Source organism: Spinacia oleracea, chromosome 4 (assembly GCF_020520425.1).
Source record: "Spinacia oleracea cultivar Varoflay chromosome 4, BTI_SOV_V1, whole genome shotgun sequence".
Taxonomy (NCBI): Eukaryota; Viridiplantae; Streptophyta; class Magnoliopsida; order Caryophyllales; family Amaranthaceae; genus Spinacia; species Spinacia oleracea.
The window spans coordinates 134940587-135012675 of NC_079490.1; the positions used below are offsets into that span (position 1 = coordinate 134940587).

The 72089-nt window shown below is 36.2% G+C and overlaps 6 protein-coding genes across 7 annotated transcripts; 3 read left to right on the forward strand and 3 right to left on the reverse strand.

Moving 5' to 3' along the window:
- The first annotated feature begins 8061 nt into the window (after window positions 1–8061).
- LOC110799435 (secoisolariciresinol dehydrogenase-like) lies at window positions 8062–9549 on the forward strand. The gene is given in 3 exon segments (XM_022004707.2): window positions 8062–8234; window positions 8743–8764; window positions 8766–9549. Coding segments are annotated over 3 exon segments (813 nt in total). The 5' UTR covers window positions 8062–8196; the 3' UTR covers window positions 9519–9549.
- Window positions 9550–22852: 13303 nt separating this feature from the next.
- Window positions 22853–25276, forward strand: LOC110779490 (borneol dehydrogenase, mitochondrial). Of its 2 annotated transcripts, none has more exons than XM_056827226.1 (3): window positions 22853–22994; window positions 23552–23946; window positions 24867–25276. In XM_056827226.1, the coding sequence occupies exons 1-3, from the start codon at window positions 22957–22959 to the stop codon at window positions 25259–25261; spliced, it is 828 nt and encodes a 275-aa protein (XP_056683204.1). In that variant the 5' UTR covers window positions 22853–22956; the 3' UTR covers window positions 25262–25276. The 2 variants fall into 2 exon arrangements, with proteins under 2 accessions (XP_056683204.1, XP_021839695.2); XM_021984003.2 differs by having other exon boundaries at window positions 24882–25276.
- Window positions 25277–26583: 1307 nt separating this feature from the next.
- Window positions 26584–27771, forward strand: LOC130471917 (uncharacterized). Its single transcript, XM_056842276.1, has one exon. It carries the CDS (start codon window positions 26584–26586, stop codon window positions 27769–27771), a length of 1188 nt encoding a protein of 395 aa, XP_056698254.1.
- Window positions 27772–34564: 6793 nt separating this feature from the next.
- Window positions 34565–35521, reverse strand: LOC110779776 (uncharacterized). The gene has a single exon (XM_021984260.2). It carries the CDS (start codon window positions 35519–35521, stop codon window positions 34565–34567), a length of 957 nt encoding a protein of 318 aa, XP_021839952.1.
- A 9157-nt stretch (window positions 35522–44678) lies between these two features.
- LOC110778891 (F-box protein CPR1) lies at window positions 44679–47900 on the reverse strand. Its single transcript, XM_021983431.2, has 3 exons — window positions 47284–47900; window positions 46737–46833; window positions 44679–45168 (listed from the first exon to the last, which is right to left on the reverse strand). Exons 1-2 carry the CDS (start codon window positions 47898–47900, stop codon window positions 46785–46787), a joined length of 666 nt encoding a protein of 221 aa, XP_021839123.1. The 3' UTR covers window positions 44679–45168; window positions 46737–46784.
- Window positions 47901–47938: 38 nt separating this feature from the next.
- LOC130459749 (F-box protein CPR1-like) lies at window positions 47939–48684 on the reverse strand. The gene has a single exon (XM_056827285.1). The coding sequence runs from the start codon at window positions 48431–48433 to the stop codon at window positions 47939–47941; it is 495 nt and encodes a 164-aa protein (XP_056683263.1). The 5' UTR covers window positions 48434–48684.
- Window positions 48685–72089: the final 23405 nt, after the last annotated feature.

Consider the following 72089-nt stretch of genomic DNA (forward strand, 5'->3'; position numbering starts at 1 on the left):
ACGTGCCACCTGCCTCAGGAGAAATATAACATCATGTAACGGGTAATATTGTTGTGGTTGTTATTAAATCAGCTTGTGGTAGTTTTTAAATTTTTAAACTGATGCTTTTGCACTTTACTTTTATTCATTAGAAAGTTGGCTTTGCTTCTTTACTGCTTCTGTTGTTGCTTTGTGGCTCTGCTCCCTGTTCTGCTCTATTCTTCTCGTTCTGCTCTGCTCGGCTCTGTACTTCTATGCTCTGCTACTGTTTCTGTACTACTTTATACTGCTGCTGTAATTGACTAGTTGCTGCTGCAGTTGGCTCTGAACTGCTGTTGTTGTGGCAGCTACAGTTGGCTTTGTATTGCTGTTGTTGTTGTTGCTGCTGCACAACAAATAAGTAGATCAGTAGAGCAGTAGCAGATCAATCTAGAATAGCAACGTCCGAACATAACAACGACATGATCAGCTGCTGAACAGATCAGAATCTGATCAGTTCAGCTGCAGATCACCAGCAGCAGATCAGCAGCTGAACAGGTCAGTTTCTGATCTGTTCATCTGCTGATCATATGTCTTGCGCTCGGGAATATATGATTGGGACTATACATGTTAACTAACATTTCCATGTTTATTTGTTTGTGTAGAATCAATTCCATATTTTGTCTTTAATCTAGTGCGCCCAACAAGAGGGTGGGGTCGAGTGTGGCTATTACGTGATGAAATTCATGCATGACATATTCAAAAGTTGCAAGGAAGTTCAAGATCTGGAAAAGATACATAAAATAGCTCATTTATGATGTATTATTAGGCTAGAAATTAGTTAAAAAAAACTATTCGCCTATAATTGGCATGAACCGTCGAAAATGCCATTTTGGACCAAATATGACCTATATCGTCCCAAATGAGCCTTATGTGTGCATAAAAAACTTGAAATGAGTCTTATAAACATATAACTAATCATATGAATCATGAAAAAGATTTAGAAAGTGTCCTTAGGTTCATTTGTTAGTAGTTGGGATCGAAAATGCCATTTTTGGCCAAAAATGACCTATATCGACCCAAATGACCCATAGACGTTCATAAATATAATGAAATGAGTCTTATAATCATATAACTAATCATATGAATAATGAAAAACAATTAGAAAATGGAAATAGGTTCGTTTGTTGGTAGTTGGTATCGAAAATGCCATTTTTGGCCATAAATGACCTATATCGACCCAAATGACCCTTAGGCGTGCATAACGAAGTTGAAATGAGTCTTATAATAATATAATTAATCATAAGAATCATGAAAAACATTTAGAATATGGATATAGGTTTGTTTGTTGGTAATTGGGATCGAAAATGCCATTTTTTACCATAAATGACCTATATCGATCCAAATGAACCATAGGCGTGCATAACGAACTTGAAATGAGACTTATAATCATATAACTAATCATATGAATTATGAAAAACGTTTAGAATATGAAAATAGGTTCGTTTGTTGGTAGTTGGGATCGAAAATGCCATTTTTGGCCATAAATGACCTATATTGACCCAAATGCTTAGGCGTGCATAACGAACTTGAAATGAGTTTCATAAACATATAACTAATCATATGAATCATTAAAAAGGTTTATAATCTGAATATAAGTCTGTTTGTTGGTAGTTGGGATTGAAAATGCCATTTTTGACCATAAATGACCTATATCGACCCAACTGGACCATAGGCGTGCATAACGAACTTGAAATGAGTCTTATAATCATATAACTAATCATATGAATCATGAAAAACGTTTAGAAAATGGAAATAGGTTCGTTTGTTGGTAGTTGGTATCGAAAATGCCATTTTTGGCCATAAATGACCTATATCGACCCAAATGAACCTTAGGCGTGCATAACGAAGTTGAAATGAGTCTTATAATAATATAATTAATCATAAGAATCATGAAAAACATTTAGAATATGGATATAGGTTTGTTTGTTGGTAATTGGGATCGAAAATGCCATTTTTTTACCATAAATGACCTATATCGATCCAAATGAACCATAGGCGTGCATAACGAACTTGAAATGAGTCTTATAATCATATAACTAATCATATGAATCATGAAAAACGTTTAGAATATGGAAATAGGTTCGTTTGTTGATAGTTGGGATCGAAAATACTATTTTTGGCCATAAATGACCTATATCGACCCAAATGACCCTTAGGCGTGCATAACGAACTTGAAATGAGTTTCATAAACATATATAACTAATCATATGAATCATTAAGAAGGTTTATAATTTGAATATAAGTTCGTTTGTTGGTAGTTGGGATCAAAAATGCCATTTATGACCATAAATGACCTATTTCGACCCAACTGAACCATAGGCGTGCATAACGAACTTGAAATGAGTCTTATAATAATCTAACTAATCATATGAATCATGAAAAACGTTTAGAATATGGAAATAAGTTTGTTTGTTGGTAGTTCGTATCGAAAATGCCATTTTTTGCCATAAATGACCTATATCGACCCAAATGACCCTTAAGCGTGCATAACGAACTTGAAATGAGTTTCATAAACATATAACTAATCATATGAATCATCAAAAAGGTTTATAATTTGAATACAAGTTCGTTTGTTGGTAGTTGGGATCGAAAATGCCATTTTTGGCCATAAATGACCTATAATCGACCCAAATGAACCATAGGCGTGCATAACGTATTTGAAATGAGTCTTATAATCATATAACTAATCATCTAAATCATGAAAAAGGTTTAGAATGTGGATATAAGTTCGTTAGTTCGTAGTTGGTATCGAAAATGCCATTTTTGGCCATAAATGACCTATATCGACCCAAATGACCCTTAGGCGTGCATAACGAAGTTGAAATGAGTCTTATAATAATATAATTAATCATAAGAATCATGAAAAACATTTAGAATATGGATATAGGTTTGTTTGTTGGTAATTGGGATCGAAAATGCCATTTTTTACCATAAATGACCTATATCGACCCAAATGAACCATAGGTGTGCATAACGAACTTGAAATGAGTCTTATAATCATATAACTAATCATATGAATCATGAAAAACGTTTAGAATATGAAAATAGGTTCGTTTGTTGGTAGTTGGGATCGAAAATGCCATTTTTGGCCATAAATGACCTATATTGACCCAAATGCTTAGGCGTGCATAACGAACTTGAAATGAGTTTCATAAACATATAACTAATCATATGAATCATTAAAAAGGTTTATAATTTGAATATAAGTCCGTTTGTTGGTAGTTGGGATCGAAAATGCCATTTTTGACCATAAATGACCTTCGACCCAACTGGACCATAGGCGTGCATAACGAACTTGAAATGAGTCTTATAATCATATAACTAATCATATGAATCATGAAAAACGTTTAGAAAATGGAAATAGGTTCGTTTGTTGGTAGTTGGTATCGAAAATGCCATTTTTGGCCATAAATGACCTATATCGACCCAAATGACCCTTAGGCGTGCATAACGAAGTTGAAATGAGTCTTATAATAATATAATTAATCATAAGAATCATGAAAAACATTTAGAATATGGATATAGGTTTGTTTGTTGGTAATTGGCATCGAAAATGCCATTTTTTTACCATAAATGACCTATATCGATCCAAATGAACCATAGGCGTGCATAACGAACTTGAAATGAGTCTTATAATCATATAACTAATCATATGAATCATGAAAAACGTTTAGAATATGGAAATAGGTTCGTTTGTTGATAGTTGGGATCGAAAATGCTATTTTTGGCCATAAATGACCTATATCGACCCAAATGACCCTTAGGCGTGCATAAAGAACTTGAAATGAGTTTCATAAACATATATAAGTAATCATATGAATCATTAAGAAGGTTTATAATTTGAATATAAGTTCGTTTGTTGGTAGTTGGGATCGAAAATGCCATTTATGACCATAAATGACCTATTTCGACCCAACTGAACCATAGGCGTGCATAACGAACTTGAAATGAGTCTTATAATAATCTAACTAATCATATGAATCATGAAAAACGTTTAGAATATGGAAATAGGTTTGTTTGTTGGTAGTTGGTATCGAAAATGCCATTTTTTGCCATAAATGACCTATATCGACCCAAATAACCCTTAAGCGTGCATAACGAACTTGAAATGAGTTTCACAAACATATAACTAATCATATGAATCATCAAAAAGGTTTATAATTTGAATATAAGTTCGTTTGTTGGTAGTTGGGATCGAAAATGCCATTTTTGGCCATAAATGACCTATAATCGACCCAAATGAACCATAGGCGTGCATAACGAATTTGAAATGAGTCTTATAATCATATAACTAATCATCTAAATCATGAAAAAGGTTTAGAATGTGGATATAAGTTCGTTTGATCGTAGTTGGTATCAAAATGCCATTTTTGGCCATAAATGACCTATATCGACCCAAATGACCCTTAGGCGTGCATAACGAAGTTGAAATGAGTCTTATAATAATATAATTAATCATAAGAATCATGAAAAACATTTAGAATATGGATATAGGTTTGTTTGTTGGTAATTGGGATCGAAAATGCCATTTTTGACCATAAATGACCTATATCGACCCAAATGAACCATAGGCGTGCATAACGAACTTGAAATGAGTCTTATAATCATATTACTAATCATATGAATCATGAAAAACGTTTAGAATATGAAAATAGGTTTGTTTGTTGGTAGTTGGGATCGAAAATGCCATTTTTGGCCATAAATGACCTATATTGACCCAAATGCTTAGGCGTGCATAACGAACTTGAAATGAGTTTCATAAACATATAACTAATCATATGAATCATTAAAAAGGTTTATAATTTGAATATAAGTTCGTTTGTTGGTAGTTGGGATCGAAAATGCCATTTTTGACCATAAATGACCTACATCGACCCAACTGGACCATAGGCGTGCATAACGAACTTGAAATGAGTCTTATAATCATATAACTAATTATATGAATCATGAAAAACGTTTAGAATATGGAAATAGGTTCGTTTGTTGGTAGTTGGTATCGAAATGCCATTTTTTGCCATAAATGACCTATATCGACCCAAATGATCACCCTTAGGCGTGCATAACGAACTTGAAATGAGTTTCATAAACATATAACTAATCATATGAATCATCAAAAAGGTTTATAATTTGAATATAATTTCGTTTGTTGGTAGTTGGGATCGAAAATGCCATTTTAGGCCATAAATGACCTATAATCGACCCAAATGAATCATAGGCGTGCATAACGAACTTGAAATGAGTCTTATAATCATATAACTAATCATCTAAATCATGAAAAATGTTTAGAATGTGGATATAAGTTCATTTGTTCGTAGTTGGGATGGAAAATGCCATTTTTGGCTATAAATGACCTATATCGACCCAAATGACCAATAGGCGTGCATAACGAACTTGAAATGAGTCTTATAATGATCTGACTAATGATATAAATCATGAAAAAGGGTTAGAATGTGGAAAGAGATTCGTTTGTTGGTAGTTGGGTTCAAAAATGTCATTTTTGGCCAATATAATTGTTTTCGCGACCAATATAATTTTTGTTTTCGCATATGAAACTTAATTTAATTTATTGGTTTGCATGTACGGTGTTCTTTTTAAAGGTTTTCAAAACTCCAAGGGAGGGGCCTTTTACCAAAGAGGAGTTGGATGAAGTTCGAGACAAGTGGGCTATTTGATTCAACGATTGTGAACTACCCTCAGTGTAATAAATAGAGCAGGCTTGTAGTTATTCGTGACTCTTACATTATTTTGTTATTTATCGATTTAATTAATTACATTTGAATTAATTCGGTAATATTATTGGAAATTTGAAATTTATATCTTTTTTAAGAATATCAAGCTGATGTTTGATGAAACGGTATTCAATAAATTATAATGCAGAATTTTATATTGCAAAATCAGAAATTATATTGCAGAATATTAGGAATTATATTGCAGATTTTTTTTTAAAAAAAAAATACTCAAAAGTTGCCTTTGTTTGCAACAAGAGCAGCTTTTGTAAAATTATCAAAAGTTGCCCTTAACAAGGGCAACTTATAAGCTTCACATAAGTTGCCCTTGTTGCAACAAGGGCAACTTATAAGATTATAAGTTGCCCTTGTTAAGGGCAACTTTTGATAATTTTACAAAAGTGACCCCCCCATTGGTGGCATTTATGAAGGGCCACTTATAAGCCACTTTTAAGGGCAATTTATCAAGTTTTTTCCTCTAGTGTTAATCAACGATTATTGCCCTTTGGTGACGGGATTTCCCGCCGTTAATGGTACAATTTTTTGTAGTGGGAGTAACAAACTTTTTATCTTTTATTTTGTTTTTAATATATTTTTTATTCATAGATTTTATCTTTTACAGAGTATTTAAGAATGTATAAAAGATTCTATTTTAACAAAACCATGACTTATATATCTTCACCTTAGGTAAAGCATTAATGTTAAAAAAAATTTAATTAAAAAAAACAAAGATTTTATACTTATCTTTTAAGTTATTACATAGAATTTGCTTAAAATGGTAAAAGAAAAAAAAAATAGGCGGAAAATTGTTTTATAAGAGAGCGACACGTGTTACGTGTACTTTTTCTGGTGATTACTTTAGTATGTTGTATATAAATGATTCAATACGGTTATTTCCCAATAATTAACAACTTCTAGTCCTAGTCTCCTAGATCAATAAGGTCAGGAACTTGGATTTTGTACAAGTGAACGACATAGTGTCCAAATAACAATAACTCACACGTATGTTATACGAAGTAGTTGATTTAGTCGGTAGAAGAAACACGCAGTACTCCTTATTTTGGCTTGTGATATGATATGATGCTGATTGCTGACAAATTTTGATGTCACACTAAACATGATTTACAGTGGTCATCGATCTTACGTTCTCCGTGTATCTGTTGCCACTATCACACTATGGTGGTCCTGGATCCATTTGGCATGGAGGAAGTAAATTCGGCATGCTGTGATGTGTTTCAAAACACATCATAGGGGCAATTCTGTAAATACATTGAATTTCAATGGTACATGTTTTACTCGGAATGGTACTCTGTTTTTATCGTAATGGTACATGTTTTATCGTAATGGTACTCCATTTAACGAAATGGTACTTTCTTTTTAATGAATGGTACACAAAATCCCCCTGTGATGTGTTTTGAAACACATCAAAACACATCACAACATGCCGAAATTCCGCTCCCTTTGGCATGTGTATAATATCATACGTAACTTGGTTACTGAATTACTCAGCGTTAACTTGTTTTTTAATGGTCTTGTGTTATCTATTTATCATATGCTATGTTAAATGTTATTGTTGAACACGTTCTTTGTCTATCCACTTTTTTAATGTTAACATAATATTTACTGTTTACTGTTACTTAAAAGTGTTTATATGTGTACGTACAATTAATAAACATTCTTAAGTGTTATTAAAAGTTTTGAAAATATATATACTCCTTACACTTTTTGTCATGAATTTTTTTGTGAATGAACAGGAGAGAGAGAATATTGCTGCTTATTACTACTATTTCATACAGCACGGGCATAAATAGAATACAATAATTATATAGGGTTTTATTTGAAGAAAAAAAATCTTATAATATTATGAAGATATATATTGACGGGATACAATGGACATCCATATAATAATTCATAACAAAATTAAATTTCATTACCGTACTATTCATAATTATTTTAGGAACTTATTGCCAAACATTATTCTTTTTATAGAATGATCATGCGTTTGAATTAAGAACAGCAATTATTGAGTATAAGATGATCTATTATAAGATATGACCCACATGTGTGACTTTTTCTTAAATAAGCACATGTTTAATTGGGGAGATGATTTGAAATGAGAAAATTATATTATACGAGACTGTCTCATGTTATGTTTTACCAAAATACTCCCATTATCCCTTCAACATTGTTCAAAATTTGACTTTTTACTGTCCTAAGATAGTAAAGATATGTCTTGGCTGGTAAATTGGGGTAAAAAAAGGTCATTTTTCAAAAATATATATATTATGTATATTGCAACCATATGATTAATGACTAGTTAAATGGTAAGACCCTGAAATTGAATAATAGAATGGGCCGTACTAGAGTGGATATATTATATATAAGGGAAATGCATGGCAAGCAATCATCAAATTAGAAAGACACGGCTAAAGTAACTTAAGACCGGAATATGGCAAGCGTCTCTGTGTTATCTGCTGCTGCCCGGAGGTAAACCTATATTCTAACTTCTAAGCTTATCATTTACTTACTGTATTTATAATAGGAGTATATATTAGTACTAAGCATTAAACTACTTTAGGTTATTAGCAATCCTAAATCGCAATAAAGCACTTATTATTAGTAGTGTTCTGTTGAAAGAGATCCAATGCGTCAAATTAACATCCATGCCTATTTTAATATTTCTATGCATATCAGGGGCATTTTGGTACATTTGTGCCAATATTGCTGACATAGCTACAAGGAGAACACATGTTGAACGTGAAGGGTAAATGTTGTACTGTGTTGTTCTATAACTAATATTACCTATTCAAGAATAAATGTTTGTATATGCAAAATTAAACTTTATAAGTTTTTGAATTTAAAAACTTTTGCAATTATTTTCAAATGTTGTGAATAATACTTGTTCCGTTTCACAATAGATGCATCATATCGAATATCGATTAGGAATTTCTGTTATTCATAATCAAATGCTCCGTGTTTGTATCTTGTGTCCTAGATTGGAAGGCAAGGTAGCACTCATCAGTCATCACAGGAGGTGCTAGTGGAATTGGTGAATATGCTGCTAAACTTTTTACCAAACATGGTGCCAAAGTCATGATTGCTGATATTCAAGATGATTTGGGCCAATCAGTTTGCAAATATTTAGGCCCATCAGTAGCCTCATACATCCATTGCAATGTCACAAATGAAGCCCATGTTCAAAATGCAGTGGACTCAACAATGGCCCAATATGGAAAACTCGACATCATGTTCAATAACGCGGGCATAGTGGGCCTTCCCAAACCCAATATCCTTGACAACACACAATCAGAATTTGAAAATGTTGTCAAGGTAAATCTTACTGGGACATTTTTGGGCACCAAGCACGCGGCCCGAGTAATGATCCCGACCCGACAAGGAAGTATAATATCGACGGCTAGTATTTGCTCCACCATAGGAGGTGTAGCCTCCCATGCCTACACTAGCTCGAAGCACGGTGTGTTGGGGCTCACAAGGAACACGGCCGTGGAACTCGGTAAACACGGGATTCGAGTGAATTGCGTGTCGCCGTATTTGGTTTTCACCCCTTTGTCTAGGAGCTTTTTTAATCAAGACGAAGAAGCTATGGCTAATGTATACTCTAATCTCAAAGGGGCTTGTTGTACGGTGGATGATGTTGCAAATGCAGCATTATATCTTGCAAGTGATGATTCTAAGTATATTAGTGGGCATAATATTGTTGTTGATGGTGGATTTACCATTATGAATACTGGCCTTTGTATGTTTGAGTAACTCTAATAATAAGATTGTGATTTTTTATTTATTTATTTATTTTTGTTGTGGATGGGCTATAAGGGAAATATTAATTCAAATGAGGGTGGAGGAATTTGAACCTGCAACCTATACTATACAAATATTTAATTTAACTATTATGTCAAGACTTCATTAATGTAAAATTATGGTATTCTCAAGTGAGGTAACAATCTTAAATTGTCATTGTAGTGTACCAATTACGTTTTCCACGTGATTTGAATTATTGTCCAGCGTGAACATTATTCATTAAAGTATAAAGACACCAATTATACGATGATTAAATGATACTTCCTCCGTCTCTTTTTGTTTTTTACGTTTTCCTTTTTTGGTATTTCAAAATGTTTGTTACATTTCCTTTTATATTATCACATAAATAACTTAGTATTCTTTCAAAATTTGTGTCCAATCATTATTTTAACCAATCAAATTCATTGGGTCATTTAATCTCTCACACTTTTCCATTGGGACATTAAATTTTTCTCATTTCCCAATATCAGAATTTTGATAAAAGTGAAAACATTATAAATAAACGTAATTTATCTCGTTTAAATAAAAAAATTGAGGAATTTCAATGCAAATTAATTATTCGTTAAAACGCGTGAAAAATACCAAACGTAAAAAACAAAAAGAGACGGAGGGAGTACTGAGTACGCATTAATTGATAAGATATAGCCATATGGGCCACATGGGTGATTTTTTTTAATAAGATACCCATGTTTAACTTCCAAATTATGGGTGAGTCGGGTGACTGTGTGAGATTATCTTATCATGTTACTCTTTTTACAATGCACTCCCGTTGACTCAATTTAACTTTGATGGTCCTAACTCCTAAAACACTTCCTAATTATCAATGTAAGTTTCATAAACGTAAAAAACCACTCCCTCCGTTTCTTTTTATTTGTTACGTATTTCTTTTTGTGTGTTTGACAATATTTGTTACTGAGAAAACTTTATTGATCCACTGGATAGTCTACCCACCGGACCGTTTCTTTTTATTTGTTACGTATTTCTTTTTGTGTGTTTGACAATATTTGTTACTGAGAAAACTTTATTGATCCACTGGATAGTCTACCCACCGGACATGGCAATTGACATGGCATGGGTCGGGAGAGAGAGATTAACAAATAAAAAAGAAAAAAACAGTCAGCATCTAGAAAAAAGAAATAGAGTATTAATTGCTTGGTTAGTACGAAGTGAGTAATTAATACTTTCTCTCTTTGGTTTTATCACCCTCTCTGATTGAATTTTTCTTCACACTCTATTTTCAACCATTGTATAATAGTCCTTGGTTTTGCTCTGTTTCGCTGAAAACCTCCCCTCTTGCCTTTTTGGCGACGGATTTTGTGGGTTCTTCTTATGATTCTTAACCGTTAATGTGGTGGTTTCGGCGGTGGTATTAGTTGCGGGTGGTTTCAGTTGTGGTAGGCGGTTTCGGCGGTGGTAGTAGTTGCGGTTCTTCTTATGATGCTTTAACGGTTAATTGGGTGTTTCTACTACTTCTAAACATCTGAGTTTTTTATAATTTTATTCAAGTTGATTAATTTGTTTGGACAAAAGTAAAAGGAAAATTGTCAATTTTTTTCTCTTCCAGATCTTATAATTCTTTGATATTTTATAGATCGGTCTATTTTTCCTTAATCTTGAAGGGTATGCTGCTTGATATTTTGATTGGAATATTTTGATTTTTGAGAATTTTCTTTTTTTTCATGTTCTTTTTAAAGATGTTGATCTGCTCCCTAATTTTTTAGGCTCTATACATACACATGGTGAGGAGAGAAAAAGAGGGGAGGAAAATGAAGACTAATAAGTATTCTGGTGAAAAAGGGAAGATCATTGATTAATAAATTATCTTTGCTGGGATATATTTATAAAACTTGTCGTAAAGCGTCAATCAATGGCTCTTAGAGTCTTAGAATATGGACAATGGCTCTTAGAGCCTTTCCGAGTTAATCTCATTGATTGGAAAACATTTCCAATTAAATGGCATTTTCGTAAATAATTGATGATTTTATTACGAAAATGCCATTAAATGTGGGTTAAAGTACAATGACATGTCATCAAATGTGAACCACATGTACGATCATTATTGTATTTTCATAACACATCAACAACTATATAATATACAGTCAACACCTCACAATATACAATAAGCTTCTACTAATAAACAATCTACAACTATAAATATACAGTCAATCATTTACCAATAAAGTAATCATCAGCAATCATAAAATATGCAGTGAACGACAAGTGTTATACAATCAACACCGAGTAATATGCAGTCAATAACTGTAAATATACAGTCAACACTTAACTTTATACCACCTACAGTTTTCGAGCAACATATTTACAAAAATGCCATTTGATTGAAATATTTTTCCAATCACTGAGATTAACTCGGAATTTCTCGGCTGTTAGAGTCTTAGAATATGGACAATGGCTCTGTTAAATAAAGCAATGTTGCAATTAAAAAAAATGTAGTTCTGCTCCATTCATTTTACTTTTTTTGACGGGAGCTCCATTAATTTACTTGGGGATGTAGATAAAAGTTCATTTGTCCATTATGAATGAGAGTTTAGTATAGTTCTGCCTCCATCATCATTTTTTTTTTTATTTGATTACTTTAAATTTTGATTCATAACTTAATCCTTAAATCAATTCAAAACGCATATAATAATATCAATAGAAATTTTTTAACCAAAACTTCGATAGGAGTCTAACATACGGAGTATAAATTACAAAGTACTTTGTAAATATGTTAGATAATTTTAAGGATATACGGACATTCATTGTCAAATCTGTTAATGTCAAAACAAACAATGTTAAGATCATCATGAAACGATGGCAGTGTAAACTATCATGTTAAGATCATCATGAAACGAAAGCAGTGTAAACTATCATCCTGAAATGAAGGCAGTGTAAACGAAGGCATAATTCTATTCTTTCAATTTTAATATGAATTTTTAATTTTATCCTTTCAAATTTATTAAGATTTTCTTATTTTGTCCTTTCAATTTTACATGTCAATAATTGTACGTAGCTACTCATTTACAATTATATGACATACCGGGATATGAATAAGTCGATACACTCGTGAACAAGTTAAAACTCCGTCAAATAGAAAGTCGGTTGGGTTACGAACTCGCTTAACTCGAACAACCTAATATATGGCTTAGCTCAATGAATTTTGTAATGATATGTAGTAAAGGAAATGTCAATTTCAATTTAATTACACGTACTTATCTTATGCGATTTGAATTTATTATATAGAGTACACCTTATATTTTCGATCAACTAACCTTAATTTTACTTATATGGACAAGGGTTAAAAAGTGTAGATAAATGTTGATTAAGTGTACTCTAGTTTAGGGTTTAAGGGTTAGGGTTTAGGGTTAGGGTTAGGGTTAGGGTTTAGGGTTTAGGGTTTAGTGTTCATATGATCATTAAAAAATGATATTTCTATAATTTTATATTTAGAAACGGGGGTAACAGTACTTTAACTTCATATATGATTTATTATAATTATAAACATTTTAAAATGGTATTTCTAGATTTTTAGTTAGTTTGTACAACGAATCTTACGATTCTACCATCTAATTTTATAAACCACCCAGTCGGTTTAAAGTAGAATAGAAATTCTGACAAATCTATTACTATATACTAAAAGAGACACCAGGAATGACATGTGTCAATTCCTGTGCGATTTTTTCCCGCCAAAAATCACTTTCCCAAAAAGTGTATCTGTTTTATTTTATTTTTATTCTCTATCTTTTTATAAACTATTTATGTATGGAATCAAAGTTTAGTTTAAAAATTATGGAAATAATAGATAAGACGTAATAATATTTATTCTAAATTGGTAATATTTTAGTCAAATCGCTATATTAATAATGGAAAATATATCACTCAATATTTTGGTCAAATTACCATATTAGCATTTTAAATATGCATATTAGATGAATAAATCTAAATGAATATGTAAAAAAGGTTATAACTATAAAGTAGTTTGCGGGATATTCAGTTAAATATTTTGTGAAAAAATGATCAAAATCCGTGCGTGCACGAGATCTAATCTAGTTGCATATAAATTAGACCTGTCAAACGGGTTAGATGGGTTAGGTTCGAGTCGGGAAAATTCGAGTTCGACTTAAAAAATAGGTTGGGTGTATATCTAGTAGGTAAATACGGGTTGAACGTATAAGTGTTTCATGTCGAGGTTTTTGTTTTGAGGGAATTTCATGTCGAGTTAGGATTTAAATACGGTGCGGTGACACTTTTTTTTCCTTAACCCATCGAGCGACCGTAACCCGACCCATTAAGACCCACATTTTTACGGTTTTATTTGTGTTTAGGGATGGAAAATTGTGCCCAAAACCCAAAATAATGGGTCGCATACGAGTCGAGTTTACGGGTTTGATTGATTTTTGACAAGTCTACATAAGGTCATATGATCTAGATCACAATGTTAATAATGCAACCATACGTTTTTTTTGACTAATTTTTAACTTTACACCCTATATGAACGTATTCATTGAATATTTATGGAATCTTTTAATCATTAAGAAAATTTTATAAAAGAAATAATAATAATAATAATAATAATAATAATAATAATAATAATAATAATAATAATAATAGTAATAATAATAATAAAAAAATAAAAAAATAATAATAAAAATAATATATTAATATTATAATTATTATAAATAATAAATATTTTAAAAATGAAATTTGAAAAGATAAATACTCCGTATGATGCTGTAGACGTTTTTTTTTATAAGTCTGGCTGCGATTTTATTGAAGGCTCGTGGCCCATGTGGTGAATTGGCCCAATTACAGACCTTCACCAATTACAAAATAAACAAAATGAAAGCAGTCAGTGATGTTTTGTTTTACAGCCAAGCTACAAAATTGTCCATGCGTTGTAATCCTTGTTTGGCCAAGGCATCAGCCACTGTATTGGTAGCTCTTCCCTTGTATCTTATTGAAATTTCATTCCCCATTTTTGTTGCCTCTTGTATGTAATTGATGATGAAGTTGAGATTCCATGGGCATTTGCTGTCTCCGTTACACCATTTGACCGCATTAGCCGAGTCTGATTCAACAATGAGACCATAATTTGAGAACCGATCACACGAGAGGAAGATTTTTATGGCTCTTTGGATAGCAAGTGTTTCTGCATGGTTTATTTCAACTAGGGGAATAGGGGAGGAGAAGATACATGCAAAATTTCCTTTATGGTTCCTTAAAACACCTCCAATTGCCGATTTTCCCATCGTGGTGCTAAGCGAGGCGTCCACATCCATTTCATCAGATTCACAGGAGGGGGTGACCAAAGTTCTGCCGTGTAGGGGGTGATTGTTTTGGACACTGTGAGTGGTCTATGTGTCCATTGAAGACATTTCGGGTTTATGAGGACCTCATTTGTATTGTATGGGAATTGGTCACCCCACCCCTTTATCCACCATGAGAGGCGAAGCAGGATTAATTCTTGTACCTGCGGGATTGAACTCTTGGATTCTTTGAAGATGCGTCCGTTTCTCTCTTTCCAAATTGACCACACAATTACAAAGAAGGAAGTAGCCCAGACTTTGTTGAAAAATTTGCCTTTCGGAGGATGATGCCATTGGTCAAACGCTTGCCGAATAGAGAACGGAGCACACCATTTTACATCCCATAAGCTTAGCCACCAAGCCCATAGCTTCCATGAGTATTGACAGTGCATGAACAAATGGTTGAGGGACTCTAGATCAGAGTTTCATAGGGCACAAATTGTTTCCGATTGAGGGATTATGTTGAGACGGCCTAGTTTCTCTCTGGTATTTATTTTTCCAAGAAGTACAAACCATGTGAATATTTCTATGCGGTGAGGTACTAGGCTGTGCCATATTCCCTTGATCACATCCTTCGGTCGATGAGAGTCAGCTTTGTCAAGCTCGGATGTGAAGGATTTTACAGTGAATATGCCCAATTTGTGAGGGGCCCATATTATTTCATCTTGGTTTGATGTGGAAAGAACAACCCCTTCAAGTATCTGTTGAAGTTGCGCTCGCTCGACATGGTCTTGCGGCCTTAACGGCCTAGCCCAAACTAAGCTCCATTTCCATGTAAACCCATCCCAAAAGCCATTTGCATCGACTGTGGAATCCTTTGAAGTGCTTATTAGGTAGAGGCGTGGGCACACAGCCTTGAGTGGGGATTTAGAGGCCCATAAGTCGTGCCAAAAGAGTACGTTGAGCCCATTTCCTAATTTCTTCCTGATGCTAGCTTGTGCAATTGATCTAGCTTGGGTGTTGCGCATCAGCGCAGTGCATGGACTCTTCCAAGGGCCACCGTGAGATGGTATGATCATGTCTGAGATAGAGAAGGTAGGGCCGTATCCATACTTAAGTTGTATGACGTTTCGCCATAGTGCTTGAGGTTCATTGTGGAAGCGCCATATCCATTTAAACAGCAATGCTTTATTCCTATGCAAGAGATTTCCCATGCCTAACCCCCCAAGATCTTTTGGGAATTCTAGCATGCGCCATGACACAAGTGCCATGCCTCTTTTCTCCGTTGATCCGCACCACATAAATTTTCTTTGGATTCTAATGATTTTTTCTAGCACACCTTTTGGAATGGGAAAAAGAGACATATAGTACAATGGGAGGCTCGACAGGGATGCCTTGATAAGAATGGTGCGACCGCCGATGGACAGGAGGTTCCCTTTCCAGGAGGCGAGTTTTTTCTCCATTCGAGCAAGAACAGGGTCCCATATAGCAGTGCGGTTTAAGGACCCTCCGATGGGCAGACCAAGGTAGGTGAGGGGCAAAGAGCCCGTTTTGCATAGTAGGGCTTTGGCGGCAGATTGCAGCCACGAGTCCTCAACATTGATGCCAATCATAGAAGTTTTAAGGAAGTTTACTTTGAGCCCGGAGACTAGCTGAAAAAGAATCAAGGATATTTTAATGTTGAGCAAGGAGTTGACTTCTGGAGTGCAAAACATTAGGGTATCATCTGCGTATTGTAGATGGGTTAGCTTAGGCCCATTACGGCACACCTCCACACCCTCCCAAAGTCCCCGGGCTGCCTCCTTTTGAATAAGGAGATTGAGAGGCTCTACTGATATGTCGAAGAGAAACGGAGATAATGGGTCGCCTTGGCGGAGACCCCGTTGGAGCTTGAAAGGAGGGGAAGGCGATCCATTAACAAGGATCGAGGTTGCCGCCGTTGTTATACACGATTGCATCAAGTTTCTCCACTTGATTGGGAAGCACATTTGTTCTAAAACCCAGTCCAGATAGCTCCATGATACGCTATCGAAAGCCTTGTAGAAATCAAGTTTCATGATTACTGCTTGTTTCTTGTTCCTCTTACATGAGTCAATAATCTCCCTAGCAATAAGGGCACCGTCTAAGATTTGTCTGCCTTTTATAAATGAAGATTGGTGTGGCCCAATAAGTGCATCCATGACTCGTTGCAGTCTCCTTGCTAGAACTTTGGCTAGAATCTTGTACATACAGCCTACCATACTGATTGGGCGGAAGTCCTTGAATTCATCGGGGTTTTCAGACTTTGGTATAAGGGCTATAAAGGCCATATTACATCCTCGAGGAAGGCAAGCTGATGACCAAAACTCCTCAATAAAATCATAAACATCATTTTTTATCACTTCCCAGGATTCCTTAATGAACTTGAAATTAAAACCGTCTGGTCCTGGAGCTTTAGAGCAATCACACGAGGCCACTGCACTATTAATTTCTTCATGGGTGAATTTTTCTGTGAGGCATTCCTTCTGTTCACTTGAGAGTGTTCTGAACTCTAGATTTTTGAAGGTGGGCCGAGTTTGGTACTCTTCCTTGAAGATGCTTTCAAAGTAGGCAGTGGCTTCTCATTTTATGTCAACGGGATTATCAATCCTTTCACCATTGTGAACTATGTTTTCTATGCAGTTCCTCCTTCTTCTCAGTGAAGCCAAAGTGTGAAAATACCGCGTATTTTTATCTCCTTCCGCAATCCATTTGGCTCTGGAGTTCTGAGCCCAGTACATCTCCCTTCTTTTGAGCCAAGCCCACAATTCAATTTGTGCGGACTTCCTTTGGGACAGTTCGTTCTCATCAAGTATTCTGTCATTCGCCGTCTGATCAATGCCGTGTATCTTTTCTTCAAGGGATGCAATGGATGTGTCGGTTAGGCCAAAGTCACTGATGTTCCATGCCTTCAAGTTTTTCTTTGCTTGTTTGAGTTTTCCTGGTAGCGACAGAGTCTGGGATTTATCCCACGTTTCTTTGATTACCTTCATACAGCCCGGGTGGCTTAGCCAGCAGTTAAGGAACCTAAAAGGCCTGGGTCCCCAATTTCTTACCGCGGAACTGACAAGGATAGGGCAGTGATCGGAAAGACCCCTCTTGAGGAGAGTGCACTTCAGAGAGGGGTATAAACTGATCCATTATGTGTTCACAAATAATCTGTCAAGCCTGCTTTTTTATTGTCCTCGAAACCACGTGAACTTCCCATCAGGAGGGATCTCTATCATTTGTGTTGCCTGCACAAAGAGTTTGAATTCATTCGAGCCGTTAGTATTAAAAGATTGACTTCCCCTCTCATTTGGGTTTAGTGTCTCATTGAAGTCCCCTAGCAGTAGATAAGGCAGTCGCAAAAGATTCCAAAACACCGAGATTTCGTGCCAAACACGACTTCTTGCATCCACAGAACACGGGTTATAGATGTTTACTAGGGCGCACTTGGTGTTTGAAGGAAGAATAAGCCCAACTAAGGCAATCCAGTGATTTTCAATTTTGAGAGATTCGAGTGTGAACAGGTCTGGTTTCCATAGGGAGAGTAGGCCCCCCGAGTTCCCTACAGATGGGCTGGAAGCCCACTGGATATTGTGTTCATTCCAGATTGATTTAATAGCATTAGGGGAGATGCAATCCATTTTGGTTTCTTGAATAAACATAAAGGTCGGGTTGTGTTTAGCGATGAGCTTTCGCAGTGAGGTTCTTTTGATTTTTGCCCCGAGGCCTCTAATATTCCAAGATAGAACAATCATGATGGACTAGATGGACTGGTAGGGTGAGATGAGTTGGTAAGGTTAGAGGGAGGCATCAGCCCATTCTGATTTTTGGCGAGATAAGAAGCTCTCTATGCGGCCCACTAAGGCCGAGGGGTGGCCCTTGAAGTCCAGCTCGAGGGTTTTTGCTATATCGAGGGTTTCGGGTGCCGAAATGGATCGGTGAGGGGAGGGAGGCTTGGGTTGGGGGTGAGGTTTGGCGGCGGGGGGGGGGGGGGGGTGGCTTGGGTTGAGGGTTTTGTTTTTTCTTGCTTGTACCCGCGCGCATGGACCTTTTCATGGCTTTTTTCATTCGTTTGGTTAAGTGCAGTTTTTTGAGGTTTAAGGGGATCACATCTTCAAAGCCCGGTGGGAAGATAGGCCCGGAAGAGGTCGATGAAGAAGAGGTGGGCTTCTTTTGCCTTTTTTAGGGGCCCAAATTTGTTTGAAATTTGGATGGGTAGTCCAGTTGGGGTTGAGCCCAATTGAAGTGGTGGGGGGGGGGGTCAATTATGCGTCCTGTAGCAGGTGGGCCCAGGGAGTGGAGAGTTGGTTGAGCATGATTGGTAGGTGAAGGATTTGCTGTGGACCACGAATTCGATGATGTAGGTGAGCTTTTGGAATTCCCATTGTTTGGGAAAAGGGTTTTTGTGTTCCCACTCCTCGGGACTGGGGAGTCAGAGGAATTAATGATGTTTTCATTATTATGGCGCGGCTCGAGGTAATTATTGGCGCTGGTACTGAGGGAATTTGGACTGTTTGGTTGTGAGGTTGACCCGTCGTCTTCGCCACCAGATGGAGTTGGCTCCGGCGACAGGGTTGGTTTTGGATATTGAGGTTGAGAGGGCTCTGTGGATGAGAGATGGGAGTATGATTCTGATATGCAGATAGTATATTGCGCGTCCCCTATTTCCATGACCATCTTGCAGTTTATTGAGAATAAGCAGTCCGTGAGGACAACAAGGTTGGAGCATTCGAAGTTGGAGCTATCTACTGAGATGACCCTTCCGAAGATGCTCCAAATCTTGTAAAAATTCTCATATCCCCACCCAATGAGTGGTACACCATATATTCTGATGTAGGTCTTACGCCACTGTGCAGCGCAGCAGTCATTGACGTTTCGCAGGTCCAAAAACCAGTTCTCGAGCCATTTGCTTTCCATCATTGCCTTCTTGTCCTCAAAGCTGTCAAAGGAGATCAGGTGTAATAAGCCGCCTATTGGTTGGATAGTTAGACAAGTGACACCTTCTGCCAGATATGGTCTAGGATTTGGGGTGAAGGCATGTAAGAAATTGTTGTGCCAACGATGCTTCTTGATAGTAATTCATCATGGTCATGGATTCTCTGCCCCTTCATAGTGATTAGAACTTCGCCATCAACCTCGCTGGTTGATAAATCATCTCTTGTCTGTTCCGTGTCCTCCCCTAAAATTCTTGAGCTCATCCTGCGGACGGGGCAAGTGTCGAATTTAAAGCAGTCTGGTAGTGGATCGGGTTCTGTGGGGGGTATGGATTGGGTCTTGGAGAGGGGGGATTTTGCCGGAGCGATAGGGTGGGGGGGGTGGGGGGAGAGGGTTTGAGTGGTTGTGGAGGAAAGCATCCTTGAAAGAGCGGTCGACCCTGCGGGGCGACATATGCTCAGATGATATGGTATGGTTATGAGAGGGGGTTTTTGGTTTGGCCGGAGGTGGTTTGGGGTGGCAGGGGGGTGGTGGGGGGGGGGGAGGAGTGATGATGGTGTCCTGTTTGGCGAACTGGATTTTGATGCGGTGTCTGTTCAGTGTTCTCCCATCTTCGTCCCTAATCACATTCATCGATGGGGGTTGCGCAGCAAATCTGATAAAGGCATACCTAAATTTTGGATTTGGTTTGGGTGGGTTGGGTATTGAGATGTTTACTATGGGACCATATGGCCGGAATATGTCATAGAGGTGGGATTTGGTGATATCAGTTGGTAGGAGGGTGATGAAGATGGTTTTGGATGCCATAGCCGCCGGTGTTTTGGGTTTCCTTCGTTGTACCGTTATCCACTGTTCGGGGTTTCTCTCTCTAGGTCTCCAGTCTCCCTCTCTCTCTCTAGACTCCATTTTTATGATGCTGTAGACGTTACCAGTGATAAATATGAATCATATGATGGAGTAAGGTACGTATCTTCCCACCTTTTCATTTTACAGCTCCCTACATCTCCTCCCTTTTAGAAATTAATGTATTTTGAAAATTGTAAAATGTCTCTTGAATTTTTGTACGGTACCAAGGTTCATTCATACTGGTTCCAAGAAGAAATTTATGAAAAAAAAATCACAATTTCTTATTCTTGACTACGATACGAAATTTGATTAACCGAGTCGACTGAACATCGCCATTGTTGCTGTCTTGCTGAAGGTCTATCAAAGAAGAAGAATTTTTTTTGTTCACCTACCTCAATTGGTTTAACGCAAAAAAAGTATAAATTAAAAAGTTGAAATTATGTATTCAAAAAATTATGAAACGTGGAGGCAATGAATCTATCACAAATTCACAATATGAGTTTGTATTGATACAAATTATGTATCGGTATTAGCATAATCACAATCCCATTATTAGCTGAATTTTTATTGATTACAAAGTTAATAAATGCTTTTACGCTCATAGTCTATTAGATTGTCCACCTAACCTTTCTATGTCCACATGGGTTGTCCACCTCAGCTGGGTAGACAACCCAGTGGGTTGCTCAATCATTCTCCGTTTGTTACGTGGGAGAATCTTTCCTTTTATAAATTTATTATACTATCATTTTTTGTGGCATCTTTTAATTTTAATTGGTCCAATCTTTTCAGCTCATTAAATATCTTTGCAATTTTCCAAGTATGTTAAATTACCAATCTTTATGTTTTTCCATTATTTGTTCATTTTGATAAATAAAACAATCTTATTGGTTGTTGTAATGATTAGTGGATTGAGGTTTTACTTATGTTTATTTTTTTAATAAAAAAGAAAAAGAATCTTTATTATACGTTAATAAACGTGCAAAAGTCCAAACTTAACAAACAAAAAGAAACGGAGGGAGTACAAAAGTTGATATTTTAATAATGCATCGAAATACATTTAACGAGAATTTTTTTTTCTATTTTATAACGAAAATTGTTGTAGATTCATATTCAATTAAACCTTTGTCCTCAAGAAACACGAGCGTAACATCCAAGGCAAAAATCCTCCATCCACACCAACACCTCCTTAAAGATTTCACATGAGTATATATGTTTTATATACATTGATGTAAATCCGGGGTAAAAATTGTTGCGGTCAAAAGTTGGTAAAGTTTGACATAGCTTGCATTTATAGGTAGGGGTGTTCATCAGTCCGAACCCTGATCGTACCGGACCGAAGATTGGATTTTTGATAATTCAAGACCCGAAGATCAAACCGATTATGCTTGGACCGGATCGATAATCGATCAAAAATTTGGACAGGACCTATTCGGATCGTTTGTAGACCTATTTCTATATATTTATTATTTTTTCTAAAAGTTATGGTAAAAAAAAAAAAAAAAACCCCCAATTGTTTAAGGCCTTTTTTTTGAAAGCTGAAATAAAATATTTACAACATATGAAATGAGATAATTAAATTTTTAAATAATTTATATTATACTTTATTAAAAAAAAATTGGTCCCTTCTAAAATCGGGTTTTTGACAGGACCGGACAGAAGTCCGGAAAATAATATTTTTCGATCCGAAGACCGGACCGGCTGCCTCCGGTCCGGTCCAATCTGGTCCATCCGGACCAATTTTTGCACACCCAAATAGAATAAGCTGGCCAGTGCATATACTAAATCAAGAACACCATCTTAGACTTTATATGTGGAGGAGTTTAGGCCACAACACAACCTAACATAGTAACTGAAAAAATATGCCCAAACGTCATATCACAACTTTAAGAATATGTGGATGGGTGATGATAAAGGTCGCAAGTTGCGACAACATTTAGTTGTTGCAATCTTACGTGTCGCAGTTTAATTGGTACATATATGCGCCACGTAGACTATCCGTCATCAGAATATTTTTACTATCAATTCAATATTTTTACTATGAAAATATGTAAATAATGAAGTCGATATAAAGAAGGAAACAAATTAGAATATTAAGATTTTCTTACCCTTTTATGAAACATGTATAATAGGTTATGTAAGTTAAATATTTTAGTTTCCAATTTATATCATGCCACATAAATATGCCATGTCATCATTGTGACACGGCTTAAAGGTCGCATGTTGCGACCTTTATCATTTTCGTATGTGGATACTAGAGGCTTTATAAATAAGTTCATGAGATAGTAAGCAATCACTACTCAGCAGCACCAAACTTTACAACCAAAGATATATAGCAAGTTAGCAACTACTCAGGACATCGAATGGCAAGTGTGCCAGTTTTTTCGGCTGCTGCCCGAAGGTAAATACATCCTTTGGTTTAAAATAGTTACACCGTGTCTAAGCTTATTGTTTTTGCTTTACTATCTTGAATTTCACACTATTGTAGTAGGTGGAGAATTATTCACCGAGATCGTTTTGGGGCAGATCTCTAATACTCTCTCCGTCCCAAATTACTTGCATTATTTTGACTTTCTCCACTTTTTACACAATTTATTTTGACCACAGTTCATTTATACGATTCATTTTGACCATATATAATATATTGTTCTCTTCATCTTGTTATAAGTATTTTTAAAATATTAACATTTTATAACTTTCTAATATGTAGTTAAATATATTAGTGGTAAAAGGTGTACATGCAAGCGTGTCCAGTCACACTGGGGTAACTAATTTGCGACAGATGAAGTATTTCTTTTTGGATATATGTAAGACAAGTATGCTAAGATATTGTACTACGTCAACAAAATGTTGAAGTTTCAAACCTTGACTAATTATTTTTGACCGAGATCCGCCACTGTACTGTAGGATAACTGTCTGTAAATCCAAACAATTTTCACATTTATGTAATGTTTCCAGGTTGGAAGGCAAGGTAGCACTCATCACAGGAGGTGCTAGTGGAATTGGTGAATATGCTGCTAAAATATTCACCCAAAATGGTGCAAAGGTCATGATTGCTGACATCCAAGATGATTTGGGCCAATCTGTTTGCAAAAACTTAGGCCCATCAGTAGCCTCATACATCCACTGCAATGTCACTAATGAAGCCCACGTTCAAAATGCAGTGGACTCAACAATGGCCCAATATGGAAAGCTCGACATCATGTTCAATAACGCGGGCATAGGATGTTACCCCAAGCCCAACATCCTCGACAACACACAATCGGACTTTGAGGAAGTAATTAAGGTGAATCTTGTTGGGCCGTTTTTAGGGACAAAACATGCAGCCCGAGTAATGATCCCGGCCAAACAAGGTAGTATTAGATAATAGTCTTCACTTTGCAATAAGATTCGATCAGCTATTACCTATAGCCCGGGGCCCGACCCAAAAATGTGGGTTTGGGTAGTATAAAATATGCATTTTTAAACCCGGGATTGGCCCGAAAAAAGCTGTTTTGGGCCGTAAAGCCTGCACCAAATTCATTGGACTGGGCATGATTTTTTATGTTAAAGTCCGAAAAAAATCCAATAGTTCCATTTTCCTTCTTGTTCATCAATCGGAAATCCCCTCCTCACTAGTCTCCACCGTCTTCTTCTTAGGTTGTTGCTTGGGATTTTTCTTTGGAGCTAGAATCTATCAATAGAATCAAATAATAAATAGTGTAGTGAGCCTACGACAACGAACATGGCTCAAGAGTCACACGACCCTAATTTTTATCACCTCTACTCTGCATATGTGGGAGTATTTTCTCACATGGAAGAAATATAATATGATGTTTTGCATATATTTAAGCATATTCATGTGCTACATATATTAAATATGTATTGAGCTCAAGTTATTGGGTCCACTGGAGCAATGGGATTAGTGGGCTAGTATTGGCTTGATAATATGGCTATATATTATTATCTTCATTTCAAAATAATAGTGACACATTGATTTTTGACATCATTCACAAATATCAATTTGACTATCATTTGTGATTTACGGGTAATGAAAATATAGTCGTGTGGGGTCTTGTTTGATTCGTTTCGATATGTACTTTCGAAATATCAACTTTTTATAATTTTTACGAATACGAAATTAGAGATATTAATGTCCTAACAATTACATTGGCAAGAGTGAAAATGTAAACTGTCCCCATTATTTCGAAACGGAGAGAGAATTAATCAAGACCTTAGCACTTTGCATATAATTAACGTTAATTTGTATTCCTTTTTTTTTTTTAATTCAAAGTATACTTTCAAACAGGTAGTATAATTACGACGGCTAGTACTTGCGCCACCATAGCGGGTGTTGCACCCCACGCCTACACCACCTCGAAGCATGGCGTGTTGGGGCTCATGAGGAACACCGCCGTGGAACTTGGAAAGCATGGGATTCGAGTGAACTGCGTGTCACCACACGTGGTCGCAACCTATATGACTAAGACCTTCTTTGATCTAGATGATGAAGATTTTGCTAATATATACTCTAATCTCAAAGGAGCTATGTGTAAAAAGGAGGATGTTGCGAGTGCGGCTTTGTTTCTTGCAAGTGATGAATCCAAGTTTATTAGTGGACATAATCTTATTGTAGATGGAGGATTTACTATTGTGAATCCAGCATTTAGTATGTTTGAAAAACTTTAGTAAAGATTTTTGAGGTGTGGTTACATTATTTATCCGTATTTCGGTTTTCGTATTTACTAGACAAAGGTAATAGGTACAACTTTTTTTTTTTTGACCCAAGGTACAACTTACAATAGTACTTCCTCTGTTCCACCATAGATGCATCAAATATCAACCTTTTATAATTTTACTTATACGCATTTAGAGATATTAATGTTCAAAGAAGCGTGTTGGCATGCGTGCAAATAGAAAGGCTAATGCACCAGCCGGGAATCGAACCCGGGTCTGTACCGTGGCACGGTACTATTCTACCACTGGTGCTTAATGTTATAAGTCATAGACAAACATATATATTTATTCTGCAGTGCATAGTAGCGTTTTCTCTTTTCTTTTATTCGACCAATCAGCCTTTGTAGTAAGGGAGAGGAGACATTTTTATGTAATTTCTATTTCTATTATGAAACTAGGAAACTTTTAATACATTAAGTTTGTCGCTTTTCTTGTTAAGGTAAAAATCATGTACTAATTGTATAATTATTTATTTTTTAACTAAAATTTCTAGATTTTTTTTAAAAAAATTAGTAGGAAAGAAAATCAGGTGAAATTCTTGGAGTAAGTCGTTCTTGTGGATGATGAGGGTAAAGGAGAGATCAAGACGGAGACCAAAATGATACAAAAATACAAGAACTTCCTTTAGCCGTCAAATAGTAAGCCGCTTGATAATTAACCTCGATCGGAAACAATGATTGATCGAGACGGAAGCAAAATTTTGATAAGTTCCTCTTCACATCCTCGATTAAACCTTTAATTTCTCACGGAACCTGCCATACGTAATTAATTTTTCAAGTTGATCACCCCTAATTAAGTTATCTCGATCTCTCCATAATAAAGCTTTTGCGCCCCAATGCCATGCACTCCTGATTCCCTTTCTGAGTGTCAAAACTTCGACAAATTAAAGAGAATGTCGTCCTCCACGTGAAGCGCCTTTGCTCCCGCCATCAACAAAGCACCTTTATAATCACGAATGAAAAAACTCAAACATTGTAGAGAAAATGCTAATGTATATTTAGGGTTATTGAGATCTCATAATAACTTTAGTAATTACGTAGTGCTGATTAGTATAAAAAATTCACAAAATTCTTATAAACCCTATTCCTAATACAACTTGGACTATAACTCTAATAAAGAATTCTCCGAGTCCTAGCATATAAATTGTACAAATCTAGTTACATTAGCTTTCCAAATATAATTAGGATTATTGTAACACTATATAATCAATGCAAATCTAACAATAGCAATATTTAGTGGGTCAATTAACTTAGGATATCGATCGAAGAACAACAATGTCTAACAAGAAGGTGAAGAAGTATGAGGAAGATCCAATCCCCATCGAAATCAAAGCTAAAATAATTGAGCCTTTCGACCAATACTTAGACATTCTTCGCCTTCGAGCTGTGTCTACTTCCTTCCGATCTCTTATCCCCCTTCCTTCTAAACCTTATTCCGGGGACGTCTTTTTAGACGTCCCTCCCTTATTCTTTGATGATTCCAATTCCGATTCCGGTTCCGATTCCGATTCCGATTCTTATTCTTATACTTCACAACTCAACCGTAAGATTCTGTATCTTATAACTAACCATAACAATAACAATAAGTATATAATCCACGTTAAACAAACTGCTAATACTAGCCGTTTTAAAACACTTCCTCTCTTCGAGTTTGACGACGGCGGAAAGGTATCGAAGATCAACCTCTTAGACCATAAGGTGATGGAGATTTTTAGATTCTATGATTTCGGTTATAAAACTAGTGGTTTAAATTTCAAAAGAATGGTGTCGAATTTACATCCTACTACGTCTAAACTCATATTTTTAGGTCTATTTAATGGGAAGTTATTTTGGTGGAGATATGTGGGTGACAATTGGAACCCTATATCAATTTCCTTGCCAAGGAAATCTAATTCAACAACCTTATTTGTTGATGTTATTAATTACAAGGGTCAATTTTTAGCTCTTAATTGCGACAAAAGACTTATTAAGATCATAATAAGAATAACCTCATTGGAGAAATCTCAAGGTGTTGTTTTTCATCAAGAGATTGTGTCAGAACAATCTCGTTATAATGAAGCCTATATGAAATCTCACTTAGTCGAGTGCGATGGAGACTTGTATTTGGTTATGGTTTATGCAAAAAAGGAGAGAAAATTGAGTTGTTATAATAATGGGGAAGTTGAAGAGCCAAAAGATGTTGGTAATAAGTTGAAGGTTTTCCAATTGGATCAAAAAGAGGGAAACTATTATTGGAGAAAGGTTAATAAGTTGGGTGGTAAAGTGTTTTTCTTGTGGGAGAGAGCAAGTTTTGCAATCTCGGAAAAAGATGTTGGATCATCTAAAGGGGATTTGATATTCTGGAATCGTAATCGCTATAATTTGGAGGATAACACTTTTCAAAGATTTGAACAAAAGTATCATGGGAGAAAAAGAAATAAATCCAAGGTACGTGGAGGTAATTTGTTTACTTGGCCAATGTAAAATTCAGTTGCTTATCAGGTATGTATATCGATAAAATAATTGTGTTGCAGATTACATATACTACGTAACATCCATTGATCATCCCATTACGAGCTACCAAGATATATATTACGTGTAAATTCATTTTTCTTTTTTTACTGACAATAAATTTTGTTATTTTATTTCTTTACATAAATTAGGACATAATCTTGACATAATGTTTTTTTAAGTCCTAATTTCCTTGGGCTTTTTCTTTTAAAAAAATGAAAAAATAAGTTGCTAGATCGAATTTCATTTTTAATACAAGTACGTAATATATAGTAGTACATTTCTTTTATTGGTGATACTACGTACATTGTTATGCCATTAGTACCTATGTTGTAGTTCATAGAACGTGTTGTTCTGTGTCACTTACTTACTTCAAAATGTTCTTCGATATGCACATACTAATACGAAATAACTCGGAGTAGTCCTAAGTCATTATATAATTTGTGCTGCTAGTTTGGTTGATATCATAAATGAAAAAAATGCATCACTAGCATGTATATTAAGTAGTTAAAATTTAACACTTGAACAACGAACAGTATTCTTTAAAAAAAAGAAAAAAAGAAGAACATTTCGTTAAAATATGCACTAGCCGGGAATCGAACCCTGTATTATGTATGATATGAATAATCGTCTATGATATATTGATATGATTATTGATTAAATGTGGTTTAATGTGTATTTCGACTTTTACAAATGGTGCATTGCCTGGCATAAATATGTTACAACTTACAACCCCTGTTATTTTTTACTTATTTTTTTACTTTTATTTATTAAAGTATTGATTTTTTTTCCACGTTTGACCGAATATAGCGCAATTTGGATTATACACCAGGGTGCACAGTGCTCATTGTGCACCCTTTGAACATTTATTGAAAATCTAATGAACATTAAGAATGATTTCAATGTACATGTACTAGTGAAATATTTAAACTATATGTTCTATGAATTTGAACAATATGTTCATTGGCTATATGTTCTTTGGGTATAAACAATATGTTCTCTGCATTTGAACTATATGTTCATTTAAGAGTTAAGATAAAAAAAATGGGGTCTCACCTTTGCAATTTTTCACCGTTAAGGACCCGTATCTTTTCTTTTCACCGTTAAGGACCCGTTAAGTATATCCCGGCCTAAATTAATAATAAATCTGAAAGTTTAATCCCCATGGTTAAAAGGTTAGTCCCTTACACGTGTAAACATATTATTTGTGGTGCAATAAACAATAAGCCAATTAATTATTGACACGTGTCACAACAAAAGGGTGAATTAAATATTTTCCTTTATGATGTAAATTAAAAATTCAATTAGAAAATATAATATAATAATATATTTTAGTGTAACTTTTTTTTTTTAATTAATGGAGTAATATTATTTGCTAAAATTCTAATAATATATTTTTGCGTACTCTGTATTTTGATTATTGCTATACTCCTTAATTGTTGTTGGATTTATATTCCTATAACAAACCATGTATACATTGGATAACATTCGTGGCTTTACATAGAGTGTACTAGTGTATCAACTTACGTGGCTTTATATCAACAATACGGTAATTATTCACTTGGTCATCCATGGATATATATTATATCAACAAGTTTTTTGTATCTGATTAAGTTAGCCTTGCTTTTTGGTAATGCCGAATTGACATTTGTATGAAAAGCCTCGAGTTATTTATCAATTCGTAGTCTTAACTTCCATACCAACGGGTGGATGATCATTCTTCTTATGTCATCACTTATAAATCAAAGAGAAGCTGCATGCTACTAGTATCAACTATAAGTTGTTCTGCTTCAATATGTGTTTTACATTTTCATTGTTACGGCTAATTTTTTAGGGTGCAAATGGAAAAACATGACAGAAAAGAGAAAATTAAATTACAAATATTCTTTTTAAAATAAAAAAAAAAATCATACGGCGTATAAGAATTATGTGAATATACTTCTTTTAAAAATTCCTATAGAAAATATACATATTTTTCAGAAATAAGTTACATATTGTAATTTACAACTTATGATATTAAAGATTTCCTCCCTGTTTTTTTTTTATTAATTCTAATAATATTGTATATGTTTTTTTTTTGATTCAAATGTGGATAATAATAAATCCCAAAGGAAGAAAACAAAAGGAAAGCTAAGCTACGAACATTGAAATAACCTACTATGGAGGAATGAGGCGAGGAAAAGCCACACCCCTAATATCCTCTACTAAAATCTTATTCAAACAGCAAGGAACAAAAGTTAAAATCTGAAGAGTGGCGTTTTGGAGAACGTCTTGGTTGGCTAACCAATCCGCTGCCCGGTTGCCTTCGCGGTACACATGAGTGACTTGTATGGTCCATTCAGGCCTGTCTAATAGCTTAAAGCATTGGTTTAGTAAGTGAGTGCACTCACCCCTTCCACTGTCTCTGCTTTTTAGAATTTGTACACACGCTAGGTTATCCATTTGAACGACAAGCTTGGGGATTAGCAGGTCTCTCGCTAATTCTAGTCCTCTTAGCAGTGCTTTGACCTCAGCCATAAACGATGAGCATTGTCCAAAGTTGGCCGTGAGTGCAGAGATGAAGGTGCCTTGTTGATCGCGTATTATTGCTCCTCCCCCTGCAGGTCCAGGGGATCCCTTAGCTGCCCCATCAACGTTGAGTGCGTACCAGTCATTGTCGGGGTGCTGCCATTGAATGAGTTTTTCAATTCTGCTAGTTGGACTTTGGTTCTTCTCATCCCCTTCTATGCTGCGTCTCATCTCATCATACCGTATCCTTAGGAAAGCTCCAAAGTCTGGTGGATTTTCATGGTTGCGGCCAAACACAACATTGTTTCTCCACCTCCATATCCACCAAATAGTGATGCAAAAGTAAGTCGCCCAACAAGGCATTCCATCCTCATCTTGGTGCTGAATGTTGTTTGTTATCCACTGTTTCAAGGGGTCAGTGTAGAATCTAGGCTTATCAGCAGGCCCACCAAGTCGGTTCCAAACAACCTTGGCCAGGGGGCAGTCTCTTAGTATATGCAATGTTGATTCCTCTTGTGCACCACAGATGTAGCATTTGGGATCCTCGGTCATGTGCCTTTTAAATCGATTTGAGTTACCCATTACCCTGTCATGGCATACGATCCACAGGAAGGCACGGTTCCGTTGTTGCACAGGGGCATTCCATATCAGGTTCCAACATTCATCATCTATAAAGTCAGCTTCATTGCGCATCAAACTGATAGCTGATTTTATCGAGAATTTACCTTTGTTCCCAAACTGCCAATACAACAGGTCTGCGAGTTCTGGATCTTCTTTCAGCTCATATGGTTCAATCAGTATTAAGTGATCTGCGTGGAGATATTGTGCAAAGGTTTCCCATTTCCAGCCTTGATTCTCATCCCACATCTCACTCACCGTAGCACCAGCCAGCTCTTCTGGAATTGGTTGTGTGACCATCTCACTAAATGGCTTAGGAGATGCCCAGCTGTGATCCCAGAATAGGGTGCGCATACCATTACCTACTGTTGTCCGTGTGCCTTCGCATAATACTTTTGCATTTTTTGTGATACCAGACCATACATTGGACATCCCAGGCTTTGGCTTGAACATGTCGACGTCACAACGCCCCTTACAATACTTGTGCCTTAGAACTCTTGACCATAAGGCGTTCGGTTCTGTGAGGAGTCTCCACCCAAGTTTAGTTAAGAAGGTCGCATTTGATTGTCTAGAAGATGGGATTGCAATGCCTCCTTGAGCTATTGGCTTTTGTAGAGTTTCCCACGAGATGAGATGCGTACCACGTTTCTCCTCATTACCTCCCCAAATAAATCTTCTTGTCTTCTTATCAATGTCATCACAAACGGTTTTCGGAATCTTTGCCGTTTGCATTGAGTAAGTGGACATGGTGGTTAGCGTTGATTTTGCTAACGTAATTCTGCCTGCGAGGGACAAATATTTGGCTTTCCACCCTGAAAGTCTGCGATCGATCTTCTCGCACAAGTGGTTGAAGGTGCTTTTTGTGACCCTGCTTGTAAGAGTTGGCATACCAAGATATGTGCCTAAGTCTGCAGTGGCAGCCATCCCTAGAGAGTTACAGATATCCTCTCGAGTAGTTGCAGAAGTGTTATTCGAAAAATACACTGAAGATTTGGCGAGACTGACTTTTTGTCCAGACGCATTGCAGAATCTGTCGAGACAGCTTTTAATAGTCTCAGCTTGTTCGATATTTGCTTCTGCGAATAATATTATGTCGTCCGCAAAGAACAAATTCGACAATAAGGGGCCATCTCGGCTAGCTCGAATTGGAGCCCACTTTTTGTCAATTATAGCCTCTTCGATTGTTTGGTAGAGTCTTTCCATACACATTACAAAAATATAAGGAGAAAGTGGGTCACCTTGCCTGATTCCTCGACTTGGTTTGAATGCTTGTGTTTGTTCTCCATTCCACAAGACACGGAGTGATGCCGATGTAATGCATTCCATGATCACATTGATAATGAGATAGGGTAGATTCATTTGAAGGAGTGTGTCACGGATGAAAGACCAACGAAGGCGATCGTAGGCTTTTTCGAAGTCAATCTTGATTGCCATATAACCTTTGGCCCCCTGCTTTTTACGCATTGTGTGGATCACCTCTTGCACTATGACAATATTATCTGATATTTGTCTCCCTGGGACAAAGCTTGCCTGTGTATTTGATATCAGAATTGGCAGAACGGGCTTTAGTCGATTAACTATGACTTTCGTGATTATTTTGTAAGCAACATTACACAGCCCGATTGGCCGGAATTGTGAGGCTAATTCCGGGTGATCGATTTTTGGCAGGAGTACAATATGGGTCTCGTTTAGCTTCTCTGGCATGCATGCCTTTTCCTTGTAGTACATCGAGGACCATCTTGTGCACATTGGGTGCTAATAAATCCCAGTTCTTTTGGAAGAAAAGGGCTTGAAAGCCATCCGGGCCGGGTGCCTTTAGGGAGCCCATTTGATGTATTCCCATATCAATCTCAACGTGGTTGAACGGCCTGTTGATGGCATCCCAGTCTCGACGTGACAGTTCGGGGAAAACATCAGATGGGATGTCAAACGAGAGGTGATCAGGATTTTCTTCAGCGAAAAGTTTGGAAAAATAATTCACAATGTGCCCTTGGACCGCTTGTGGATCATAGAGCCATTCACCATTATCATCCTTTATAGCTGTGATTTTATTTTTCCACCTTCGAATAATGGTACTCAATTGGAAGAATGTGGTGTTACGATCTCCGTCTTTTAACCACTCCACCCTTGACTTTTGGTACCATAATGTTTCCTCTTCCTCCAAAACCTCATCAAGTTCTTTTCTTAACCGGGATTCGAACTTAATGAGACCTCGATTGGGCTGATTAATTAGAGCCTTTTGAACTCCAGCGATCCGTGCTAGAAGACTTCGTTTTTTGTGGAAAATATTGCCAAAAATTTCCTTATTCCACTTCTGAAGGTCCTCTGAGAGCTTTGCTAGAGCAGGGATAAGTTTTTCTTCTCGATGCCACTTATCCTGTACAAAGTCATGAAAGGATTCATGTCGAAGCCATGCCGCTTGGAATCGAAAAGGACGGTTGATATGGTGTAGTGGCATAAAGCCATTGGGGGAGATGAGAAGAGGGCAGTGGTCTGAGTGTACTGCCGGCAAGTGTTTGACTTTAGCTGCCTCGAATCTAAGGCCCCACTCGCTATTGCATAGTGCTCGATCGAGCCGCCCACTCCTCCTGGTCTCGGGGGTTAAACCCCTTGCCCAAGTATGTGCCGCACCTGAGAATTCGATTTCCATGAGTTGCATGTCATCCACCCACTCATTGAACAACACGGATCTTCTTGTAGTCTCATGGCATGAGGTGTTGCGTTCTGAGGGAAAGCGGGTATCGTTAAAATCCCCGGCGATCAGCCATGGTTTATTATGGGTTCTAGAAAATTCTTGAAGTTCTGCCCACAACTCTTTTCTCTTTGTAGGGTCGGGGCTTGCATAAACCGCTGTGAAATACCATGGTGTTGCACCCACTCGAGTGATGTCCATGGTTATGTGTTGATTGTGCTTCAAAATAGGTTCAACTGTTACAAGTTCTGGCTTCCAGTATATCCAGATACCGCCACTGAACCCCATGGCATCAACCCTCGTATGGCCCATATAGCCTAAGATTGTAGCAATCTTTTGGGCCTGAGTTCCTGCCATGTGGGTTTCCACCAAAGCAATAACATTAGGCTTGTGTTCACGGACTACTTCCTTGAGAGCTGACACAAAATTGCGATTTCCAGCGCCTTGTACATTCCATACCATGCAGGAGATTGGTAAGTTATCAGGAGCAAGGTTAGGTAATCTATCCACCATTAAATCAGGTAAGGAGGGGAGGGTTGTCAAATAAGCTTGACTGATTAATCGCATTAAGCGTTGGACTTCATTCGGAAGTTCCGGTGGCTCCGACGGTTGTTCCAACCATGAGTCGATGCGAACTTCCAGGACATGGGTCAGGAGGTTTTTTGTTGCTAGGTATGGAACCTCCATCGTTTGCCCCACACATAATGTCTTCTCTGGTGGGATTGACAAGGGGATCACATTGTGTGGGGGTGGGAACATGGTTGGTCTCGATGGGCTGACTTATGAAGGTCTTGTTGTTTGTGGCTTTTGGGATAGCTTCTTCACTCGGGACTTGTGTGTTGGATTGGGCGTTGGCTTGGAACACTATATATGCATTTTCTTTGCCTTGTTCTGGAACTTTTGGGGTTGACAGTGGTTGCCTAGCTTGAGTATTAGGGTCAATCTCAACTAAAGTACGAGGGGATTCTTTGATGAAATTTTCTGCTTTTCTTGATAAACCCTCAAGGTAGTTTTAGTAACAATGGGTCTCCTTAGCTGTTGCGGATTCTTCCCTAAATTAAAGGAGGGAATCTTTTGATTCTGAGATGGTGAAGTTTGAGAGTCCTTGCCTAAGTCAACAGTGGGGATCGTAGAATCATCACCTTCCATAATCATATCGCCAATCTCGGCGTGATTTGTGGTGTTGGTTTGATTTTGATCTCTTGGTGGTATATCCACAATATCTTGATTCTCTAAAGCCGAGAATCTCGATCCACTTTCCAAAATATTTTCGGATTTTGCGTGGTGGTTCGAGAAGTTCGCATGTTCCTTCAATGTAGTCGTTTTCCCGGCTGTCTTTTCACCGCCACTGGGTGGCCGACCGGCAACTTGACCTGCCTTGTCTACTCTTGGATTTCTTTTGCGAATCGGCTTTTTGACTAGCATCCATGACCAGAAGTTTTCTTGTTCTTCTGGTTTCGATTTTGCTTGTTCATTCGTGTTGATCGAGGTCTGGGCAAGGTGGTCATTGATGTTATTGATTTCTTCATTAATACTTGGTGAATTTGAAGGGCATTTCTCATCGTTATGCCCTGCAACACCACATTTGTAGCAAACCAATCTAATGCCTTCATATTGTACTCTCCATACTTTCCCTTTCAACCAAAATTTTGAAAGAAGGGGTTTGGTGAGATCAATTTCAACACTCAGTCTCGTGAATTGACCTCGCACTGCTTGAGCCGTTGTTTTGTCCACTCGGAGTACCTTCCCAATTTTGGAACCAATTTTGCTAAGAAAATTAGTATCGAAATATTCAACAGCTAGATTTGGTATGCGAACCCAAGCGGTGAGAATTTTGATGGGGTTTTCATCAGGGACAAAGTTTGTTATCCACTTACGGATTGTGAGGTAGCAATAATCGATCATCCAAGGTCCTTGAGCGAGGACAAAGTTGTAGTCAGCCTCATTCGTGAAACGGGCGATGAAGTATCTACATCCAATCTTCTTCACGTTTTGCCTCCATCCTTGTTTCTCTCGTTGTTGTTACTCATTGCTACGTGCTTATGTTAAATCTCGCCTTTCGTCTACCATTATCGTATAGATGATCAGACTTATGTAGTATCAATACATTAATTGATTTTATATTCCTAGGTTTATCAACTACTCCCCAATTCGTGAAACATAGACATTCTTCGCCTTCGACCCATCTCTACCTTCTTCCGTTGTTCTCCTTCTATTTCCGTATCCCGACTTCTGCTTGGATGTCCCTCGTTCTAAATTTGATCAATATTTTCATCTACCACTCAACCGTAACATTCTGTATTCTATCAGTAACAATAATAATTATGTAATCTACGCTGTAGAAACCACTCAAGTATTGGAGATTTCCTAGGATACCAATTTAAGAAAATTGTTGTTTCTTCCTCGAATTTACCATCTACCCAACTCATATTTCTAGCTCTACATAAATATGGTCGTGGGCCGGCCCGGATCAAGCTTCAGACCGACCCCATGGGATGTGGGCCTAAACGGATTGGGCCCATATTGTATCGTGCCAGACCAGGCCTGGCAAAAAGTTCAAAACAAGGCCCAAACCCACAGGATTTCGTGTCGGGCCGTCGTGCCTAAGCCTAATTCTATTAAATTGAGTCGTGCCATATCTTGTCGTGCTTTTCCAAAAAAGTATGGCCTAGGTCCACGGCTCACGACTTCATGCTCGTGTCGGGCCGTGCTTTTTTCGTGCTTGTGCCGGGCTGGAACTCGGGCCAACCTACGACCATCTTTAGCTCTACATGATGCTGGGAATCTGTATTGGTGGAGAGATGGATGCATGAAATGGCGCCCAATCATAGTGAAAAATTAAAAAATTGTTGATATAATTCATTACAAGAATGATTTTTTCCATATAGATGATAAAGGAAGTCTTTTTAGGATAATGATCCAATTGAAGAAACTCGAGGAGTATTTTTGGTGTTAACACCCGATTTACCCTTATGGCTAATTCGGATTCGAGGCGAGTTCTGGGTGGATAGGTTTCAATCCCCTCCCAATTATTGTTGCGGAGGATTGAATACGGTTCCTCCCTACCAAGTTCAGCCCCAATCACCACTGAACCAACATGCATGGTAACTCGAGGAGAATATGAATGGTCGTTTGGTGCTTGTTGTACATGGAATACCGCCGGCTAATTCATTTGGCCGGGAACATTACTTGGTTGAGTGCGACGGAGATTTGTGTTTGGTTCGTTTTGAGATCGGGATAACATGGTTTAAGTGGATTAAGGGGGTTTCATGTTGGATCAAGAGGAAATTAGTGGAGCTAATTATTGGAGAAAAGTGAGTAACTTAGGGTACGTTCGGCACTAATTATTAATGGCTAGATAGGTATCCACGCATCTCTAGATGCATACTAGATGAAACGGGGACGTTTTAAATAAAATGGAACACTCGCGCTGCACATGTTTCGTACAAGCAAACAGTCCTCGCCATTTCTCTCTCCTCTAAACTCTCGCCATTTTCTCTCTCCTCTAAACCCTCGCCATTTTCTCTCTCGCTCCAGACTCCATTTTTTACTGGCGAAATCGCATCATTGAATGCCTCATCTCCTATTTCCAAAGGTGTTTCTAATTCTACAAAGGATTCTATGAAGCAGACGACTTCTACAATGCTCGGACTATTGCCGTCTGTTCGGAGCGATGTTCTGTTAGGGTTTCGAAGGTTCCTTTTCATCACCTCCTCGCCTCTTCCTGTATTTTCTCTTGCTCAACGATTTTTTAAAAATATTTTAATGTTTTGATTTTTGATTGTTGAATCGACTATTTCGGATTAGCAAATAGCATGTGTTGATTATTTAATCAGCGAAATTCGAATTGCTAGTTGTTGATTTGGACTTAGGAGTACATATTAAAAGCTGAAATTATCAGTTATATATGTTTTTTATCGTGGAATTGTGCATTTGGATAGATAATGATACTTTTTAAGATTATTTTGAGTAATTTTGTGACTTTTGTTGTGTATTTTGTTGGATTTCTGGATGTGGTGTATATCCAGTTTGATTTTTGTACAGAAATGCGAAGAGTCGAGTGTGTCTAGTCCTGTATTATGAGTGATTTTAAATGTTGAAATCGTTTTATGAGTAATTTAGAAGTTGTGTGTGAATTCAAATGTAGTTTAGTTTAGATGAAATTTAATAATGTTCAGATGTTATAAGCAGATGTTCATTATTCTTTACTTAATGATCTAAAGTGGTGTTGTATAAAATTTGACATGTTTAAATTGTAACTATAGATGTTCAAATCAATATTGCTGATGAAATTAATAATAATACTTTTGAGTGATGTTCAGTTTTTCAACTCTCTTATTCAACCTACGAAGAATCATGTCCAACTAAATTCAACTAATAAAACTATTATATTTTCAATACTTTTGTGTGATGTTCAGTTTCTCCACTTTTATGTTCAACTTATATAAAATGATGTTCAACTAACTTTAACTTAAAAAATTAATATATGTTCAATACTTTTGTATGATGTTCAGTTTTTCAAGTCTCATGTTCAACTTATAAAGAGTTATGTACAGAATCATGTTCAACTAAAAGGCAAGCAATAACAGTAATTAGCTGATGTTCATTATTCTTTACTAAAAGATCAAAAGAGGCATTGTCTAAATATTGTCATGTTCAGTTTATAATTTACCATATTCAATTTATAAAATATGATGTTCACAAATAAGAATACTTTTGTGTCATGTTCAGTTTCTCAAGTTTCATGTTCAACATATATAGAACCATATTCATCTTATAAAACTATATATGATATCTTCATAAATAAGAACACTTTTGTTTCATGTTCAGTTTCTCAATTCTTATGTTCAACTTATACAGAATAATGTTCATATATTTGCCACCTCCTTGTATATAAGACAACAGTTAATATATTTGCTTCTTAATCTTTTGGAATCGTTTCGTTGTTGCGAGCTTTTGGTTAGTTGATTGGAATGCGGAAAACTAATATTTTTTTTAAAAAAAAACTAAATACATGTTCAATACTTTTGTATGATTTTCAGTTTCTTACATATCATATTCAATTTATAAAGAATTATGTACACATTCATGTTCACTTTACTGAAAAATCAAAAGTAGCGATGTCTAAATATTGTCATGTTCAGTTTATAGTTCATAATGTTCAACTTCTAATATGATGTTCATTTAGTTTCTAAAGTCTCATGTTCAACTTATAAAGAATCATGTTCAACTAAATCCAAATTACTAAACTATGATATGTTCATAAATAAGAACATTTTTGTGTGATGTTCAGTTTCTCAAGTCTTATGTTCAACTTATACAGAATCATGTTCAGCTAAATTCAACTTATAAAATTGCTATATGTTCAATAATTTTGTGTGATATTCAGTTTCTTAAGTCTCATGTTCATAAATAAGGATATATATATGTTCGATTTCTGGCTTTGTAAATTTGAATTACTGTTAAAATATTTAATACTCAATTCTGGAATAATATGTTTAAGTGAATAATAGATTTTTTTTTTTTTAGTTTCTAAAAAAAATCACTTAATTATTCTTAGTTATGTTCAATTTTTAAAACTCAATGTTCAGTTTTAGAATGTTCATACTATGTTTGATATCCTGTGAAGTTCATTTTTAATTAAAAAGGTTCTATGTTCAATTTTCAGAATTTAACAAGGAGGAAAAAAGACAGAGTCGAAGAAGAAGTGGAGGAGAAGTTGGTGAACTCAATCTGTTTGCAATTGGTGGTAGAAAATTTATCGACGAGGAAGGCAAATAAGAACTATTAAGATGGAGAAAAGTTGCAGATAAGAGATAAAGAAACATAGAGGAAAGAGGAACATGGAAGAAGAAAAAGATTCATCAATGTTCATATTTTTTATTTGTTTATTTTCCGAATGATAATTTTCTACCGAAATGTAGCGTAGTGATTAAACTTGTGCGGACGTACTAGAGTTTCTGGTATATTAATTAATATTACTTAATTAGTCTAAATTATTAAATGACAAGTATGAAGAAGGATATTTCATGTTCATTTTTTTTATCACCGTGTTCAATTTTAACTGTTTTACGATGTTTAAAAAAACCTCATATGCACACAGCTCTGCATGCATAGGTATGCAGCCAAAAATTTGGGCGTTCGGCACTGCTGCGGTTTTGCGTTTTTTGTTTTTTTTTCTTAAAAAGTAAAACAAAACTGTTCGTCAAAATCGTTTTTAAAATCAACTTTCCTTCGGTTTATACAAAAAATAAACGGAAAATCCAAAACCACTTTAGTGGTTTCTGGATTTTCGTTTTTTGGGAACAGTGTTATGGCAAATTCAGTCATTCTTTCTCCTCTCTTTTTCGCTGTTCTCATACGGTACTGCTCAAATTCTCAACCCTATTCTTCCTTCCTCCATAAGATTTCTCTCTCATCTTGGTATTCAATCGTTAGAAATTCCAATTAAAAAAAAACCTACCTTCATGATTAGGTCTCAGAAATTCCGAATTAGAAATTCTGAATCAAAATTTCACTAGAGGGCTTGATTTGCAAAGGTATGTAAAAAGAAGAGAGAAATAATCAATTATTAGCAGCGATGATGGTGGCGGTGATGATCGATACGTATTGCAACAGTGGTGAATTTGGGGGTTTATGCCTTCTAAGGAACTTAAAGATCTACTAAAGTTAATAAAGAATTTATGAGATTATAGAAAATTAACAATGGAATATATATGGTATTTAGCTCTTTGCCTTATGAACTTGAAAACTCATCAATGGTGGGTTAGTAGCCAGAGGAGAGAGAAATAGATGGAGTGCAGTAAAATACAGAGTACTGTACTCCCTAAATTTAAGAGAAGCATCTCTTTTAGTGTGGGGTTTTAAAGGAGGTTGTTTTAATATTTTTAAATCTGTTTTTCTTATTTTGGTAAAACAAAACTAAAATCGGTTTTTGATTTTCATAAAACCCACAACTCAAAACTTAAAATGGTACCGAACGAGTCCTTAGGTGGTAAAGTTATCTTCTTGGGGTGTAATGCAACATTATCAATTGAAGCGAGAGATCTTGGATTGCAAGGTGATTTTGTTATAAAAAGCGGACTTGAGTATAATTTAGAAGATGACACTGTTGAACAATACAAGGTATATATATATATAGATGGAACTCTATCTTCTATTGAATTAATAGAATGTGAGGCTTTAGATTATGATTATATTGATTCTCAAGCTTGAAAACCCTTAATAGCAATTTGTCAAGTACGAATTTATATAATCTAGGTTTGTTTTTGAGTAAAAATTCTTTGATTATGTTTAGTGAAAAATTAAGTTGCTTGCTCAAATTTCATTTTTCATTAATGCTACATTTCTTTCCTTGATGATACATTGTTATGCGGCCATATAGCGTTAACTATGCTTTGATTCTATACTAGTTAGCTCCCGTGCAACACACGGGTCTATTAAATTTTTGAAAGTTGACAACAATTCCCTCAAAAAAAAAATTTGAAAATTGTTTTTTTGTTTTTGTAGTTTCAATATTTTTGTTTTAGTTTTCTAAAAAACATAAAATAAAAAACAATATTGAAGGGAACCTATAAACTTTTTATTTCCAACGCGAACAGAAATATTTAGATTCAACAAAACAGTAAAAAGAATATATTGTCACTTTGTAATTTACCCACAATAAATACTAGTATAGTACCCGTGCGATGCACGATTTATCATATGATCGAAAATTAAATTTGCATATCTAAACTATAGCTATAAAAAATTATCATCAAATAGAGATTAAATAATCTTCTTATTGAACCTAACGATGGATAGATCTGTTATTGTCTCCATTATGTGTCTTATTTATTTAACAAATTGAAAAAATAAAAATAAGGGTACATAGGTAAATTTACTTCTTCCCTTTCAAAACCCATGTCAAACATAATTTTATTCTCACCCATTCTTTAATTCGATAGTCATACACATTTAATACTTCCATATCATGAGTATCATCTACAGTATATCATTCCTGATCATTTAACACCTACCCCCCACCATATACTTTATTCATCTAGAAATAACTTCGAAGCGGGGTGAGGTTGGTCACTCAACACCTGTAACTGCCTAAAATTCGCATCCCCATGCATGTCACCACGATATGTACGATACTTATCCCCGTCTTAATCCCCGCCTCACGGGTGGAAAATAAAATTAACCTCCTTCATCATTCGTCCGTGTATCCACACGTACCCACCTCAAACCAAGCCCTAGACGGCTGAGACTGACATAGTTTTGAATTTTAAAACTCTAAGAGTATTTGACAATTTGGTTATCTGATTACTTTATACTTTGGACACACATAACTCATATACATTATCCTAATTAAAATTAATGATGGATAAATTTGTTATTGCCCCGTTTGATGTCTTATTTATTAAAAAAAACAAATAAGTGTACATATATACACAAAATTATTTTCATATCCATTCATCACATGTGTCACTCATAATATTATTCTCCTCCACCCTTCACTTTGATAGTCATACCTACTTAAGTATTTTATATTTACATCATTACCCGACCACTTAACACCTCCCCCGCTATTTACTTTATTCAGCTAGTCGTGACTTTCACGCTAGTGGGGTTCTCCAAACTCGTACTCGTCTAAACTTATCTCATCCCTATCCCCGTCACCCACAATAGGAAAGGTATTCACCCCTCCCATTCCTTCTTAATGGGTAAAAAATAAAACTCATCTCCGATCTATCACCCACCCATGTATCCGCACTCGCCTCAAACCCACCCCTATACTCAACATTTTTTTTTATTGGTAAGAGAGTTTTGAATTTTAAAATTCTACTACAAAGTCTTCCACAATTCCAATGTCTTATTAGCATAATTGAGTAAATAAGCAAAACATTATAATATGAACACTTTCCGTCAAAATTTAATCGTTGCAAGATTCTTTTCACGGAAATGTATACGATAAGTTATAATAAGCTTATATATTACTTCATCCGTTCTTATTTACATGACACAGTTGGATTTTTGACACTATTCACACAAGCTCATTTGACTTCCTTTTGTGATTTATACTTACGAAAAAAACATAGTCGTGCGGGATCTTATTAGATTCGTCTCAACAAAATTTTTTTAAATATTAACTTTTTATAATTTTTTCTTATGTATAATTGAAGATATTCATGTTTGAAATCGTGCATTGGCAAACGTGCCTAAATAATTGTGTCTTTTAAAAAAGAACGGATGAGGTATAATTTAATATAAAAATAAGTATGTTGGGAGATAGTGGGATTTTTTTTATATAGAATCAATTGATTTCCACATATCGCTCCACATTGATTTCCATTATCTGAATTTATGCGCAAGGATTTTTTATTAGATTACAATGTAAAATAAATTCAAATATACTACCCATCAAACGATCAAAGGCAAAGAAACTAATAATATAAAATGAAATTAAAAAGCTCTTAATATTATTTTTCATTTAAAAGATTAAGGAACTATTAAATAAAAGGATAAGTCCCCTCAAAAAAATAAAAAATAAATAAAAGGATAAGTAGAAATTATAAATTCGAGAAAGAAAAGATACAAAGTTATTAAACAGTTTTTTTTTTTTTCCAATAAGCATGTTTTACACAACCTTGATACGATTTTTTTTCAATAAACATGTTTTACTACTCCGAATATTAAAGCAAAGGTAAATATTCATTATACATATCCGCAGTCAATATAAGACGCATATTTTATATAACAATTGACAATACATACAATTAGTCATTCGTAAATTTAAGTTAAATATTTTTATTAATACATGCTAATAGATGTACGTTAATTTTTTAAAAAAAATAAAAAGATTTATTAGACAACCTTGTTATTTTTATTTTATTATCACATTGTAAATCTATTACATTATACGGTATAATAAAACAGGCAACAAGAATGACACGTGTCACTTTCTGGTGAAAATATTTCCTCTAAAACTTTCTTTTTAAATAACTTTTTACGGAAAAGGTTCAGTATATTTGACTAAAAATTTAAGAAAATGGTCAAATGATAATTTTATAGATACTTGTGTGCATAGGACCTACTCTAATATTGTGATATTGAAGTGGATTTTCTGTATAGGCTTTTTTAGTCAATGTGTTGATGTATACACAATATATTTCAACGTGTTATTTTAGTAGTTTATTTAAATTAAGAAATTTATTGCCATAATTAAGTAAATAAGTATTTCGTAATGTAATTGGTTTATTACCATAAATAATTAGAAGTTTTAAGTAAAAAAATATATCAATGAGTGACATTTGTCATCACCACATTGATTTCCTCTCTTTTAGTATAGTATATATATTAATTAATTAATTAAAATATCTACGTGGCGCCTAATTAATTATCTACCTGGAAATCGATTAGTTTTTAATTATTAGAGTGTTTGATTTTCGATGGAGTTGTATATATTAGTAATTAATCAATTAAAATATCTACGTGACACCTATTAATTATCTACGTGTCACTTGATTTTTTTAATTCAAAAAGAAATTAAAAATCTTATTTTTCATTGGCCGAAACCATTAGTAATCCTAGGTGGCGCTCTAATCTTTCAGCAAATATGCCTCCTTTATATATGTATATTAGATTTATAAACTTTATTATTTCCTAGAAGAATTTATGGTACAACTCAACTTACAAAAAAAATGAATTAAAAAAAAACATGTGAAGTTTTGAAGGGAAAAAACAACTGTGCGTGCTTTAGTATAATATATAGATGCTCTGATATGCACATACTCCCTCCTTTTTATTTTTTATGGTTACACTTTGTTTTTCACGGTTTTCAATGCACATGTTTGATCATCAATATATTCGATTACATATGAATTAATTTTTTATGACTAGTGGGGTAGAGCAAATGTTTGTAAACTCTTTCCCTTGAGAGAATTTACCCTTGGGGAATCACAACTCTGAGATTTTTCATAACCGAAAACGTACAAGGATTTAGGATTGGTTGTGTGAGTAACATTTTAGTGTATTTTATTCTTTTTCCTCTTGATTTAAAATGAAAGTTTATACGGAGTAATACAATTATGCTAAAGTTTCACCAAATATTTTATCAGATATTCACATTGTACTTCAGAAAGCCTAAAAAAATCAAAACCAACTATCGAAACAGATATCCAGATGAAACCAGAAACTAAGGTTATCCATTGTTTACAGACAGTTACATTAGAAGTTCTACCGAGGCCATACTAGTACCGGAAAGTATAGCTTGACGCATTACAACATTAGTCTATTAACAGTAGGTTAGCGGTTTAGCACCAAAGTTGACTTAACTAGATACTCTGTACTATAAAAGATAGCTTTCTGTAAACTTACTTGAAAAGGCCTATATAGAATAGCATCCAAGTGAGTTCTTTAATGGCCACCTCAACCAAGGGTACGTCACTTCAAAATCATAATATTAACTGAATACTGCTTCAGCTTTTGAAATTGTTGGCTATGCTCAAGGCAAAATGGCATAAAAACCAGTCAAAGGTGCAAAGTTTTAACAATGCAGAGTCCTATCCCTGCTAAAGACGAGAAATTTAATATTAACAAGACATATCATATGCAAGTAATTAGAAAGGTTTTTCTTTTAAAATATGAATAGGTAGAACATCAAAGAGCCTGAAGTGTTGCTATATTCTAAGTTTTTCATATCCTTGATGTCAAGGCAACCTTGAGCTCAAGCGTAGATATCTTGCCTCAAGAGTCAAGACCAGCGTTACCAGATTCGCGGGTACCCCCTGCGAATCTCGAACCGGTTCGCCCGTACCAAATTGGGTTCTCCAGCGACCCAATTCGCTGTGGTTCGCGAACCAAATCGTTGGTATTGTCATGCCGAATCCGAAACCCTAGTTATAGCTATTGAAGGCCAGGGAAGACAAGAGAAGAAAATATATGTAGGGGCTTTTATTTGGGAAGGAAATAACATGTTATCTGAGTATGAATATATGAGTATTAAAATAAAATCTTGAACAATTTTGTATTTGAAAATCCTGGAAAAAAGAGTTTCAAACCCCTTTTGCGAATCTAAAACCAGCCAACCCGTGAATCGCGAACCCGAACTCGTACACTGTATCGAAGCGAACCACGAACCAGGTAACCTTGGTCAAGACTCTCATCTAAAACAGCACAAACTTTCTTGCTGAAGTCATGGCCCTCAAACCAATTGAACTCACTCATCAGTAGTGCTACCAATGAGGTTGGACTACTATGTCAATTTATAATATAAGTCCCAATTGCAGAGAAATTGGACATGGGAGCATCGATCAATATCTATGTTAAGTTGTAAATTAACATGCAAATGAACACAAAGATTAGACCCTAAGATACTTTCACCAATTAACAAGTGGCATATCTTATGGCAGAGATGGGTGTGGAATGCTGGTTGATGTTAGTGGGAGACTGAGAAACATGATTATGATGGATGACTCGTGTCTTTTGTGCAGATCTTACCAACCCTTAATATTTTTCATTCATTCTCTTGGTTGCAAATTAAATGAGGATATCCTGTGGTGATGTTTCTGCAAGTTGGACAGTTCCATATTCTAGAGCAACAAAGAACAAGTTTAAATCGAAACTGATTGTTGCTGCTTTATCTACCTTAACTATCATGTTTTGTAGCAAGGAAAGTCGTATATTGGAACACAAAATCACTGTACCTAATGCTATATTTCAGAACATTGGGGTTTGTGTTGTATACTCTATAAAGATTGTTTTACCTAAGAAATTTCTGCTAATAAACAGTCTAATGATTTGTATAAACTAAAGTCTGAACTATTCTCCATTGTTCATTTTCCTCCAGATATCAGTCCTGCCCTGTTCCTCCCTCTCTGTTTTCTTTATTTTATAAGTAGATTTTAAAACAAGGATTCAGCACTAAGATTCTGTTTAGCCAACATTCAGGCAAACATCAGTCCAAGAGACACTATGAACCTTCTTGAAGTGAAGGTACAACAAAATACTTTGCACTTCGCAGTTTGTATGTAAGACTTGTAAGCAAAAAAACATGTGCAGAAAGGATGAAGCAAAAAGTGTCGCGTAAACTGAAAATTCATACCAAGGCAAGACAAACTTCCATACTTATACTTACATTAAACAATCTGAACATAACCCCCAAGCAGCATCATCTTCAAATGCGTTACAGTATCAGCTTGAACCCCACAGAAAGATAGTTACCCAAATCATTCCTGACATGTCAAACAGAAGAAAAGTGTTTAGACGATAATCATTAATTGATACAAAGATAAGTAGTCTTCCCAAGATGATAGCAATGCTTGCAAATAGATGCAAATTTATCAATTACAAATATGTTTGATTCGCAAATACAAAAAGAAACCACAAGGTCACAGAAAAATGACACTCAAAGTTCTTAGATGTTAAGCAATCAGAAAAATAAGCAAATGTGTCTATTAGTAATAAATAGCTTCTGAACACACTCTAGATTAAGTAAACTTAGCATTAAAGCTTCGGCTAGATTTTTGCTAGCTAAGAGGGAAATGTGGGTAATGCCCATGAGAAGATATGTCTAAATGCGCTTACTATAAGTGACAGAACAACAATCACAAAATAATAAGCATTTAAACACATAATATCGAGAAACAGTTAGATCTGGCAGTAGGGAAAGAAAATCATATTACTTGTTTTTTCTCTTCATGTTCTTCCTTGGCAAGGTTTCTATTTCAGGATGCAGTTTATCTTCAAGGGAAACAAGACTACCCATAAAATACGCCATCTCAAAAACTCCATTCGGCATCCCCTGAACTGTGTATCTATCAACTTTATTTGACTTCAAATCATACCAAAGAAGGCCCCTGCAGTCCATCTCCAACAAAATTCTCTGCCCATCTTTGGAGTAAATGAGAGGCTTAATAAGTAGATAACTCCTAATACTATTTGGGTTGTGAATACTAAATAACTTAATCCATGAATCTTTCTTTCCATGCTCCTTCATCACCCACACAACAGCACATACCAATACAGAATCATGCCGCAGATTAGGATTAAGGAAAAATTCACCAATACCACTGTTATGATAATTCATCACCAGACATAAACACCCACCCAATTCCGACAAACTTAGCATCAAATTAGAACTTAACTTATCCTCGTAACTGGGGCAGTCTATAAGCGAGAAGTTTTCTGTCCAAAGATCAAAACTAGCGATAAACTTACATGGACTCGTATACGATTCCTTGGTATTCGCAAGGAAATATAAAGCCTCGTTAACAAGAACACCATCGCAATAGATTTCCATGAATTGTTTTTCAGACTAAACACTTGTGCTTCATTTTTTTAATTCTCGTCATTACGAATCCCCTGAACCATCCTCAAAACCTTGTAATCGTTGCTCTTGCTGTCAAACCCGAACCTGTACACCAAACCATCTTTGTTAAGGTCTATAATTTGACTGGCGGGGAGCTTAAGGTGCGATTTGGTGAGAGGATTGTATAAGAAGACGATGTTTCTGGAGTCGTCGGAGATGCAAACGGCGCCGTTGCACATACCAACAAAAATGACAACTTCGCAGGGTTTGAGCGGGTGGTTGAGCTCCGAGAAAGAGATGTGGTTAGGTTGGAGGTCGAGCTCGGCAGAATGGAGAGAAGAATAGGATAGTAGGATATGACGATGAGAATTTGAAATTAGGGTTTGATTGAGGTGTAATTTGATGAAACTAGGGGTTTTAATTAAGGAATTCCAGGATTTGCAGACGATTGTGAAGCGGATAAGTAGTTCTGCAGGTAGTCGTTTGAGAATTTCGGCGATCATCTTAATTGGGAGAGTCGCCATTGTTGCTGAAGTAAGCTTCAGCTGTTTTTGAGGGTTTTGAAATGAAACGACAGTGAGCGGTGTTGCAGAAGCACTTTCCAATTTCCAATTTCCACTTTCCAATTTCCCGCTTTTTATGCTAAGACGTACACGGTATGCCTCTTTAACCGTTTAATAGGTCAGTCAGTATTTTTTGTTCATGTACTCCGTATTCACTAGTTTTGGGCGTTGATTGTGTCAATGTGTGTGGGTGGAGATTTTTTTTTTTTTTTTTTTTTTTGCAAATAAAGAAATTTATCATTTATCAAAATAGGTAGAGTAATAATCACATGGGATAATAAACACGTAAAATAGTCTCTAAGGTCTAAACTCCCCACGTTCTAAGAAGGATTGAAGCAAGCTAGATCCATCACTGACTTTACAAAGTACAAAGTAGGCAACTCAATACAAATATTCTCTCATTACATCTGTGCAATGACAAGCTACCTTAAACAAATTTGATCTCAAGACAATAGATGAATCTTCAAAAGCACCATTAAAAATATTCTTGTTTTGTTGCAACCAGATTACATATATAGATTTTGCAAAGATCATGCCATGAAGTTGAGGAATGGTATGTGTCTTCCTGCAAGTTTTAGCCACCTATTGTACCTGGATATCAAAGGAGAAAATATTCCTTTTCATTTTGAGGATCTGCATAATATTCCTCCAAATTTCAACAGAAAACTGACAGCTAAAGAAGAGATGTTCTCTATAGTCTCGTGAGCAGTCCCATAAAGAACACAATCAGGATCCATAATTATATTCCATCTTAGCATCCTATCTTTAGTAGCTAACTTGTTCCGAATTGCAAGCCAAGTTATGAACATGCTTTAGGGACTTTTTTTTTTTGAAAGGTAAGGAGAAAGTACCTTAGGAGCCCCTCCGCACGAGGAGTTCTCCTAAGTAATCACTATCTAAAATGGACAGTAATTGGGGACTATTACAAGATTCAATGCACATAGTATTACTAACTAAATGACCAACATTTTCTATCCAATCTGCTGCTCGATTTGCTTCTCTGAAGACGTCCTTGATATCCCAAGTGTCGAAAAATTTGAGAATATCCTGAATGTCCTGAATAATATAATGGAGTTTCCAAGGGATGTTCCAGGTTCCTTTGACTGCGTTGATGACTAAAAGGTATCACCTTCAATATAAATGTTTTTGATGTTGAGATTCTTTGCTTCTTTGAGGCCTTTGTGGAGGGCACAAGCTTCTGCCATAAAAGCTTGCGTAAGGCATAGGTTGTAAGTGTGAATGCTGATAGGGGTGCCGTTGTTGTCGCGTATGATAAAACCAGCTGCTGCTGATGAAGAATTGCAAGAGCCGTCGAAGTTGAGTTTGAAGGTACCTTGAGGGGGAGGGTACCAACGAACTAGCACCGGAGGATTGTGAGTAACCTTTGTGTGGGTGTGTGAAGTGAAATGGGTACCCTTAAGTTGATGCTGGTCAATATTAGTTCTTAACTGCCACTCTTTGAAAGATAAACTAGCTTTAAAGAAGACTCGAAAGGTGTTAAAATTGCAATTGTTAAAAATGCAGTCATTCCTCTCTTTCCAAAGAGTCCAAATGATGAATATAAATTTGCAAAGAGTTGTTTGATGCTTTTGGGACTTGCAAGAATGTTACATATTACCCTTTTCCAATATACACAATCTACAGGGGGCCTGTGAGCTTTTATATAGCTTTTTAATAGGAAATTTATCACTAACAACAAAATGTTAAAAAGTAGAATGACTTTGAATAAGATCTCTGCATTCGACAACTTCTTTAGAGCCTATGAGATCCCAACAGGAATGTTCATGCTCCAGATATCCTTTCCCCTTATGAAATAAGATTAAGGCATTTTTCTTATATAAACCCGAATATCTTATGTTATGGTTAATTTAGACTATCTTTCTATACACGCGACGAGTATTTGTAATTTAAAAAAATACACATACAATAATACTCTTAACTTAATCGTTGAATTACTCCCTCCGTTACTTAATGTTCTTCCCATTTGGAATTTTGGCACTATTCGCAAAGAAAGGGAATCTTTTTGAATTATTTCTGATGTATAAGAAAAAACATAGTTATGTGGGGTCTTGTTTGATTCGTCTCAATGAATAATTTAACAATATAATATTTTTTATAATTTTTAATAACACATAATTAGATATATTAAAGATATAAAAATTGCATTAGCAAATGTGCCAAAGAAAAATGAGAAGACCATTTAGGAACAGGAGTACGTCTTACCCTTTTTTTTCCTAGCTTTAATATTTGATTGATAAATATCTATTAAATGATTCTCTTTTATGTTATAATATAAAATATGTTTTTGTTTAATTTGATTTTATTTTCTAGTTTAAGTAAGGGTAAAATAGGAAATCGCTTTTTTGACGTCGCATCAAACGTTCCTTTAGAACAAGTTCATGGAAAGTCTTGTCTTAAGACTTTTATATATTCCATGTCACCTTTTTTTACTTTACTTTTATAAAAAAATTATTGTTAAAAATACTTCATTTTTGAAAAAAAAAATTAGTTCTTCGCCCTTAAAATTCATTTTAGACCTCCAAATTTAGATATGATGTTTTTTCATTCAACTCACGCATTGAGTCTTAATTTTAGTCTTGGTGTTTCAAGATTCAATCTAAGATTTTATCAAGACTTACCCACTTTTTTTTGTAAAATTATGTTGTCTTTTTTTGAGATTAGGTGTCATATGTCATATCTACATGTCAGCAAAATCTAATATTAAGACTTAGGGGTGATCTTTCTCTTATACTCTCTCCTTCCCTTTTTATTCGTTGTGTTTGGTACCATGCATGGTGTTACGCGATTTAACATCTAACTGATTTTGATAAAGATTTTTTTTAAAAAGTAAAATAATGCAAATTATGTTTATTGCTAGTGTTTTTACTTCTATAAAAAATATGACATTGAAAATGAGTAGAGAGATTTAATGTCTTAATGAGAAAGTGTGAAATGAGTTCCGGTATAAAATAGAGATAATGCTTTTAACAAAACACAAAGGACTAATATTGGGCCAACACCAATTCCTTTGTTGTCAAGTTGCACACACTATATAAGGAGTACTCCATCCGTTTCTTTTTGTTCTTTACGTTTGGCCTTTTACACGTTTATTAAAGACTAATTAATGTACATTGAGATTGCTCTATTTTTTTTATTTAAAAAAGAAATATTACGTTTATTTATAATGTTTTCACTCTTATCATAATTTTGATATTAGGAAAATGAGAAAAACTTAATGTCCCAATAGAAAAATGTGAGAGATTAAATGACACAATGAATTAAATTAGTTAAAATAATCATTTGACACAAATTTTGATAGAATATTGAAACATTTATATGATAATATAAAAGGAAATTTAAAGAACATTTTGAGACAACAAAAAAGAAAAACGTAAAGGAAAAAAGAAATTTTATTTTTGCAAATAATGGTGGGGTATGTTTCCCACAAGGTGGGTCCCCCTATGGATATGTAGTATATTAAATGACCAAATTAAATACTCTCTCCATCCCTTAATACTCGCACCACTTTCCTTTTTGGGTCGTCTCTTAATATTTGCACCGCTTCTATAAATGGAAATTTTCACCAATATTATATTATTTTTCACACTTATCTATTACCCCACCTACACCCCTACTCCCTACAAAAAAATCATTTAAAAATTCACATCCCCACTCATTACTCCCCACCCCTTACACATTTCCCACTAACTATATTAAAAAAATACCCCACTATCAACTAACACCCATTAAATTAATAAGTCAGTTCAAGTGTCTTAAACTCCGCACTAGTCAAAATGGTGCAAGTATTAAGGGACGGAGGAAGTAGGTGTATAATAAATATTATACATCAAAATAAAAGTAAACTCAAAATGTTAAAAAGTTATCCTTATATATGGGGATGTTCGTCGGTAGCGTTTGAGGTAGCAGGTAACGTTTTCACCTATGAAAAATCCTATTGTAAAATTTGTAAGTGTTTGGCGAGGTAGCGAGTGAGATAGCGGTTGGTAACTTTTGTCAAACGTTAAAAAATAGTAGCGTTTGAAAGTAGCGGGTAGAGTTTGACAAAATTATAATAAAGTTTTAAACAATATATATATAATTCCTCCATTCCTTAAATATTGCACCATGGTTTATTTTACGCTTCTTAACGTATACTTTGACTATTAATAGGTTGATTTAACTGGGGAATTAGAACTCAACTTATCATCATAACTGGGGAAATCTATAAGCGAGAAGTTTCTGTCCGAAGATCAAAACTAGCAATAAACTTACATTGCCTCGTATACGAATCCTTGGTATTCACAAGGAAATATAAAGCCTCATTAATAAGAACATCGTTGCAATCAGCGTAATAGAGATAATACAGGTTACCTTGAATAGATTTCCATGAATTGTTTTTCAGACTAAACACTTTTGCTTCAATTTTAGAATTCTCGTCGTTATCAATCCCCTGAACCATCCTCAAAACCTTGTAATTGTTGCTCTTGCTGTCAAACCCGAACCCATACACCAAACTATCCTTGTTAAGGTCTATATTTTGACTCGAGGGGATCTTACAGTTCGATTTAGTGAGAGGATTGTATAAGAAGATCCTCGGAGATACAAACGACGCTGTTGCAGGAACTGATAGAAATTTGAGGGGGTACCCGGAAGTTTTGTTGGACCTCAATTATATAACAAAATTGCATTGACAAAAATTGTACAACAATATTTGTGAGAGCTCATATCTCTCACTTATCTTTTTGGTAGAACCCTTGTTTTTACCTCTCATATTTTGTGGGAGCTCTCTTGATTAGCTCACATCTAAACTTATGCAAATACAACATATTTATAGTGGTTGGATCCTACTTTCTAAATTTTTCTACACTTGTCATTTATCTAGATATTTTTTAAGTAAATTCTAGACATTATTTTAGCTAGATTTTTCTACACACTTTACTACTAGATTTTTATATAGTACATTCTAGATTTAAATTTTTCTAGATTAACATTTTAACACTCCCCCTTAATCTTGAAAAATCTTGTACTCCAAAATGTTTATCTTTCGAAAATCTCGTTGATGCAATTGTCATCAACCACAAATCGATATGAACGTTTGAGTTCTAATGTTTGCACCAGTGTTACCAACCTTCACCTTCTCGATACGTTTTATTAATCTTGATCATCTTCTCGTTGGTATCCATGTTACCAACTCTCCCACCGATGCACATGTCACCAGTCATCTCCTGAAATTTTTCTTTAAATGTTATTTTGTTATTGGTGCTTATGTCTTCACATCTTGCAGAATTTCAACTCTTTGTGTTGGTACCCTTGTTACCAACTTCCTCCAATGTTATTTGTTTCTCCCGAATTTTCGTTTGTTATGGTGCTCATGTCACCACCTAACACTGCTAATGCTCGTGTCATTAGCAAACTCCAAAATTCTCTGTTTGAATTTTGTTTTTCTTTCCTTTTTTTTGTCACCAATATACTTAGTTAATGCCCTTGTCATTAGCATCATTCAAATAATTTATTCTTCAAAACATATTTTCTTCTTCAGCTTTTTCCATCCTTTCTCATTTTTATCATCAACTTTTATTTTTCTCCATTTTCCTCCATAAATTTCTTTTTCTAGTTTAATTTCCCCATATTTGTTATTTTCCTTAAGAAATTTTAGATTTAGAACTTACCTCTTTTCTCTTCCATATTTTCTTCAAATCTTGTAACCCTTCATGTCTTGGGTCTTCGGTCTTCAATTTTGTCGTAATCACTTTTCCGGCTCTGGTACCACTATAAATTTGAGGGCGCACGCGGAAGTTTTGATGGACCTCAATTATATAACAAAATTGCATTGATAAAAATTGTACAACAATATTTGTGAGAGCTCATACCTCTCACTTATCTTTTTGATAGAACCCTTATTTTTACCTCTCATATTTTATGGGAGCTCTCTTGATTAGCTTGCATCTAAATTTATGCAAATACAACATATTTATAGTGGTTGGGTTGGATCCTACTTTCTAGATTTTTCTACACTTGCCATTTATCTAGATATTTCTTAAGTAAATTCTAGACATTATTTTAGCTAGATTTTTCTACACACTTTACTACTAGATTTTTATATAGTACATTCTAGATTTAGATTTTTCTAGTTTAACATTTTAACAAGAACCAACAAAATTGGCAACTTCGCAGGGTTTGAGCGGGTGGTTGAGCTCCGAGAAAGTGATGTGGTTAGGTTGGAGGTCGAGCCCTGCAGAATGAAGAGAAGAATAGTAGAGGAGGATATGACGATGGGAATTTGAAATTAGGGTTTGATTGAGGTGTAATTTGATGAAACTAGGCGTTTTAATTAAGGAATTCCAGGATTTGCAGACGATTGTGAAGCGGAGAAGTAGTTCTACATGTAATCGTTTGAGAATTTCGGCGATCATCCAAATTGGGAGAGTCACCATTGTTGTTGAAGCAAGCTCAGCTGCTTCTGAGGGTTTTGAAATGAAACGACAGTGAGCGGAGTTGCAGAAACACTTTTTAATTTCCAATTTCCCGCCTTTATGCGGAGTTGCAAAAAAAAACTAACAGTTTGTTTGGGAACTCTGATTTAATGAGAAAAAGTGTGTAAAATTATGAAAATTAGACTAGATCCCGTGCATGCATGGATTTTGATCATTTTTTTTACAAAATATTTAAATGAATATCTCCCACACTACTGCATAGTTATAACATTTTTAACATACTCGTTTAAATTTATTTATCTAATATGCATATTTAAAATGCTAATATGTTAATTTGACTAAAATATTGAGTGATATATTTTCCATTATTAATATAGCGATTTGACTAAAATATTACCAATTTAGAATAATTATTATTACGTCGTATCTACTATTGCCATAATTCATAAACTAAATTTTGTTTCCATAGATAAATTGTTTATATAAAAAAGGTAGAGAATAAAAATAAAATACACTTTTTTGGGAATGTGGTTTTTGACGGGAAAAAATCGCACAAGGATTTGACACGTGTCATTCCTGGTGTCTCTTTTAGTATATAGTAATAGATAGGAGAGTTTCATAATTTTAGCTTGTTTGGTTATTTAAATGGAAAAGTGAGGAAAATGAAATGCGTGGACATCTGCGGAAATCAACTATGTTTTGTCTTTTTTATTTTCCACACTTTTTCCCTCAAAAGTGATGGAAAAACTATGGAAATATGGGGAAAACAAAATTAAAGAAGTGAAAAATATGTGATATTCCAATTTCCACAGTTTTCTGTAATAATTAGCCAAACAAATCAAAATTCAGAGATTTCTACATATCTCTTCAGATCAACTTTTCTATAGATTTCTATAGTTTTACTTTTCCTCACATTTCCAAGTTAACTTGGTTCCCAAACACAGTGTAAAAGTAATTCATTAATAAAAAGTAATAGGACATCTATAAAAGAGATCATAATCTATTTAATTCATAACAAATCGAATTAAACAAAACTCATTTTCTGCAAAACTACGATCATTGCACTTCGAACGTCTTGTATAACCTCTAATAGTTTGATACAGCCTTCAACGAGGGGGTCTATTGATCTGTTGCAGTTTTGATATTGAATTAAATCATATTCAATTGATTATAAATATAGAACAGACCTTTGTTGCGACACCGCACAAATTCTCATCGATGCATCGATTTCTCCTGTGAATTAAATAATGAAGGAAATAATGCCCTTGGTCCAAGTATGCATTCTATATTAAGTCTAATAAATGCGGTTCAGTATTAATTAACAAGTTAATAATTCAGTGAGATCAAGTGAGCTGAATGCCTAGCTAGAGGCCGCTTCAGTTCAAGTGGAATTAATGATATTAATCCACAGCTTACTCTTGACTGAACCCGTAGGGTCACACAAATAGTACGTAAACGGATCAAGTATTTAATGGCATTAAATACTCCATCTATGAATATTCGGAACCGACGGATCTTGGTTTCAGTGGGAGCTAAGATCGTCACAGGCAAGAAATGAATACTCCGGAAACGATGATATTGCCGGAAACGGAAATATGGATCGTATCGGAAATATGAATATTATCCAAGTCGTAGATGTTACCGGAAACGGAAACATGGTACGTATCGGAAAATATTATTGGAAATGGAAATATTACCAGAATCGGAAATATTGCCGGAAACGGAAATATTGTCAGAATCGGAAATATTGCCGGAATCGGAAAATAATTCCGAAAACGGAAATATTAAATATTTGTTCGAAACGGAAATTAATTCCGGAATCGGAAATATTAAATATTGTTCGTATCGGAAATAGATTCCGGAAATGGAAATTTAATCGGAAGCGTATCGTACGAATTAGCATCGGACGAGGCCTGCCGGACGAAGGCCCAGCACGAAGCTAGGCCATCGCCCAGCAAGCACGCACGCCACAGCCCAGCGCGCACAAGGCCGCGCATGCGTGGGCCGCGCTGCGTGGGCTGCTGCTCGCATGCGTGGGCAGCCCTTGTGGCTGCCGTGTGTGTGTGAGTTTGAGCTCATGCGAGATTCCTGAATCTGCAAGAGTCAGTGTATGATTAAATGTCTATTCCTATTGGATAAATTGATTAAGTAGAATTCATGTAGAATTCTAATTCCAATTAATTCGCATCCTACTAGGATTACGATTCCTTTTCCATAACTCTATAAATAAAGGCCTAGGGGTCATAATTTATACATAAGTTTCAAAGTATTCAAAAGTGAGGTTTTTGAGAGAAAATTCAAACACCCATCTTGCCCCAAAAGTGCCGAATTTTCTGAGTACCTTAAGGGCGATTCTAGTTGGTCAATCTTAAGGCGGATCCGGACGTGCTGTGGACTTTCTACGGAGGGACGACACTTGGAGTCCTAAAAGACTTGTTCTTGTTCGGTTCGGGCGCAGCTAGGGAAGGCACGCAACAAAGAGTATGCATCTAATTATGCTATATGATTATGTGTAAATAATATGTTTCCTGGGTTAATGGTTGTTTCCGCATGATCTATGTAAATGTCATATGTATCATAACCTAACAGTGGTATCACGAGCCCCTTATTATTTTCATAATCTAAATTGCATGAACATGGTTAAATATTACAAATTTGCAAGAATTAAAAGGGGTGATTAATTTTCGTAATTGTTAATTAATTGCAAATTGCGTTTATTTAAATATATGTACGCAGTTTTTCGGCAGTTTCTTCATTACTCATCTGAATTGAGTGATTTTTGTGTCAATTCCGTATGTAAAAGGCATTCTAAAATTTTGACAAAAATAGTATTTTTCTGCCGAACCCAGAATTCTCAAATTCGAAGCCTAACTATGACTTTTCGAAGGTTTTAGTTTTTCGGATGCAAAATTTCGTAAATTTAAGATGTTAAATTAAATATTTGCGATTCCTGTTGATAAATCTTGAATTTTTGATTGACCTACTGCATATGTTTAACAAGTTTGAATGCCTAGTCTTGTTAATTATGCAATCTAATTTGTAATTATGATTAATTTGTTGAAAATTAGAATAATTTAGAATTAATTTGATTTTCATAATTAATTGTAATTTAATTAGAAACCTATGATTAAAAACCACCATAAAAATTGTAAATTTACGATAAATTTTAAATTTTTATGACCTAGACTTGAATCCATATCAATCGGAAATCAATTGGATAATAAATTTTCGATTTTTTCGCCCTAAAATTATGAAATTAATAATATTTATTAATTTGTCATTAATTTTAAATATAAATTTTAAATTTTTATGCGATTCGTTCAAATAACTTGCACGCACGAAGCAATGGACGCTTCGTGTTACCCTTAAGGGGTGTTGTATAATGCGGGCATGCGACGACGAGCAAGGGAGCTCGTCGCCCGTGCGGCACGAATGCAATGAGCAAGGGCGTAGTGCACGAGCACAAGGCAGCAGCCCTGCCTTGTGTCGTGTGCCACGAGCAATGAACGGATGGGCATGGGCGAGGGGCGAGCCAAGGCAGTCGCGTGTGGGCAGCAAGCGAGCTGCGCCACAGCGCGCGCTGCCTCGCACAACAGCGCGCAGCCTCGTGCGCAGCGAGCGCAAGCTCGCGTGCCACGAGCGCTGCGCACAGCATCACTCGCGCGCACAGCGCGCGACGTCGCCCGCCCAGCGAGCGATGTCGCGCACCAGCGAGCGATGGCTCGCGCGCACCAGCGAGCGATCTCGCGCGCCAGCGAGCGATGGCTCGCGCGCACCAGCGAGCGATCTCGCGCGCCAGCGAGCGATGGCTCGCGCGCACCAGCGAGCGATCTCGCGCGCCAGCGAGCGATCTCGCGCGCCAGCGAGCGAACCAGCGCGCCCAGCGAGCGATCTCGCGCGCGCACTGCGAGCGATAGCTCGCGTGCGATGGGGCGCTGTGCGGAGGCTTGCGTATGGGACAGCAGCAGCTATGCAACGAGCGCATGGGCTGCGCGCACATGGCCAGCAATGGCTGTGTGCGTACGGCCCATGTGCGTGCAACGCGTAGGGTGTTTGCGTTACGATTAGATCGTTTTGAATGTTTAATTTGAAAATTTCAGTTCACGTAATTTTAATTAATTTTAAAATTAATAATTTGAATTAATTTCTTGGATTTTAATTTTGAATATTATAATTATAATAAATATAATTTATTCTAATTATTTTACTAAAATTAAAATCATGAATTAATTTAAATGCGACTGAAATAAATTAAATTTTGGATTCAATTATAAATTTATATGAGCTTTAAATTTTAATTAAATTTGTATGTTTCCGGTTAGACTAGAAATACAATTTTATGTTTAAAATTAGTAAAGCATATGAATTTATTGGTTTGAGTGGGAGCACTTTTTAGTCATAAACTCTTGATTAGGTCTACAAATCCTTAAGGTTAAAACAACTCGATTAGAATTAATAAGGACTGAATAATTGGTAGATTATTGGTGCCCTTGATTAATTGCTGCAAATGTTTACGTGATGCATAATGTGTTTAACTAACCAGCTATGTGGGCCATTCATGATAATGAATGGGTGAATGGTATATATTGTATATGTACTGTTTTGCAGGTTATGAAGTGACTAGTATGGCCCAAATAGGATAGAAAATATGGTCTGCGTACCATTAATTTGAATGTAATTGGTCTAAAGTACCAAAGTTGTTTTTCAATTCAAATATGGTCTGCGTACCATCAAATAGTTGTAATTAGTTATAACTTATCCTATTTGAAGAAAATGGTGCCTCCCACGGAGATTTTCAAGACGGACTTTGAAGTCAAAGCTTCAAGATGAAGTCGGGCCATACTAGATCACAAATATCTTATGCATGTTTTAAGTTATTTATTGCTTTAAATATGTCTTAAAATGCATGAGATCAAAAGCTTGATTATGTTGCATGATTAAGGATTTTAGTTCACTTAAAATCTAACCAACATAGTAAGAGCCTTAAGTTCCAAACTTAAAAATTGAGTTAAAAGGTGCCATGCCAAAATATACACTTGCTTGGATATCCTTTACATCAATCTAGTAATAGTTTTCGCTCAGCGAGGTGTTACTTATTGGTCCTAAAGGGGCAAGGTACACAAATAACTGTGAGTACATGTTAGTTTTGGTGAAACTCAACGATATAAGTAAGGAGTCCTTTTATGTCGTGGCAAATTCGATAGGTTTACCTAATAAGTTCTTAGACGTACCTATCAACCAAGAATAGTTTCTAGACTATTAGCAAAAGGCTTTTGCTTACCTAAGATGTTCTAGGATTAAGTCGACAAACTGTGCTTAGTTCTTCAATGATTTTAGGATCTTGGAATCATTTTATTCACACCTGCCGGAACACATAACTTGAATAAAATGCTTAATAAACATTGAATTATGCATGAATGCTAGAATTTAAGTTTATTAAGAGAAACTGTGAATGGTTATTTATTTGTTTATTCTTTTCAATTATAGTTTTTAATATGGCAAACAACAATTCATTCAACATTCGATCAATTCTCGAAAAGGAGAAGTTGAACGGGAAAAACTTCCTTGACTGGCAAAGGAACTTGCAAATAGTTCTTATGCAGGAAGAAAAGGAGTATGTCCTAGATGAGGCGATGCCCGAAGCTCCAGGCGACGGGATCACTCAGGCAGCCCTCAATCGTTGGATTGATGCCAACAAGGATGTGAAATGTCTAATGCTCGCCACCATGAGTGCGGATCTGCAGAAAACGTTCATCAACTCAGATGCTTTCACAATCATCAGTGAGTTGAAGAACATGTTCCAAGATCTGGCTCGAGTCGAAAGATTCGAGACTCATAGGCAAATTCTTGAGACCAAGCTTAAGAAAGGCGAGCCCGTAAGTCCACATGTTCTCAAAATGATTGGACTCATTGAGAATATGAGTCGGCTGGATCAGCAATTTTCTCAGGAAATGGCTATAGACACCATCCTCCATTCTCTTCATAGCGGGTATGATCAGTTCAAACTGAACTACAGTATGAATAGTCTGGACAAAACGCTCACTGAGCTTCACGGTATGCTGAAGACCGCTGAAAAGACGCTCAAAAGTGATAAGCAGGATGTGCTTATGGTGCGTGGGGGCAAGTTCAAGAAATCTGGAAAGAAGAGGAATGCTAAGAAAGGTGGCAACAAAGCCAGCCCAACTAAGCAAACTGGCGCCAAATCTGCAAAGAGGAAGGTCAGTCAACCCACTTCTGAATCCGAATGCTTCTACTGCAAGAAGAAGGGGCATTGGAAGAGAGATTGCTTGAAGCTAAAGGAAGATCAGAAGAACGGAACAGTCGTTCCATCTTCAGGTATTTTCGTTATAGACTGTATACTTGCTAATTCAACTTCTTGGGTATTAGATACAGGTTGTGGCTCACACTTATGTTCCAATCCACAGGGACTAAGAAGAAGTAGAAAGTTAAGCAAGGGTGAAGTCGACCTACGAGTGGGAAATGGAGCACGGATTGCTGCATTAGCTGTAGGAACATACTATTTGTCGTTGCCCTCCGGGCTAGTTTTGGAACTGGAAGAATGTTTCCATGTTCCAAGTCTTACTAAAAACATCATTTCAGTTTCTTGCTTAGATGCTAAGGGATTTTCCTTTATAATAAAAGACAATAGTTGTTCGTTTTATTTTAAAGAGATGTTTTATGGATCTGCTAGATTAGTCAATGGACTTTATTTATTAGATCACGACAAACAAGTATATAACATAAATACCAAAAAGGCCAAAAAGGATGATTCAGATCTCACCTATCTGTGGCATTGTCGATTAGGCCATATAAACTTGAAACGCTTAGAAAGACTTCAAAGGGAAGGAATTCTAGAACCATTTGACTTAGAGGATTATGGTAAATGCGAATCATGTTTACTTGGCAGAATGACAAAGCAACCTTTCTCTAAAGTTGGAGAAAGAGCAAATGAACTATTGGGTTTAATCCATACAGATGTATGTGGACCAATGAGTACAAATGCTAGAGGTGGTTTCAGCTACTTTATCACTTTCACTGATGACTTCAGTAGGTATGGTTATGTCTACCTAATGAAGCATAAGTCTGAATCCTTTGACAAATTCAAGGAATTTCAGAGTGAAGTAGAGAATCAATTAGGCAAGAAGATCAAGGCACTGCGGTCTGATAGAGGCGGTGAATATCTGAGCCATGAATTTGATGACCATCTGAAAGAATGTGGAATTCTATCAGAATTGACTCCTCCTGGAACACCACAATGGAACGGTGTGTCAGAACGGAGGAACAGAACCTTGCTAGACATGGTCAGGTCAATGATGGGTCAGGCCGAACTTCCATTAGAATTTTGGGGACATGCACTAAATACAGCTGCACTCACTATAAATAGAGCTCCGTCTAAAGCTGTCGAAAAGACTCCATACGAATTATGGTTTGGAAAGCCTCCAAATGTGTCTTTTCTTAAGATTTGGGGATGTGAAGTATACGTCAAACGATTAATTTCAGACAAACTTCATCCAAAATCTGACAAATGTATCCTTGTGGGCTATCCAAAGGAAACAAAGGGGTATTACTTCTACAATACATCTGAGAACAAAGTGTTTGTTGCTCGAGATGGTGTCTTTTTGGAGAAAGATCACATTTCCAAAATGACAAGTGGGAGAAAAGTAGACCTCGAAGAAATTCGAGTCGAACAACAAACTCTAGAGAATGCTCAAGATGACATTCAGGATGAAACTCAGAGACCTTTAGAAGAATCTGGTGAGAATCATGGTCAATCTAGAAATGTTACCCCGCGTAGATCGCAAAGATATAGATCTCAACCGGAAAGGTACTTAGGTATTTTGACGAACGAGAGCTATGACGTTCTATTACTTGAAAGTGATGAACCTGCGACTTACAAGCAAGCTATGACGAGCCCTAGCTCCAAGCAATGGCAAGAAGCCATGCAATCTGAATTAGACTCCATGTCTGAAAACCAAGTATGGGATTTGGTCGATTTGCCAGATGGCTACCAAGCCATTGGAAGCAAATGGGTTTTCAAACTGAAAAAGGACAAGGATGGGAAACTTGAAGTTTTCAAAGCTAGATTGGTTGCGAAAGGTTACAGGCAAGTCCACGGTGTGGATTACGATGAAACCTTTTCACCAGTTGCAATGCTAAAGTCTATTCGAATAATGTTAGCAATCGCTGCATATTACGATTACGAAATATGGCAGATGGATGTCAAAACTGCTTTCTTAAACGGCGTTTTAACAGAAACTGTGTTTATGACACAGCCTGAAGGTTTTGAGGATCCAAAGAATGCTAAAAAGGTATGCAAGCTAAAGAAGTCAATCTACGGATTGAAGCAGGCATCCAGGAGCTGGAATATACGTTTTGATGAAGCAGTCAGTGACTTTGGTTTCATCAAAAACGCGGACGAATCTTGTGTATACAAGAAGGTCAGTGGGAGCAAAATTGCTTTCCTAGTATTATATGTCGACGACATATTGCTTATCGGAAATGACATTCCTATGTTGAACTCTGTCAAGATTTGGCTTGGGAAATGTTTTTCGATGAAGGATCTAGGAGAAGCACAGTACATATTGGGCATCAAGATTTACAGAGATAGATCTAAAAAGATGATTGGACTTAGTCAAAGCACTTATATCAATAAGGTGCTTGATAGGTTCAAGATGGCGGACTCCAAGCGAGGCTACCTACCCATGTCTCATGGAATGACTCTAAGCAAGACTCAGTGCCCAAAAACACTTGATGAGCGTAGACGAATGAATGGGATTCCATATGCATCATTGATTGGTTCAATAATGTATGCTATGATATGTACACGCCCGGATGTTGCGTACGCACTCAGTGCTACGAGCAGATACCAGTCAGACCCAGGAGAGGCGCATTGGATTGCTGCCAAGAACATTCTGAAGTACCTGAAAAGGCACAAAGATGACTTCCTGGTCTATGGTGGAGATGATGAATTAATTGTTAAAGGCTATACGGACGCAAGTTTCCAAACCGACAAAGATGATTTCAGATCACAGTCTGGGTTTGTCTTCTGCCTCAACGGAGGAGCAGTAAGCTGGAAAAGTGCTAAGCAAAGCACCATTGCGGATTCTACAACTGAAGCGGAGTACATTGCTGCACATGAAGCAGCAAAGGAAGCTATATGGCTAAGGAAGTTCATAGGAGAACTTGGTGTAGTCCCCTCCATTAAAGGACCAATAGCCCTGTATTGTGATAATAACGGAGCTATTGCACAGGCAAAAGAGCCTAGACACCACCAGAGAGTCAAGCATGTACTTCGTAGATTTCACCTTCTACGAGAGTTCGTTGAAAGAAAAGAAGTCGAGATAAGCAAAATTGGAACTGATGACAACATATCAGATCCATTAACTAAACCTCTGCCGCAAGCGAAGCACAACTCGCACACTGCAGCTATGGGAATCAAGCATATTGGAGAATGGCTTTGATGTCTCTGTTTAATGTTTTAAAGTTTTAGAGTTTAAATCTTTGTAAAACATTATTGGTTAATCATTCACAATAAATGAAAGGAATTCATTTTTCCATTTAATTTGTGGTTTATTAAATGATGAGTCCCTTCAACTTGACGATATATTCAAGATAGACTGTCAGGACCAGTCCTGTGACTAAGAAATGTCTATCAAGTGAACTTGAATGTCAAAGGTTGAAAATGGTCCCTAGTCGGAGTTTTCTATAAAATTGGACGCATAGAAAACGTTAGACGATTAGAATGCAAGATGACTAGTAGTTCTGTTTCTTGAACTATGTGGACATGGCAATGTCATAATCATTTGCATAGATACTTACTTTGGGAAGACTAGTATCGGACAAGACCTATGAAACTTTACTGTAAGAGATGAAAGTCTGTCATAAGTAAATTTCATTAAATTATTAGACACTAAATCCTCAATACCTGAGTGATTTGAGATTACTTGTTTGAGAACTGGTTGCTTTGACGTTGACCAACCGTCGCACCGTAAAAGGAGGCTATAAAGGCAACGCTCAGGTAATCACCTATCAAACGAAGTCTAATCTCAAGATCGCAAGATTGGGATTGTCCTCCCATAAATCGGGATGAGATGCTTAAAAGTTGTACAAGGCCACTCGGAGAGCTAGAAACTGTGAAATGCATGGCCGTGCTCGGATGAATCATAGGCTATGATTATCTGTTTATTTGATCAGTTGAACTCTGAAACCGAGGAACACCTCTGGACATAATAAGGATGACAACTCTTACCTTATGTTCAAGAGCAAGCATCGAGCGACAAAGGAATTAGGAAATGCACACTTGTCCCTAAGGACAAGTGGGAGACTGAAGGAAATAATGCCCTTGGTCCAAGTATGCATTCTATATTAAGTCTAATAAATGCGGTTCAGTATTAATTAACAAGTTAATAATTCAGTGAGATCAAGTGAGCTGAATGCCTAGCTAGAGGCCGCTTCAGTTCAAGTGGAATTAATGATATTAATCCACAGCTTACTCTTGACTGAACCCGTAGGGTCACACAAATAGTACGTAAACGGATCAAGTATTTAATGGCATTAAATACTCCATCTATGAATATTCGGAACCGACGGATCTTGGTTTCAGTGGGAGCTAAGATCGTCACAGGCAAGAAATGAATACTCCGGAAACGATGATATTGCCGGAAACGGAAATATGGATCGTATCGGAAATATGAATATTATCCAAGTCGTAGATGTTACCGGAAACGGAAACATGGTACGTATCGGAAAATATTATTGGAAATGGAAATATTACCAGAATCGGAAATATTGCCGGAAACGGAAATATTGTCAGAATCGGAAATATTGCCGGAATCGGAAAATAATTCCGAAAACGGAAATATTAAATATTTGTTCGAAACGGAAATTAATTCCGGAATCGGAAATATTAAATATTGTTCGTATCGGAAATAGATTCCGGAAATGGAAATTTAATCGGAAGCGTATCGTACGAATTAGCATCGGACGAGGCCTGCCGGACGAAGGCCCAGCACGAAGCTAGGCCATCGCCCAGCAAGCACGCACGCCACAGCCCAGCGCGCACAAGGCCGCGCATGCGTGGGCCGCGCTGCGTGGGCTGCTGCTCGCATGCGTGGGCAGCCCTTGTGGCTGCCGTGTGTGTGTGAGTTTGAGCTCATGCGAGATTCCTGAATCTGCAAGAGTCAGTGTATGATTAAATGTCTATTCCTATTGGATAAATTGATTAAGTAGAATTCATGTAGAATTCTAATTCCAATTAATTCGCATCCTACTAGGATTACGATTCCTTTTCCATAACTCTATAAATAAAGGCCTAGGGGTCATAATTTATACATAAGTTTCAAAGTATTCAAAAGTGAGGTTTTTGAGAGAAAATTCAAACACCCATCTTGCCCCAAAAGTGCCGAATTTTCTGAGTACCTTAAGGGCGATTCTAGTTGGTCAATCTTAAGGCGGATCCGGACGTGCTGTGGACTTTCTACGGAGGGACGACACTTGGAGTCCTAAAAGACTTGTTCTTGTTCGGTTCGGGCGCAGCTAGGGAAGGCACGCAACAAAGAGTATGCATCTAATTATGCTATATGATTATGTGTAAATAATATGTTTCCTGGGTTAATGGTTGTTTCCGCATGATCTATGTAAATGTCATATGTATCATAACCTAACAAATAATATGTTTCCCTCATACACCAAAGTTTAGGGATCCTCTAACCTTAGAAAAATTCTCCCTTAAAGGAGAAAAAAATTATGTCTTTCAATGGAGAACAATTCATCGCACAAGGAGGAAATATTATTAAAATCCTATAAAGCAAACAAAATTAAAAAAAAAAAGATTGGGGCTTTCCTAGTTTGATACACCTAGTTTAAAGCCTAGTTGGAGAAGTGGTCAGTCGGTATTTTTTGTTTATGTATTCACTAGTTTTGGGCCCTGATTGTGTGTGGATCTGAAGGAAATAATGCCCTTGGTCCAAGTATGCATTCTATGTTAAGTCTAATAAATGCGGTTCAGTATTAATTAACAAGTTAATAATTCAGTGAGATCAAGTGAGCTGAATGCCTAGCTAGAGGCCGCTTCAGTTCAAGTGGAATTAATGATATTAATCCACAGCTTACTCTTGACTGAACCCGTAGGGTCACACAAATAGTACGTAAACGGATCAAGTATTTAATGGCATTAAATACTCCATCTATGAATATTCGGAACCGACGGATCTTGGTTTCAGTGGGAGCTAAGATCGTCACAGGCAAGAAATGAATACTCCGGAAACGATGATATTGCCGGAAACGGAAATATGGATCGTATCGGAAATATGAATATTATCCAAGTCGTAGATGTTGCCGGAAACGGAAACATGGTACGTATCGGAAAATATTATTGGAAATGGAAATATTACCAGAATCGGAAATATTGCCGGAAACGGAAATATTGTCAGAATCGGAAATATTACCGGAATCGGAAAATAATTCCGGAAACGGAAATATTAAATATTTGTTCGAAACGGAAATTAATTCCGGAATCGGAAATATTAAATATTGTTCGTATCGGAAATAAATTCCGGAACTGGAAATTTAATCGGAAGCGTATCGTACGAATTAGCATCGGACGAGGCCTGCCGGACGAAGGCCCAGCACGAAGCCGGGCCATCGCCCAGCAAGCACGCGCGCCACAAGCCCAGCCAAGGCAGCGCCCAGGCCTACCGCAAGGCAGGCCCAGCGCGCGCCAAGGCCACGGATGCGTGGGCCGCGCTGCGTGGGCTGCTGCTCGCACGCGCATGGGCAGCCCTTGTGGCTGCCGTGTGTGTGTGAGTTTGTGCTCATGCGTGATTCCTAAAACTACAAGAGTCAGTGTATGATTAAATTTCTATTCCTAATTGGATAAATTAATTAAATAGAATTCATGTAGGATTCTAATTTCAATTAATTCGTATCCTACTAGGATTACGATTCCTTTTCCATAACTCTATAAATAAAGGCCTAGGGGTCATTATTTATAAACAAGTTTTAAGTATTCAAAACTAAGATTTTTAAGCAGAAAAATCAGCCAATATTCTTGCCTACCTAACCGAAAATATTAGAACCTTAAGGGCGATTCTAGTTGGTCAATCTTAAGGCGGATCCGGACGTGCTGTGGACTATCTACGGAGGGACGACACTTGGAGTCCTAAAGACTTGTTCTTGTTCGGTTCGGGCGCAGCTAGGGAAGGCACGCAACAAAGAGTATGCATCTAAACTATGCTAAATGATTATGTGTAAATAATATGTTTCCTGGCTTTATGGTTTTTTCCGCATGATTTATGAACTGTCATATGAATCATAACCTAACAGTGGTATCACGAGCCCCTTATTATTTTCATAATCTAAATTGCATGAACATGGTTAAATATTACAAATTTGCAAGAATTAAAAGGGGTGATTAATTTTCGTAATTGTTAATTAATTGCAAATTGCGTTTATTTAATTATACGTACGCAGTTTTTCGGCAGTTTCTTCGTTACTCATCCGAATTGAGTGATTTTTGTGTCAATTCCGCATGTAAAAGGCATTCTAAAATTTTGACAAAAATATTATTTTTCTGCCGAACCCAGAATTCTCAAATTCGAAGCCTAACTATGACTTTTCGAAGGTTTTAGTTTTTCGAATGCAAAATTTCGTAAATTTAAGATGTTAAATTAAATATTTGCGATTCTTGTTGATAAATCTTGAATTTTTGATTGACCTACTGCATATGTTTAACAAGTTTGAATGCCTAGTCTTGTTAATTATGCAATCTAATTTGTAATTATGATTAATTTGTTGAAAATTAGAATAATTTAGAATTAATTTGATTTTCATAATTAATTGTAATTTAATTAGAAACCTATGATTAAAAACCACCATAAAAATTGTAAATTTACGATAAATTTTAAATTTTTATGACCTAGACTTGAATCCATAACAATCGGAAATCAATTGGATAATAAATTTTCGATTTTTTCGCCCTAAAATTATGAAATTAATATTATTTATTAATTTGTCATTAATTTTAAATATAAATTTTAAATTTTTATGCGATTCGTTCATAAAACTTGCACGCACGAAGCAATGGACGCTTCGTGTTACCCTTAAGGGGTGTTGTATAATGCGGGCATGCGACGACGAGCAAGGGAGCTCGTCGCCCGTGCGGCACGAATGCAATGAGCAAGGGCGTAGTGCACGAGCACAAGGCAGCAGCCCTGCCTTGTGTCGTGTGCCACAAGCAATGAACGAATGGGCATGGGCGAAGGGCGAGCCAAGGCAGTCGCGTGTGGGCAGCAAGCGAGCTGCGCCACAACGCGCGCTGCCTCGCACAAGGGCGCGCAGCCTCGCGCGCAGCGAGCGCAAGCTCGCGTGCCACGAGCGCTGCGCCCAGCATTACTCGCGCGCACAACGCGCGATGTCGCCCGCCCAGCGAGCGATGTCGCGCCCCAGCGAGCGATGGCTCGCGCGCGCAGCGAGCGATGTCGCGCGCCCAGCGAGCGATGTCGCGCGCGCAGCGAGCGATGGCTCGCGCGCCCAGCGAGCGATGTCGCGCGCCCAGCGAGCGATGTCGCGCGCACGCACTGCGAGCGATAGCTCGCGTGCGATGAGCGCTGGCGCGCGCAGCGAGCATCAGTGCGTGCGGAGGCTTGCGATAGGGAAGCAGCAGCTATGCGACGAGCGCATGGGCTGCGCGCACATGGCCAGCAATGGCTGTGTGCGTACGGCCCATGGGCGTGCAACGCGTAGGGTGTTTGCGTTACGATTAGATCGTTTTGAATGTTTAATTTGAAAATTTCAGTTCACGTAATTTTAATTAATTTTAAAATTAATAATTTGAATTATTTTCTTGGATTTTAATTTTGAATATTATAATTATAATAAATGTTATTTATTCTAATTATTTTACTAAAATTAAAATCATGAATTAATTTAAATACGACTGAAATTGAATTAAATTTTTGGATTCAATTATAAATTGATATGAGCTTTAAATTTTAATTAAATTTGTATGTTTCCGGTTAGACTAGAAATACATTTTTATGTTTAAAATTGGTAAAGCATATGAATTTATTGGTTTAAGTGGGAGCGCTTTTTAGTCATAAACTCTTGATTAGGTCTACAAATCCTTAAGGTTAAAACAACTTGATTAGAATTAATAAGGACTGAATAATTGGTAGATTATTGGTGCCCTTGATTAATTGCTGCAAATGTTTACGTGATGCATAATGTGTTTTACTAACCAGCTATGTGGGCCATTCATGATAATGAATGGGTGAATGGTATATATTGTATATGTACTGTTTTGCAGGTTATGAAGTGACTAGTATGGCCCAAATAGGATAGAAAATATGGTCTGCGTACCATTAATTTGAATGTAATTGGTCTAAAGTACCAAAGTTATTTTTCAATTCAAATATGGTCTGCGAACCATCAAATAGTTGTAATTAGTTATAGCTTATCCTATTTGAAGAAAATGGTGCCTCCCACGGAGATTTTCAAGACGGACTTTGAAGTCAAAGCTTCAAGATGAAGTCGGGCCATACTAGATCACAAATATCTTATGCATGTTTTAAGTTATTTATTGTTTTAAATATGTCTTAAAATGCATGAGATCAAAAGCTTGATTATGTTGCATGATTAAGGATTTTAGTTCACTTAAAATCTAACCAACATAGTAAGAGCCTTAAGTTCCAAACTTAAAAATTGAGTTAAAAGGTGCCATGCCAAAATATACACTTGCTTGGATATCCTTTACATCAATCTAGTAATAGTTTTCGCTCAGCGAGGTGTTACTTATTGGTCCTAAAGGGGCAAGGTACACAAATAATTGTGAGTACATGTTAGTTTTGGTGAAACTCAACGATATAAGTAAGGAGTCCTTTTATGTCGTGGCAAATTCGATAGGTTTACCTAATAAGTTCTTAGACGTACCTATCAACCAAGAATAGTTTCTAGACTATTAGCAAAAGGCTTTTGCTTACCTAAGATGTTCTAGGATTAAGTCGACAAACTGTGCTTAGTTCTTCAATGATTTTAGGATCTTGGAATCATTTTATTCACACCTGCCGGAACAATAAAATCGAATAAAATGCTAATAACTTGTTTGAATTGCATGGTTGCTTTAATTTCAAGTTATTATTCATGATAAATGTTTAGACTTTGCATGCTTCAATGTATGTTTTAATTATTGTTTATAATTAAATATCTTGCACTGCAATAAATCCTTTTAGAAAGGTAACAGTAAATTTCCTCGATTGGTAGTGAATCCAAGAACGATTCACGGAAATGAGAGAAAGTGAGCAATTTAAAATGTACGTTTCTTTTAGCGACTTTTATGGTTGTTTTCGAATATCAAAATCGAATGGCAAACCAATTGGTGCTTGTGAATTCAAAATACAATGTAGTTTTGAGATCATAAAGCATTGAGTTTAATACACTCAGCTTTACCAATGGTTAACAACCTAATATCTTTGTCCATTTAATTCTCGAATGAGTCTAGTCCCTAGACATTCGAATAGATCGATGCTTAGAGAACTTTAGAAGCTTCTGGTAAGATCATCTAGTTGAAACAAAATATTCAACATAAATTAAAATGGTAAAGAACCTTGTTGGTGACATTGGACATGTCTAACAAAGTATAAAAGTCAACACTAAAGAATTCAATTCTTAAGACTATAAGAAAGGGTACAAGAAATAGGAAAACGAGGAACAAATGAAAGGAATTTACGATTCCGTTTCTACCTATAAATTTATGTTTAAAGAGAAGTGACCTAGCAATCAAACTTCCTTGGTATCATATACCGCTTGAGGTTCTTACTTCGGTAATAACTCAAATAATGGAAGCTAGGATACACTAATGACCTACAAGTGGGAAATGAAGCATGGCAATGCTACATTAGTTGTAGGGTCATCTAGTTTGTTTTAAGTCCTTTCAAAGGCTGGAACTTAATGGCTATTTTGTTCCATAATCAGCATACCTAAATTTCTGCTTCAAACACAGAAAGACTCACATTCAAGAAAAACAAAAACAATGTTTGTTTGTTTATTTGAATGAAATGGTCAATTACAGGTTGAGTCAATATGCTTGATTAAAACAAACAACTCTTTAAAGAACTTTACTAGGTTCAAATCAACCCCTTGATTTGAGTTCCACTAAATCTTTGGCATTGTTGCTTAGACCATATCAA

Bases quoted from the DNA above. Each gene is read 5' to 3' on its own strand.
- LOC110779490 (XM_056827226.1), top strand. From the start codon at position 22,957: ATGGCAAGTGTGCCAGTTTTTTCGGCTGCTGCCCGAAG. The intron at 22,995-23,551 runs GTAAATACATCC...TAATGTTTCCAG, and splicing joins TTTTCGGCTGCTGCCCGAAG to GTTGGAAGGCAAGGTAGCAC. The intron at 23,947-24,866 runs GTAGTATTAGAT...TTTAATTCAAAG, and splicing joins AATGATCCCGGCCAAACAAG to TATACTTTCAAACAGGTAGT.
- LOC130471917 (XM_056842276.1), top strand. From the start codon at position 26,584: ATGTCTAACAAGAAGGTGAAGAAGTATGAGGAAGATCCAATCCCCATC.
- LOC110779776 (XM_021984260.2), bottom strand. From the start codon at position 35,521: ATGATCGATTATTGCTACCTCACAATCCGTAAGTGGATAACAAACTTT.
- LOC110778891 (XM_021983431.2), bottom strand. From the start codon at position 47,900: ATGGAAATCTATTGCGATGGTGTTCTTGTTAACGAGGCTTTATATTTC. The intron at 46,834-47,283 runs GTAATATGATTT...TTGACATGTCAG, and splicing joins AACATGAAGAGAAAAAACAA to GAATGATTTGGGTAACTATC.
- LOC130459749 (XM_056827285.1), bottom strand. From the start codon at position 48,433: ATGGCGACTCTCCCAATTAAGATGATCGCCGAAATTCTCAAACGACTA.